This window comes from Tyto alba, unplaced genomic scaffold, assembly GCF_018691265.1.
Source record: "Tyto alba isolate M040663 unplaced genomic scaffold, T.alba_DEE_v4.0 Super-Scaffold_38, whole genome shotgun sequence".
NCBI lineage: Eukaryota > Metazoa > Chordata > Aves > Strigiformes > Tytonidae > Tyto > Tyto alba.
The window spans coordinates 36,678,579-36,739,526 of NW_024881313.1; the positions used below are offsets into that span (position 1 = coordinate 36,678,579).

Genomic DNA, 60,948 nt, shown 5'->3' on the forward strand with positions numbered 1-60,948 from the left:
CCACTTGCAAGACGTCAGGGCCAAAGCCTGTCTACATAGTTCTAGGTACTGCCTGAAACAACAGGCACAAATTGTTAATAACAAGAATGTTCATACAGGAGTTCTTGCCAACTGAGAGGGGGAAACCTACCTAATGAGTGCGTAGTGATTTCCTGCTCTGGGCAGAAGATTTGGCTAGGTGACCTCCTGAGGTCACTTCCAACTTGATTTATTCTCTGATCCTATGAGCGCAAGACAATGTCCTCACCAGGGTCCTCGTACATGTTGTGTATGATGATGAAGAGGATGTGACAAGTAAAGATTGGAATGAATTCAGTCTACAGTGAATATCTTTCTCCAGACTTTGAACATCATAGAATTATAGAACCATTTAGGTTGGAAAAGACCCTTAAATTCATCTAGTCCAACCATTAACCTAATACTGCCAAGTCCACCACTAAACCATGTCCCTAAGTGCCACATCTACATGTCTTCTAAATACCTCCAGGAACGGTGACTCAACCACTTCCCTGAGCAGCCTGTTCCAATGCATGACAACCCTTCCAGTGAAGATGTTTTCCCTAATATCCAATCTAAACCTCCCCTGGCACAACTTGAGGCCATTCCTCTTGTCCTATGATTTGTTATTCGGGAAAAGAGACCAACAGCCACCTCACTACAACCTCCTTTCAGGTAGTTGTAGAGAGTGCTAAGGTCTCCCCTGAGCCTCCTTTTCTCCAGACTAAACTACCACAGTTGCCTCATCTGCTCCTCATAAGACTTGTGCTCCAGACCCTTCACCAGCTTCGTTGCTCTTCTTTGGACATGCTCCAGCACAAGATACTTATAACCCCATGGATCCTACAGCAGGGTCTTGATTCCCCGTACAGCATTGGGTTTTTATAGACTTTTCCAGCAGAATCTGGCTTCATTTTAGGGATGTCCCAGATCACCTCCATGGATTCTCCTTCCCTCCTCTCCCCAGAGAGTTACAATTGCTTGAGAAAATAAAATAAAGGAAAAAATAAAAGATTTGACAGTGATTTAAAAATATAATATATAGAAAGTAGAAGAAATGTAGTGTGAAGCAAAATGCAGGTCTTAAATGTACTGCTTGTATTTTCCTCTCTGCAGGGGCAGCTCTGTGGCTGCCGTGCACTGCAGGATTCTTGCTGACTTTGTTTTCTTCCGTCTGAGTGACCTCCCGGTCACTCCAAATGTCACTGCGGAGTCACGGCTCCCTGCAGCAGCCCCTTCCGGACAGGGGGACACTCCGTCATCAGACGAGAAACTTGGCTTCACACACCAGACAGCAAATCAGTGTCAGAAACAACAGAGGCACTGGGCGCAAGAGGGAGAGGGGGTACAAACCAGGGGGCTTTGTCTTGTGATCATTATTGATCAGCATACCCAATACTCATACTCCATGGACTGCAACAGCAGCCTCAGTGAGCCTAAATGCCCCAAATTCCCCCCAAACACCACCTTTGGAAAAAAAGTTTCTTCATGATGATTCACTGGTGGACTTTGCACCCAACATACTGATAAAACCTCGAGCTACACAAGCAACAGGAGGCAGGGAACGGGGTCTTTTCCAGGCAGCACTGCTTTATTTTGTGGTTGACATTTAGCTATCACTGAGATGGGTACATTAAAATAACGGTAAGACAAATATTTGCATGAAGAGCTGCCGAAAGGTAAATTGCCTGGCATTACCTCCAGCATGTCTCACACACCATGAATGGGGATGCATGGGTTGGAGTCAGGAAAATCCCAACCTCTGACCATTCACAGTTGCCCCTCTGGGGAGACCATCTTCTGTCTTTAAAGCTCAGTTTGCCACGTGAGCAGTATTGATTTGAAAGTATCAGGTGCTGGATTGATCTACCTAAATCTGTTGAAATTCTGATGGAGCAGTTGATGGAGGTCAGGAGACACTTGTCCCATCTTTCAGCACAAATCCAAAATGGATCAGATGAGTTACAGTGCCTCCAATGTGCCTCTTTCCCTCTATGGCCTGCCAAGGTGTCTGCTAGCTGCTCACAAGGTTTGGCGTGGGGGAAGATATGCTGCTGCCTTTTAAGTGTGTCCTAATAATTTGTCACCGTCTTTGTTAAAAAAACCTGCCTCTTTTACAATGCAAATTCATCTGGACCTCAGCTTTCCAATTTGCTGCTATTGTCACATTTTTCTCAGATTTCATAGATTAGGCAGCCTTGTATCTTGTATTCTCACCCCTCAGAGGCAATCCTTAGCTGTAGTCAAGTCCACTCCCAATTTTAGCTTGTGTTTGTTTACCCTCTCCTTGTGATAATTACCTCCAGCTCTCAGATTATTTTGGTGACTCACCCTGCCCAACTTCCCAGGATTGTTTTTAACGGGAATTTGGGACCTTCGCAGTACCTGTTTCATTAACATCCTTCATGGAGGCAAGTTTACCTCTGCATCCCTCTCGTACTGACTCCACCTCCAAGACAAAACCACTCCCTTCTGACTCTCCTTTGGTCTGAGTTCATGTCCTGCTGCTTGTCCGTGGTGATCACTTTAGCTTTTTGCACCATCACTGCTCTCCCCATGACCAGATGGGACTGTCCTTTCTTGAATGTCACTAGCTAGTAAACACCAGTCCCAAGGCATCCATTAATTTTTCATCCAGCATTGAATTCATCCATAGCCACCATACTGAGGTCCTCAGCTGATTGATTTAATTTTCAATGAATGCTATTGCGTGTTCAGAAATCACCAGCTGTGTTTTTAGAAACACTAATGCTATTCTGCTATTACAGCACAGGTTTCTCAGACTGAAATCTGTATTAACCAAAGTCTTTTCATTTCTGCATATTAAAGGCTGGAGTTCTTCTCCACTTGAATTCAATGGCTCATAACAGATCCCTGCCACTACCCACTCTTGGGTAATGTTAGCTCAAAGATGCAAAGGCATGAAAGAATCTCTGGCTCTGAGCTATCAATAAATCTTAAATGGAATGTGGGTTTTTTATTAATAGGTGTCCTCTGCTCCCTTTCCTCCCTTCTGTCTTCCTCCACACGTAACAACCCATTACTGCAGCACTCCACTCGCCTGAATCACTCGCGTTTGTCACCCCAGACTCCCAGCAGTACTACATAAACTACTGAAAAAGCTCTCCTTCTTCTCTGTCGCATCGCTTCAATCTGCTCTTGTCACACAAAATATGGTTTTGTTTTGTATTTGTCTGTTTCACTCTTGTCCATTTTGTTATCAGTTTAACACCTTTTTGTTTGCATTCTCCAGTCTCCAGCCAAAGAAAAAACAAAAATCTTTCCTACCCAAGAGCTGTCGGCTTGCTTTACTATCGGCCCATTCTTGCCTTTTACGAAACCAAAACTTTCAGCTGCATATTGCAGAGGAGGCAGCTCACGCCAGTATTTTTTGCTTTCTTTCTCGATCTTTTAGAATAATCTCCCAGCTACTCCCTCCTCCAAATTATTTATTTTTCAGACTTGCAGGGTCTCTGAAGTCTGTGCTGACCTGTGTAACTCCATGTGACGCTCCATCTGTTGTTGACTTCTATGTGTTTACTTACTAAGCGGGAAACCGAAACCGTGACTTCAAGATCTGGCCAGTGTCACTTGCCATTCCTCAAAAATAAGATCTGTCATGTATTGAGCTCTGATTTTGATCTGCTCAAGCCTGCTGTGGTTCAGGCTCAGGGATGCTGACTGAAGGAGGACCCATTAAATTCTTCCTGTGCAGTGATCTATTTTGCATGGATCCGCCTCAGCCTGTGGAGAACCAAGTGTGTGAGTCAGGAAGGGACAACAGCAGTCTGGTGTGCACAGCCACCGCCAGTGAAGTTATGGCCTTAGGTCAGAGTGGTCCCCAAAGTATCTGTTCTGTACCCCCCTGCTCCACCATAGGGTGCAAAGCACTTCCCAGCCATGGTGGTCGTCCTCCCTAAGGACAGCCACAGCAGAAGCTGCTCTCCAGAACAGACCATAACCCACTGGTTTGAGCTTGGACCAGTACGGTGAACCTGTTTTAAAGGCAGTCAGACCCTGATATCTCAGCATGGACAAGGCTCTGCATTCAGATGCAGACTGGACTGAAGATGTGTCTGGGTTTATATGTACATAATTCTCTCTCTGGGCATACATGATACCAACAGCTGGACCTCCAGTTCAAGTATACTTATACATATGTGTATACGTGCATGGCCAGTGAGGTGTATTAAAATCAGTTTATTTCAGAAATAGCATCATTTTTCCTGGCAAAGGAGAGCAGCTTCTCTTATTTTCTGTGCCACTTGTATTTTTGGGCTTAGCGAGGCAAAATGCCAAGGAGCAACAACATGTTTACCTAAGAGCGGCTAAAAGAGCTGTGTAGCAATCAAGGTATTGAGTGGGTTGGGCTGAAAATAGATCGGCTTGGAAAGACTTTGATCAGAAATGTTCATCAGGGGACTGGATAGCCGTGAGCACTGGTAACAACCTCTTCAGGAATATATCCCCAACTTGCCGAAGCTAATTAGGTGCAGTACTTTTGTGCAGTGTGTCTGTGGTCTGCCTTGCTGACACTGTGCCATAGTTACCCTCAGCTACGGGGACCAAATTGTCCTCTCCCATCCTTTGATGTTTAACTTTCTAGGTCAACACCGAGGTGAAGAGACACGTGGAGAATCCCCCTGCACAAGCAGGGAGAAAGGTGCACGCTTCTTCCTCCAGTCACTCCTGAACCTTACCATGAAATGGCAATGTGATCTTTTTTTTCTGGAAAAACCTCTTTTGAAAAGGTATTTGTGGCTTCAATGGGACATCACCAAGTCCTTCACCTCAACCTTTCTGGGGTAATTATTTTTGTTTATGCCCTTGAAGGTCTCCTCAACTCCCACCAAAACAGGCTCAAAACTTTTTCCAAGCTGATAAAGTTTTGCCTTTTCCTTTCTTGATGAGCAGACTTGCTCTGCCCTCTGCCAAGCCTAACCTACCCGTGAGATTACTAAACTATTTGCCTGCAGCTTCATATATCTCAATTTATACAATACCTTGTGCCAGCTCTCCTTTCTGGGCATGTCTACATAGCTGTTTTGGCCCAGGGTCTAGGTCTGGCATGTCTCTTGGCATCCTGACAGTCGCAGCAGATTACAGAAGAAAATGTTTGGGCTCTTTTGGTGGCTCCAGGAAAGCTCTCACCCTGAGATAGGAGAACATGAACACAGCCCAGGCTCTGGCTTTGAAGGTATGAGGATACGACAGGTCTAGTCACAGGCCCTGGGCTCAGGTCCAGATAAAACGAACAACATCGTTATGTCTCTGTAGCACTTTGTTTGGAAGAGTTTCCGGTCCTTAATTGCCTTATTTTTTAGCAAATGGCTTAGGATATTGCACTATGAAGCTTTTTTCTTTGCAGTTTTCCAGCTGCAAACATCAGGGAGAACTGGCCACCGTGCAGGTCTGGGACAAATTTGCCCACCAGATACAGCAGTGTAAAACCAAGGGCTCTCCTCAAATTTCCAGCTCTGGAGCTTATTACGGATTTCGGTACCAACTGTTATCATGAAAACCACGGTTACTTCAGGACTTTGCATTTCCAGGGCTCCTGGACCCCCAGTTCTGTACACAATCTTAAAAGCACCACTTAAGGGTTGTTTGAACAGGGTCCTGCAGCTCCCCACCAGCTGTAGAGCACGCCAGGTCCACTGCTGTTCTGGATGATACTACTTGCACCCTCCTCCCAGCCCCGTTGATGTTTAAGGCTTTATCAGACTCTGTAGGAAGTGGTTTGAATGTGGTCCAAGCAATTACCTGAGGTTTTCCAGCCTCCTACGTCACATCTGGCACAATTGAACTGAAGGTATAAGCTGCTGGCTCCAGGTCTCCTCCTCCATCTCATACATCCCAGGTCTTCTGATGGCCAGGGTAGTATTTTGGCACTCTGTAAGTCGTTTAGAAACCAAACGACTGTTTGAACACAATGATACTAGCCATGCAATTCTCCTTGCAGATCTTTAAAATTGCTTTGCTATCCACATCAATCCTTTTCTGGATCAATTATCAACACAAACATAACTGCTTCCCATACACACTGCTGCATGACTACGGCTCTGAAAAACTAGGGAGAAAAAAAACCCCAACTGTCGGCACATTTGGGATTAGAGACAGAAAATTAGAGTGAAAAATTAAAAATGGCAGACCCCTGCAGTGCTACTATTTCCACCCTGGGCTCATGATGCGGTGCTGGTTTCCTGCTCTCTAGTAAAGCTGAATAGATTTTCAAACACAGAAGCAGTATGAGGACCAGCAGTTTGCTGGCTGACCTCTCCTCACCAGAGAAGTCTGTGGATGGCAACAAATCCATGACATCTCCTAAGTGAGCCCAGAGGTGCTGGGCCCTCAGTCTTGGGAAGCAGTGGGCTGCAGTTTCAGAGAAAACAATATAGGAACAAAATATGTGACCTTCCAACACCAAGGGGAAGGTCCCTCCTGCCTGCTGGAGGAAATAGTAATGGGACTTTTCTATCAGTGACTATAGACGGGGCTGAGTTTCATCCTTTAGTTAGAAGTGAATGTGAAAGGAAATTTCAAGCTTGGTATGGAGACCAGGCATAGGTTTTAGCTTATACCTGAATATTTTAGGGGCTCTCTTTTAGGATTCTCCTTATACTATGGAATCACGGCCCAGGCATCGGGGTTTGAGAACTACCAGTGTAGGGGAGATGATTTCAGAAACTGAGGTGGAAGGTCAGGAGGCATGGCATTGCTCCCGCCTGAACTTGGTTAGTTACTGTGGATCAACTGATACTCCTCAATTTGTTAAATCAGGTAATCTGACTTTAAATCTAAACCCATAGACGCAACCATGGAAAGAGCACTTCCAGGAATAGGCTATATACCCTGTAGCTCTGCATGGAATTGCAGCAAGATAATAACTCTGGGACATGGTTTATTTCCCTCTAGTTCTGTACCTTTTGGGTGCTCAAAAGAAGGTTGGGTTTTTTTTGTTTGTTTTTTTTTTTTTTTTTTAATTCTAACATTGCCATTCCCCTACTTGCTGATCTTGAGGGTTTCAGCTTTAAAATGGAGAAAATTACTGAAACTGGAAATATATTAGCGCTGTCTCAGGGGTAAAGGTACCTGACAACATCCCAGCCCCGGACTGTTGATAGCACCCAAATTTTAGCTTCTGTCTCTGCAGATGGGCTGCTGAGACTGACTGTTCATCATTATGGGCAAAAGTACCGTATACAGCACATCAACTACAAAAATTAGATACCTCTGCAGTACAGCTGACTGGCTGAAGAGATGCTTTATCTCAGCAGGTGACGGGGACACTGAAGCAGTCCATTTCTAGGGGCTCAGGGGCTTGATTCTGATCACAGCCAAGATCCCCAAAGATGCTCAGTGTCTGTTATCTGTAACAGTGTTTGTGCCACTGGAAATCCCAGGTGCCCAATAATCCCTGTATAAGCAAGCACAGACATCAGCCCACCAGCCACCTCCTTACTTGTTTGCATTCAGCGCACATTTAGAGGCAGGCAAAAATAAAATACCATGACTGGATAACACTCTCTTGAAGTCCACTTGTCTTTCATATCACCTCAGCCTAATGTCATATTCAAAACTTGCCTTCAAACCTGGGAAAATTATTTGCAGGGCTACTGAAGCTCAGAGAATAGCTCCAGTCAAGGGCCCTTTACTCCTCAGGGTTTCCAGGCAGGGCTTATGCAGTTGACATAGGGATCATGTTATGTTTCAGGAAAGAGTTTCAGGGAGGAAAACCGGTGGATACTGAAAGCAGTTTTGTGTCCTGCTGCTAAAACCCAGGCAGGACACCTGCATCCATATGCAAAAATACCGGGAGCCTATTGCATCTTCCTGACCACGGGGACAGTCAAGAACTGACTCTCTCAGCTCGTCGGAGCCTGCAGAAGTGGCCTGATGCTGAGGGGTGCTGCCACGGGCTGTCTGATGCTCCTCCAGGTCACAGCTGCAGTCCCTGGGGTAGTATCCCTGTGCTCCCCTTACAGCCAGGGATGGCTCTTTTAGGGCACAGCTCATCTCACTCCAAATGAGTCAGCTGGAATAGAGCGAAAAATTCTTACAAACCCATTTTATAGGCTGCTCTCCCCTCCAAGCATATGAAACCGTCTCCAGTCATGTGTGAGACCCACTGCCTTGGTCAGGGGCTGGAGGATGAAGATCAGAGGAGAGGAGCAGGGCAGCTCTGCTCGGCCAGGCAGGAGGCATCAGGGAAGTCACCGTGCCTCAGTGACCCTCTCCAAGTTTTTCCCTTAGCAATGGGAAACTCCACACGATCTTTTTTCAGAACTGCTAGTGAAATTGCTGCTCCCTTTAATTCGAGCAGAGATGGAAGAGAGGATCTGTACAGCCCCTCAGTGCATTTCTATCCATATACCTTTAAGTGCAATACTCGTAGCTGTCATGCACATGGCCTATTTAGTGGCCTTCTCCTCTGTGACAAGCGTCTGGCTACCCTCCAGGCTGCTCCTCTTGAACGTCCCCAGCTGATGTTGGGGGGAAGGTCTCATAGCCCAGCTTTGCATCTCTCACACGGACCCAGAAGCCCAGACAGGAAGACCTAGAAGAGTGTCTGGGACTTTTTCTGATATGTGTTGCTCTTGCAGCAGAGCACCCCCCTCATTATGTCCCTATTTTATTCCCATCCCTCATGCCAGGGATTATGTCAGTCTTACACAACCCTCACACCAGGGAAAGCTTTTCTCATAGCTTTCGTATGGCCCATAGACTGTCCTATCAGGTCCGCAGCAGGAAGAAATGTCCACCACCTCCTCAACTGATTTATACCTCTCCAGGCAAATTAAATTATGTATTTTATCCATGCTGACTTTCTAGCTGCCTCCACAGTGCCCATGTTGGTGTAGAAGCATGGAAAATTAAGGGTTTGCCATAGACTGTTACAGGTAACATACCCAAAGTATTCATCAGTACCTTGGGAGGGTGCAGGCTTTTTAACATCCATCCCAGTAGGTCGTGGCATTTTTGGCAGGAAATCAGGCTGATGTGATCAGGATATTTCTCTTTCTGCTGCCTGTTCACCGCTTGTGGACCAGGTGATCGTTTCTGACCTCGCTTGATGGTACCTTTGCAGTCCTGGAGAGCTGGAGCCTACAAGGTTTGTGAAAACAGGCAGCCAGGTAGAGGGTGGAGGGAGAGAGAAAGGGATGCTTATTATTTTTTGGGCACAACAACCCATCCAGGGGTTCAACCTGAAGTCTTGCATCCAGGGAAGACCAGGACACTTATGGGATGACTCATTCCTCTAAACCCCAGTTTTGTAGCTTCCCAAGGAGCAAGGGGGGCTGTTACCTACGCCAGTATCTCCACTCACTGTATCATCTCAGGCTGGTTTGAACTGGGGGTAAGACCTGGAAGCCTCTCCAGCTAAAATCAAGACCTCACCAGCATCCTTGTCCTGCATGCACAAGGTAACTGAAATGTCAGGAGCAGGAGTCACTGGGAGTGATTTGAAGTCTGATGACTTCAACTGTTGGAAAATGCATGTGTGCACATGCATGTGTTGGTGGGTTGACGAGCTGCTTCACAATCTGACTCCATCCCCAGCACATCAGGCTTCAAGTAATGCATTTTATTATTGTGTAGAGCAGCTCATCTGTCCAGACGAGAGCACAGTTAGATACCAAGCCAGGCTGCAGGTACTGAGGGGATGGAAAAGACCAGTCGTGGGCAAGCCACAAGTGTTCAAGCCCGACCATCTGCTGCTGTTGGATAAATCTCTAACCTGTGCTCTCAGTTGGCCAAGGGGAACTTGTTAGGCTGAATTTATGTCTCTAGCTTCAGGTTACAGTCTGGCATGTTAAAATAAACCAGCACTGACTTTGGGTTAATTTAAAAAGCTGGGCTGTAGATTAGAGATGGAGAAGAAATCACAGAAGGAGCTGTACGTGATCACTAGTGTGGGGAAAAGGAGACAACCCCATGCTACCAACAGCTTGAGCAAGGCCAGGGCACCTCCCTGAGAAAAAGGAAAGGATGGAAAGCCCCAAGGTGAAGGGGTGGATGAAAAGAGGCTTGGACCCATGAGCAAAAGCACTCTCCTGCTCTGGAACCAAATGTTGTGTGCTCTGAAAAAGCAAATTTGAACCACTGTTTGTCTTGATAACATTGTATCTTATTACTATTGTTTGTCTTGTTTTCTCTCACAACCCATCCCCTTCCAGAGGAGTAGTGTTCCTGAAAACTTGGATGTAATGTGGAGGAAGGAGGATAATTATTTTTTAAAATTCCCTTTTGTAAAACATGAAATTAGAAAAAAAAAAAAAATCAGATGTTTTCACTGCTAGAGAAAGGTAAGGACAGAAACAGAGGAGAAATATCTGGAGAAAAGAAAAGCTTTCTCCTAGCTTTATGGAATTCTGGAGCAGGAGCAGATGGATGAAAAGCACTAATAAGAAAAAGTAAGTTTGAGGAGTGGACTTGAAGGCTGACTTGCTGCTTATCTGATTCCTCTGCCAACCGGGCTGGCAGTCTCGCAGGACGGTTTCAGGTAGCATCTGACCGAGTCTCCCAGCTCATCTTTGTGTGTGGGTTTTGGGTGTGTGTGAGCTAAGCTAAGCCTGCCAGTCATTTAAAGTTTGCTTTTACATACACGGAGGAGAGCTGGGCTGGTCGGACTGAGCGTTACAAAGGCTCTTTCTAGGAAAGAAGCTTTGCGCAACAGAAGGGAAAATAGGTCGTTGTCAAGGTTTAGGGCATTTGCAAAAGAAAGTAAACAAGTGGTGCGGCATGGCTGGGTGAGATGGGAGGTCAGCTCCGTGCCGAGCAGGATCTGCCCCTTGCTCAAGACAAGGCTGTACTTGCAGGAGGGTTTGGCTCGGAGGAAAGTCAGCCTCGTGTTTGTGGCAGCGGGACTCGGATCGCTACCCTGCTCTGATTCCCCACATGATCCCTGGCAAATCATTTAATCCCAGCGCCCCTCCTGGGTACAGAGAGGAATCACTGCCCTGTGACACCCAAGGCTTTGGGTGCCAAGCTCTGTGGGGCACAGCTTGCACCCAGAGCAAGCGGGGCTGTTGGCAGCGCTGCGGAGGTGCTGGTAAGAGTGGGAGGCTAATGGGGATGGGAGGCCAGGGCTGGAGCAGTTGCACCAGCCATGGCCATGGCAGACCCAGAGTCAAGCCTGTCCCAGAGAGACTCCGATGCAGAAAGCAACAAAAGCAAAGGAAAAAAATAACAACCACCAACCGACTGCAAAAGCACCGCCAGTCTTTAAAAATGCCCTCAGGCATTCGCCAAGCAAAATCCCAAGGGAGCTCAGCTGCCTCCCTGCATGATACTGAACCACAGCAAGCTACCTTCCCACCACCCCCCGTCCTTGGGTGCGGGGCTCGGGGGGGAGGCTGGGGCACGCACCCCTGCATCTCCTCATGCCAGAGGCAATGGACGGCTCTGTCCTTGCAGCAAGGGCTGCGGTTTTGCCCTCCCGGGGAGGGGACAAGCCGTGCTGGAGCAGGGCTGCGGCACCCAGGGGGGCTGCGCGGGGGCTCTGGAGCACATCTGCCAGCTGCCTGGCCCCCGCCGCCAGCCCGCGAGTACATCTTGTTTGTGTTTTTCTGTGGAGCACACTCCCAGCGGGTTATGTCAGAGGTGAGGAATGCAGGGCCACCCTGTGTCATGAGATCAGACTTACATTTTTAGGCTGAGCGCTTACCGTATTTGCTGGGAAGCAGCATGCAGGCGGCACGCGGGGCCCCGGAGGGGTGGGAGATACCCCCTTCGCCTCCATCCCCGCTTTTCCAGCCCTCGCTCCAGCAGAGCCGGGTGGAGCGGATGGGGCCCGTCTGCTGGAACAAGCTCTCCCTCTGTTCCTCGCAAGGAGGGAGAAAAGGAAACGCAGTGAATTAACGCGAATGAAAAGGCAGCAGTGAAAGGCGGCCGGGCGCCATGCCAAGCGCTCCGAAAACGCTCGCGGAGAGAGGTGGTGGCGAGCTGCTCTCTGCTGCCGCTGAAGGCATCGGCGCCCCGGGTCGTCCCACGGGGGGGAAACTCATCCAAGCACCAGTACCCACAAAATATCAGGGGGCTGAAAGCCTTAGGAGAGAGATATGAGCCCCTCCAGGGCCATCGGGGAGCTGGGAAAGCTGCGATAGGGGCTCTCGCCGTGAAGGACGTTTGCAGGGTCTGACCCAGAGCACTGCCTAGACCGGTGACTTTCCCCCCAGTTTCGCTGCTGGGAGCCAACCCTTACGTCCAACCTTTCTACACCGTGTTGACTGCTTCGCAGGAGTCCTTCTGCTCAAGGAAATCTGGTGCAAAACAACTCTGCTGATGTCTTGCAGGGCTGCTGCACTGCCTGTTCCCTGGTTTTCCCACTGAAGACTCGGAGCATCCTTTGCAGCTCTGCTTCCCACCTAGGGCAGAAAGAGGGGAACTGCTTTGATCCCGGTGTCACTGCACAGAAAACCCACCGAGGGAGGGTTGGACTCTGGCACAGGGAGAAGCTCCCCTTCTCTCCTCTGGCATGGATTTCATTTTCCCTTTTTTTCTTCTTTTTTTTATGTTTTTATTTCCCTGAAATAGCTGCAGTAGTAGGTATCCTGAGATCAAAAAGCCAAAAAGCAAAGAAAAACACTTCCACAGACCATGTCCAAACTGAACACCACTGTTTGTTTTTTTTTTTGTTGTTTTTTTTTTGTTCTGTTTTGCCTTACGGAAGGTTTTGACATGGTGGTGTTTTGTTCTGTGTCAGAAGGAAAACAAACCCTGAAATACCAAATTCTTTCACACAATGGACTTTCCTTTCTCTAAACATCCCTGTGAGATGGGCCTCTTGCAGCTCTCTCCTCTTCCCAGAACAAGGGAACAAATACTAGGAAATCTGGAGAGATGAACTGCATGGAGCTGGCTGCAGCGAAGGAGTGCGCACCAGCCCCACGTTACTCAACGTCTCCACTGCTGGCTGGTTCTCACCCGGAGGGGGCAGGTGAACCTCCAACAAACGTTGATGGTCCCTGTGCTACTGGTAGTTTTCTGCTGTGCACCACAGACTCCTTTCTGTGGCCCGGCGAGACATGACAGGGCACAGTTTCAGGTCCTCACCTCTTATCCTGGATACTGCGGCATCTACGACCCCTGTTTATCATGTCTCTTTCATGTGAGTTTTCAGACTTTTTTGGTCACTCTACCATAGCCCCAAAAGCCTCTTTGGGAAATTCCCCATTTTGTGTCAAATAATGTCTTTGGGGTCCTCTCTAGGCTTGTGGTCCTATGGAGGCACCAGAGAGCGTCCTGTGGAGATGAGAGAGCTGACCAGCAGGGACAAAAGGGGCTAGCAGAGAGCAAGAGCTCCAGGGGAACCTTCAGACCCAGCACGTTCCCTTGGGCAAGAGGGTGAAGGTCCCAAAAAACATGAAGGTGATGTATTGACTGGAAGGGGTTGCTTGCTGCCTGAGGAGGGAGAGGCTATTGCGTAGGATCCTTGGCAAAATGAGGCTTGTTTCATGGTTTAGGATGTTATCTTCTATTTCTTCCCACTCCCTTTGTCTGCCTTCTCTTTCATAAAGTTATGCTTTCATAAGATTTTCTGTTTTATTATTTGGGGTGGAGGAAGTCCCAGTATGGTCTGAGACTGGGTTTCATTTTCCCTGGATTTGGAAGGGAAGGAAAAGGGGGCTTGAGGCAGCATTTAGCAACAGCCCTGGGCACAGAACCAGGGCCAGACAAGACCTGGAGAAGGGGTTGCATGTCCACTTTGGCTGATCCAGAAGACCTCTGCACAATAAGTGACATGAAGAAAGGATCTTGGCTTTCATTAGATCCTTCAGGTGTCCAGCATGCCTTAAGGAACAGAAATCATCATTAGCAGTGATTATATATATTTAAGCCTGATATAAGTTCAGCTCAACTGCAGTGAACTCATTTGCTTTTGTTATGCTCCTTCAATCTAGGGGAAATAACACTGACACTGCTTAGCAACCTTTAATCATTTTGTCAGAGAACAATAATCCGAGAAGGCCGAAGTTTGTATCTGTTACCCTGCCCCAGATGGTTACTTGATCTCCCAAATATTAAGTTATCTGACCTTGCCATTTGCTTCTAATCAGCATTATTTTCCGAATTGCAGTTGAGCGTCCTGAAATCATGGAATCACAGAATATCTCAAGCTGGAAGGGACCCATAAGGATCATCGAGTCCAACTCCCTGCTCCTCGTAGGACTACTATAAATGCATATTGCTTGACTTTAATATTGGTTTATTACTCGTTCTGCAGTGTGGCAGGGCACCATGCTGTCTTGTGCAGATCCAAGAATATAAGGCAGTAATATTTCCATCTGACCCAGGCAGGCAGTCACTGTTTTGACTCGGCATTGCTCAGCAGTGGGATGTGCTGTCCCTGCCAAAGCAGATACTGTAGGTTCTTTATTTCCTAATTGTCACTTTTTCTATGACTGCTTCAAACAGAAACAAGGAGCACGGAAAGAACAGAGCTTCCCCTGTCAGGGATGGGGCGGAAAAGACAGAAAAAAAGACTAAAGGAAGAATGCGGTGAAAGGCACCACCCCATCCAGAGGCCTGACTGATCTCGCTTCAAGCAGTGTAAACAAGCAGGTTACAAAACCTAGGAGGTTTGACTCTGATGCTGACACCAGAAGAATGAGGAAAACATATTCTAGACCAGTTATGCTGTAGAATGTACGTGAGATTTTCAAAGCACCTAAAGCCACCATCATCAAGCAGTGCAGTAACTGGAGTTTTAGGGCCAGATCTGTACATAAGGGCCACAAGAGCCAGATCTTTAACTCGATATAAAGTGACTCCGTTGTATTGTTTGAAAAGATTCTCTATGGTTTGAAAGAGTTGTGGCCACAAGATCTCTCTGGTGCCCTTCTAACCTCCCTGCTGGGACACCCTGCAGTTAGTCCAGAGCCATCTCCCCGAAGCTCTCCACCTATCTTTCTGCTCTCTGTACTCCAGATCTCCAGATACCTCTGTCGATCCCTGCAAGCTGGCTCAGGTTTGCCCTTTTCTGCTGGATACTCACCCAAACCTTCCTGACCTACTGTCATATTTCCCCCTCTTTTTGTAACCACCAGCCAGGATAAAGCTCTGCTTATATTCAGGACGGCACTGCCCTTACCTGTGCTCCTTCCTATGAAACTCACTGGAAAAGCATCCCACACGCTCGGACTCTTGAGCAACATAACTCACCTACACAAAGAACAATGAACTAGAGCTGGTAAGTCTCAGCAAGAGGCTCAGGCCAGCCTCTGTGGAACAATAAGATGGGACTTGCAGGGAGATCTTGTTCCTTGATGTTCTCCAGGTTCCCATTAGGAGCCAGGCAGAGCTACCTGGCTTGCACGGATTCAGCTGGCTGTCCCTCCTGGCCACCTCTCCACTGGTCACTGGTGCAGACTAGGAACAGGGGGCTGCTGTTCCACCTCTACCCATGCCCTCCAGAGTAGACCTTGAGGCTCGGAGGAGCATATAGTCATGGCTGAGCTGTCTGAAGGCCAAGGACACTGGGAGATATGCTGGCACCAGTGGGGTGCCCTGTCCCTAACACAGAGAGGTCTCTTGAACACTATGTTAGGCTAGATGTATTGCTCCAGAGTATGGCCAGGGATCCCCCGGAATATCGCTTTATTCAGGGGCATCAGGTATCTCACAAGTCCCATGAGCAAGCAGATTGTCATGCCTCATGATTCATCCTTCCTGGTTCCCATGAAGTAGTGAAAGAGCCACAGAAGCCCTTGGTGGTTCTGGTTCTCAGCTGTGGTTCATTCCTCCAGTACTTCTTGCTCTTACCTCCTGAAGGGCAAGACAGAAAAGATCACAGTCTGGAAGCAACGGTCGATATAATGGTCCATCTTCTTTTATGCTAACCAAGTGCACATTCCATTGCTGTCCCACAGCTACCCAGGAGGAATGAGAAGATGTCTGGGAGATGCTCAAGGGTGCTAGTGTACTGCTGCACGAGCCACTCCAGAAAGGGGTGTAGGAAGGGTTTCAGGCAGCAACAGCATGGTGATTTAATCAGCTTCAGCAGGCTCTTTGCCAGGCATATCCTGTCCAGCTTGTGTTGCACTGACTGGCAATGAGGCGAGTCAGTGGCAGCCAACTCCAAATGACCAAGACTAGCCTCATTTCAGAGCTCAGTAGCTGATTCATGTTTTGGTCTTCTGCCCCACCCAGTATAGAGTGAGTTCAGCAGGTCTCCCCAAGCTTCACTTTCCTGCTTTCAAGGCTCTACCTCCTCCAGAGATCTTCCCACATTTGTGGCCCAACCCTCTGTCACCAGTCCTCCCTGGTCTCCTGGACTGGACATCATGCAAGGCAGGAGCCAGCAGCTTGCTGGCTTTGATTCATCATCATCTAGGAAAAATGCTGGCTGATCCTGCCAGCTATGCTTCCTCTTGCACCATCTGCTGTTCATGATAGCCATCCCCAACGCAAAGACTCAGTGTTTATCTCCACCAGCTTGTCTCTTGGGGAAAGGCCACTCCTGGGGTCACTGTTCCTATATAGCACTGCAGAAGATGGCATCTGGGAAGTGGAGATGTGGAAATGGTGCCGTGCCATGCCCTGGCAATGCAACGGCATCCCGTCTCATTGCTTTTTCTGAGGCTTTTGCTAAGGCAGTGGCTGAGAAACATCACCGCATCCTCACAGCAATGCCCTCCAGAAACCTCTCCACCATGCAAGAGCACCCATGTGTCCTGGTGGGCCAGGGATGGACAGGCTGCCAATCACCATGAACACTGCATCACGTGCTCTGAATTTGGCAAACATGCATGGCCACAGGACCATGGGAACACATATCACCAGCTTTGTACCACCGGGTAACGCTCAAGTTTGGTCTCAGTGACTTCCTTGTCTATGGTGTGAGTTAAGAATCAAAACCTGATGGTTTCTCATGGGACTCAGACTCCTGAATGATGTAAGCATTTGTGGTCCCTTTCCTTAAATAACTACAGAGCAGAACCAAACGGTTTTTCTCTCCAAAAAATGGGCTGCTGACAGGTGCTGTTGGAGGCTGAGATAGAAAATTAAAGATGCCCAGACATGGTCTGTCACTAGCTTAAAGAGAGAAGAGCAGGTGAGATTTGGTTTTCTTACTCTTCCAGGATATTCAGATGCTTTAGCAGTACAGTAACACAAACATTTATTAATTTTTCTTCTCTATTCTGGTGGATCAGGAAAATATTATCACCTTGTCTTAAAGGCAGGAGAGTGGAATGTGTCCTAAAAATGGGAGACTGGGTTATGTCCTTTGAGACAACAAGCATCTGCTTACATAGCACAGGTCCCAGAAGCAGCAGGGTTGTGTCAGAATGGCATTCTGTAAAATAACAGAAAACAAAAGCTTTTCTTTCTCCCTAAATACATCAGTTCTGTGTTTCCTTTGTGGTTCACTTTTAAAGGGTAGCTGAATTCAAGGAGGATGTGGTCACACTCATTGGAAACTTCAGATGCTACAATATATAAACAGAAATCTGCATTAAACTCGCATTTTTTATGATTTAAATCTCACGTGCTTTTACTCTATTTTTCTTGCAGGGTGATGGCAGGCTGCTATAGTTTTCATGTCCCTTGGAGAGTGTTTGCCCAATACGTCTGATATCTCCTCCTTGATTTCTTTGACAGGATCCAGTCTTTTGTTATTTACTGATGTCACTGTAGCCTAGGAGAGAAATCAACACAGTCATGAATTATGGGCTATGCTGGTAGGACATTTCACTCTGATTGTTTGATTTTAGTGTGAACAGACTCCAGATAATTAAAGATGAGTTCAAGCTACACTTCACTTCTGGTTTCTGAGTTGCTCTAAGAGGTGAGAAGTGTCTGGGTCGAGTACTTTCACACGGGTCATTGGGAAGGTAAGATCCTTCAGCAAAACATGGGTGTGCATGTAGGTGCAAGTTTTGAAGAAGCCTTCTGTTACAGAAGTGCAGCTGTATCTCCCCTCAACTTTCACCAGACTAAAAAAAAAAGAAAAAATCTCAGAATCATTATGATGAAAACATCACGCATTGTTGCATGGCTGGTCTTCAGCTTTAGGCAGGGCATCCTCCAATTGGTCCTTCACCTGCAGGACATTTGCACTCCACCTACTACGTTCTTCTGCTGAGCACCTGAGGGAGAAGGAAAGCAGCATCCTGGCCTGTGGGTGTGTGTTTCGGAGATGGAAGATGCATGAAGGCACTGACCACCAGGACATAACATGTACCACCTCTGCAAAGGTTACCACCAGCACCCACATTTTGTACATAGAAAAGCAATTCCAAATATTACCTCTTTTTTTTTTTTTTTTTTTTTTTTTTAAAAAAATAAAGAAGGGAAAAAAGAAGCCAATCTTGCTTTCTCCTTGAACAACAAAACTCTCTGACTCCAAGCAAAAGCAATCTGAAGTCACTTTTGAAATAATTTTGGAACATGATGTATAGTGCTGTGGTACAATAGTGAAGAAGGGGGTGTCCCCCAGCACATAGCCACCCTTGGACACAATTAGAGGAGTGACTTGAACTTTTCCATCCGAGTGCTCCATTTTTTTACAAATAACCACCATCTTTAATCATAACTTACTGCCCACTGGAAGACTCGCAGTAATGCTGTTGTCCTCTGTAAGCGTTGGAGCCCGGGGAGGATGAGAGTAGGATGTATTTAGTTATTTGATGGGCTCTTTCATGAGGGCTGCATTCAGATCTATCCATGTGCACAAAGCACTGTGATTTGGAAAGTCTGGGCAGTCTTTGGCAAGGCCCTCTTTGTACACCCAAACTACAGCACCACATACACTCCTAAAAATAGTCAAGCCATATGTGAATGCACTCTTGCCTACCCTTAGAGTTTATAGCTCTTACTCCTGGTTAAAAATCTGGGAATTAGGCCAATATGTGGACATTGGGTCTGGAGGATGCCTCAGCTTGTGTTTTGGAGCTTTAGCTCATTATTTTTAACTCCTTGACATCACAGGGGCAAACTTGCTTTGCTGCTTGATGAACCCTAGGGTTTGAAGCCAAGCTTTTGGCCCAGAGAGTCAAGCCCATTACTGTGTGACTCACAAGGTAAAATCAACAACAACAACAAAAGCCTTGGAAACACAGCCTGACTCAATTGCCCTGTAAAATGCCACAATGGCACAATCAGATACAGAGCAGTATTTTTACCACCTGGGAGGAAAGGAGGCATGGACCCTCTCTGGATGTGAAATTGATGTAAAATTAAACCAGGGCTTATTTCTAGCAGACTCAGACTAAATAGATTTGGAGCTTCCCTTCAAATTTAGGGGTTCCTTGCTGCCCCACGAGGAACTTCTCTGCCAGATAAGGTTGGGTCCATTTAGGGAGCAATGGGTTTGTATTGCCTTAGGAGAGTCCCTGTGAGGAGAAGGACAGTGAAGGTGGGGGCTCATCCCAGCTGTTGTCAAGAAGTTAATTTTTGGGTTGATATGAGGAGGGGCTTTCTTTGTGATGGATGGGACAAGAAGTCACCAAAAATCTAAAAAACAGAGAAGGAGCAAAATGAATATTTATGGTTCTGAAAAAAAAATAAATTGCGGCACATGGCAAAGTATTTTCTCTTTATATCCTTCTCCCGGGTAATGATTATTCACCACCTGAATTATGTTGGTGGCTGTGACTCCTCTCAGGATGTACACATGAAGCACTGCTGTACTGCACATACGATAGTCTGGATGGGCAACTCAGTCCCCAGGGACGTGTCCAGTGACTGGTGACTTTGATGAGACCTATAGGAAAGCCACTCATGGTGGAGAGAAGCACTTTGGATCCCAGCTGGTTCATGTTTTACATGTAGTTGTAAAAAAACCTAACAATCATTTAACATGCAATCAGCAGATGGAGTAAGGTTTTTTTAAACCCCAACAGTAATAGATTGTGGTCAGTCACGAATCTCTGGCTCTCATGGTCAGAGGTCCCCTCAGGTGCTCAGGGGGACCCTCCGATCCTGCGCCGATGCCATGCAGCCTGGAAATCCTTGTGGTCTCAGAGCTACCCCCCCCAGCTCTGGGCCCATGCATGGAGGTGAAGGCACTGATTGATGTTCAATAGCCTGTCCCACCAGAGACTGGATGGAAAATACTGATTTCCTTTAAGAGCTCAGGAGGGGAGGCGGGTTCACAGATGCAGTTGTCTCTGATCACAAAACAGTGAGAGTGAGGGCTGTCAGGGCTCCGGCTTCCCACGTAGGCATTGACCCCAGTGGGCTGAGCACTGGACCTGACATCACACCACCCACCCGAGCCCTTGCACTTATTGTGGGCTCGTCTCTCCTTGGAGGCAAAGGGAATACAAAGACAAACCCCCTCCCATACTCTGCTGAAGGCTCCAGTCATGGAGCAGAATGATGGCACTGAAGTAAGCCTCCACAGCATGAAAGATCTTGTTCTTCTACACCAAACCACAATACAGACCCCTGTCCCTTATGTCAGCCACCGTGGAGCCAGCAAATACTAAATAGGCTGCTGTCTCCATCAAGCTGGGCTGTATTCACCCTGGCAGCCCCAAGATGACATTTCTTGTTGTTCCTTCTACAAAATGCCACATCCTCTCCAGGGGATGTTTTCAAGCCAAGGTGCCCTTTCAGACCTGAGCTTCAAGGCTACGAACAAGCCACCTGGGATCAGATGTAGAGGCAGAAGTAAACATGACTAAGGAGGTACGTTCAACCTGGCGACAGGAATAATTGGCTCAGATTTGTTTGTTTCATGTATATGCACTGGTGCTGTCAGAAGTGGGACATAAAAGCATCACCAGTGCTGAGGTGCCACTGTTTTATGTGTGCTGCATGTGGGTGCAGTTACTGGCCGCTGAGGGAGGTTATTAATCTTTCTCCTGTGATTGCCTTGAGTGCCAGCGCAGCAAAACGCTTGTTCTGCAGCCCCCTGTGCTCAAATCAGCAGAACCCTGAGGGGAAGTCCAAATAAATGGTTCCTTGGAGGACAACCCACACAAACCCACTTAAAGGACAGAGACTCCTCTCCAGGAATGCCACAGCCGCTTTGCAATTTGGGAACCTTGAGGTCGAAAGCCTCTCCACAGCACACACCTTAAAGGGCACTTCATCTTCTCTGCCTGAAGGAATTTGTCTTAACTAAAGTGTTTCAATTAGAAGTCAAGACTGAATCACTGCAAAGTGCTGGAGACAAGAGTCATTAATACTGGAATGCAAGTTTTAAATTATTTTTAATATGCTCTGCAAGGCATCCATAAAAGGCCCTGAATCAATATGCATTTCAAATCCTTGCATTAGGGTTTGCAGAATTTAAATGCACATCAGTGGAAGGGTCGGGAAAGCAACCTGAATTTCTATGAGAGCTCTTGCACAGCCAAACCTGGGAGACTGCCTGGGTCCAAGGTGTCAGATGGGCGTGACCAAATGGATCAGACCTTTTTTGGTGGCCTGTGCCAAAATGCACTGATGGTCCCAGTCCCTGGAGAAAGGGTGTTGTGGCACATCATTGACATGGGGGTCAAGCTTTTGAGTCCCTGTCAGTGACAGCAACCAGCATTTTGCTTGTCCATCTCAGCCAGTATCAAATATTCACAGGCATTAAGGGTGATTTAAGCATTACCTGACCATTCCCTGGTGAGAAGAGCGGGGAGAATGAGGATGGGCAGATCTATAGACATTAGCTCTCAGGGCTATGGGTGCTCATGCTTGGGGACCCCGGATCTTCAAGTGCAGCATTCAGGTGCCCTGATGGCACATACCAGAGATTTGACAACTCTCTCCCTGCATAGGTGCAGGACTAATTCTGTGGCTGGTACACAGCAAAGCAAGTTGATGTCCCGGCCTCCAGCTGCCGACAGCGAGAAGAGGAGACTCATCATCTCACAGTAGAAGGATGGAGAGGCACAAGCTTTCCCAAGGTGAGAGGGGGCAAGGGGACCTATCCAAGAAGGCACTTGTGGGAGTGCAGGGGGCTAGGCGGTTTGAAACTAAGCATGTGCTTAAGCTAGATCAGGGCCAGAGGTGCAGAAAAGAAATTTTCAGCAAGGAGAAAACTCTAGGAAGAACTAAACCCTAGAGGAAGCTCAGGGTGAGGTTTGCACTTCCTATTTCAGTCTAAAAAAAGCCCTGTCCCAGGAGGGGATGAGTTTCAGTAACATACAGTGTGTCTGCCCCTCCGCCACATAGCCCAATTCCTTGTATCCAGAATAGGGGTGATGAAAGTAAAGCACGTGGAAGCCCCACAACGCTGATGCACCCTCAGAGCATCCTTCCTTGCAGCCAGCAGCCTGGTGCCCAGGGGCAGAGCAGCATCACACTTGAACGGTTCATAGGAGGAGGGATGCACCGAAAAGAGCAGAGGTGGTTGTTGCAGCTAACTTTACACCCAGAGATGAAAGCAGGGCCCGGGGACATTTTATCCCATGGTTATTTGCATGCTCTGTGCTGTGGGTTTGGATGAGGCCAGCTGTTTCTTTCCCCAGACATCCCCCAAACAGAGCTTGGGGGAAATCAGGAGCTGGGGGCTGTACCCTAGAAGCAGGCTGGATGCAGCCTCCCTGGTTTGAAAGCTAAAAAAATGCAGCCCTATAGACGAAAGCTGGGTTAAGCCATTTATGTGCCTGCCTCCGGCCCTGCTTAGTTTACTGCCAGCCTAAAAATCCCCCAGTGCTGCGAAATCATCTTGAACCTTGTATGCACGTTGCTGTGGCTCAGCTTGTGTTTGGAGGGATGCATCTGTCTGATTTTGCTACCTTGATGCTTGAAATGAGGTGGGGAAAAGCAGGCAGCCTTACTGAGAGAAAAAAAAAAAAAAAAAAAAAAAAAAAAAAAAGAAAAACAGAAAGAAACCAAAAGCGGGGGCGGGGGGGGGAAGGAGAAGGGAGGATTTTGTCTCGGGGAAAGGCAGCCCGGAGGCGTCGGAGCCTCGGAGGTCGGTCCTCGCCGTCGCCTCGCGTTGCGAAAGACCCTTTTGCTGGGGCTCGGGTGCCCCTCGGTTTTGTAAAGGCATCCCTGGACGGAAACTCTGGCCCACGCTGCACCTCCCCAAAACCCAGCGGGAATGCTGGAAAACTGGGAGGCCCCGTGGCGGGGCCGGGAAGGGCGGCGGGGCCGCGGGGCGCGGAGCGGGGCCGCGGGGCGCGGAGCGGGGCCGCCTGCCATCTAGCGGCACCGGGCCCGGGGTGCCCACCCGCGCGGGGAAAAACACTCCAAAACAAAGCCTCGACCCCCTCCCCAACCCTCCGCATGCAGGGGGGGGCGATCGGTTTATGTTTCGGGGGATGTCGGGGTGGGGTTTCTGCCAGAGGGTCTTGTGTATCTGCCAGGAAAATGCACCGAGGCGTAAGTGCGGTGGAGCATAAACGTATTTGCAAACTGACGAGCTAGGCTGTACCAAAGAGCCATGTAGTCCTGCTTGTGTGTATTTTTTTTCCCCCCTCCTCACGCCTCTGCGGAGGATTTTTTTTTTTCCCCTCTTTTTTTTCTCTCCCGCAGAAGAAATCCCCAGTGGCAGGAGCAGGGCTCTCCCCTTCTCCCCCGTCCCTCCCTCCTGCCTCCCGTTTTGTGGCCTCACTGCTCCCACCCTGCTGCTGGCCCCAGTAGGGATCCAGAAAAGGGGAGCAGGGAGGACACGGCCACGTTTCTGTTCTCCCTTCCATGACCTCATATCTCCTTAACACTCGCCCAGACCTTTCAGGGGGTGCTGAAACCTCTCTGTTTCTGCACCCAAAAATTTGCAAGCTGAAGGAGGGGATGCCTGAACGCCTGAACCCCCTCTTCCTTAGCCCCATCCTGAAAACTCCCTCATGCAATGAATCATTCCCCCCCCGCCTTGTACTGGGGGCTCCCCTGTACCACAGGGGTTGGGTACATGTCCGATTTCATCCCTACGGCATAGCCTCATACCCAGGGAAGGAAATGGAGATGGCTTTTCAAAGGCTACCCCAGAAGAGGATGGAGTAACGCACTCCCTACGGTCCCATCCTGCCCCACAGCCCTATGGGGTCCTTTTGGAGGGGCTGCTGAGCAGACACCCAATGTGGGCATCCTCAGACTGCCTCCCCAAGGCGCTTATCGACTGCAAAGAGACACAGAGCTGGGATCAGATTTAAAAGAGGGAAGAAACCTGGGCTCTGGACAGTCCAAGATGTTAACCAGCAGTGATGATGTGCTCAGGAGCGCTGGTGGTTCACCCATCCATGGAGGTGCTGAAAATGAAGCCAGTGCTGGGTCTTTCTTGCAAACCAGCTCGAGGAACGGGGCTCCCTGCAGCACCAGGACATGCTCTGTGCTGGAGTGGGTCTCAGGAGGTTGGCAGCACCCCAAGACCCAAGGGGATGGGGGAGATGGTACAACCACATACTGGGTCTGTGCCCTGGTCCACAGACCCTCCATCGGGCATGAAGCCCACGCAGCTCCACACTCATATAAAGCTTTAGGTTTAGCTCTGATATTAGCTTCCTCATGATTCCCAGAAATATCTAGCCCCTCCCACTGAAATCAACTTAGAGATGGGGTCCAGCCAACCTCGGGTGTGACCCAGTTCTGGGGGTCCACTTTGCTCACAGTCTCTCATTTGCAGCTATGGTTTGGTGCAAAATACTGCCTCATTTTCCACCCTTCCTGCACAACCCAGCAAGGATCCAGCAGTGTGCCTTGGCTTCGAGGACCCTAAACCATGCTGTCAGTCTTCAGCAGTACCATTGCAAAAGGGGCAGTCGGGACTCCCTTGTGCGCTCCCTACCTACCCTCTAATCTTGCTCGGGTAACTTGTCCACTCTCTTTTTCTTCCCTCTTTTTCTCCTTTTATTACTTTGTTCCTTTATCTAAAAAACCAAATTGACTTTAAAAGTTCAAGTTGACTGTACAGTCCAATCCTCATGTGAGCTCAGAGCATGGGCAACCAAATGTGTCATGAAGGATTTATTCACAAGGCCAGGTCTTACAGTTCAGTCTTGCTCTGTAGGTGCTCTCAGCCAGATGCACTTTAAAATCCTTTATGGGAAGAGCTGCACCCCCAGCTAGATGGGAATGGGCAGAGAGAAGGTCTTTCTGGCCCTTGTGTTGAGGTTGTCCCACACCAGCCAGCCACGGCACTAGGAACCGGTCCCAGGAGTGTTTCATCTTCAAGGAGAGATGTTGCTGGGGTCAGCAGCGTGTGCAAGGCAGGATTTTATCGAGGGGAAAAAGGCTAAAGGCACCAGCCTGGCACGTCTGCATCCTCCTGATGGAGGGCTGCAGGGTGCTGCCCTGGGGATCAAGCATCCTCAGCTGCTAGGGATGGGGGAGAAATCTAGGTAGGGGGGGAAAAAAAGGCATTTTGGAGAAGCACTGCTAGCTGGTCCTCCAGGTTCAGCACAGGAGAACTGAGCTACTCCTGGTCACTGGGGTTTCCCGTCTCCCTGGGTCCTGCCCACGTTTCTTTCACGGTCCTGGCCGGTTTGCTCTCTCCCCGTTCCTCCAGACAAGCCAGATTTTTCTGGGGCTGATTCCACCGTCTTCACATCTTAGACAGCCATGACAAGCTAGAAGGGGTTTGCAGAGTCCTTATGCTCTTATGAGCATTGGATTAATTAAAAAAAACTAATCAGGAATAGAGAAAAGCTCAGCATTAACCTCACGCTAGAGAGGTTTCCAAGTAGGTACGCCAATGAAATAAAAACAGCAATTTGCAGCTAAATAAAAATAACAATTAAGCATTTGAAATACAAATATACCATTCAGAACAAGCAGATAAATATTCAGATGCATTCATTACAAGGTTGAGGCTGTCTCTCAAATAAACAGACAGGTACAAAATAGCAGCCTGAATACTCCAATTACGCCAACATCACAGCAGTGCCCATGCTCCTGGTCCCAGGCAGCAGGAGGAGGCAGAGGGAAGATGGGGAGGAGGATGTGGGCAATGGGGAAAGCATGTGTGGGAAGCGTATTTTTTTTTTTTTAATTGGTCTTAAATTTTGATTTATGTAACCAGTGCTTGGATTCTTCTTCATGGAGGGCTTTAATTCCCAGGGATGGGACATTCTCCTGTGGCACCAGCACTCGTCACGGCTTTTCTTTGTGACACGGCGTTGTCCTTTTTTCCCCGGGGAAGACCCACCACACTCGTGTCTGCAGAGGAGAGCAGGATTTGGCCTCCTGCCTGCTGCCCTAAACCCAGCCCGAGGGGTCCAGCAGCGGGGCGCAGTCCCCAGGCAGGCGGCAGGAAAAGACGGTGGATCAGGGAAAAGCAAAACACGGCCAAGCCCAAAAGCTACAAAGCTTTTGGAGCTCAAATGCTGCAGCTGATTGAAAAAATAACACTTCCCCCTCCCGCCCTCCACGGCGCCCCGCGCTTCCCTGCCCCACGGCGGGAGCCACGCGCTGGGGACGTGGCCGTGGGACAAGGGGACACAGTGGCCTGTGTGGGTAGAGCCCCAGCTGTGGGGCCGGGGGGGTGTGTGGTCTGGGGCTGTGATAGGGGTGGCCCCCCCACTCGAAGGGGGTATCTGCACTTCTGGGGGTGATGTGTCAACCGAGGGGTGTCGTGGGGCGTGCGTGTGTGTCCCAAGGGGGTATCTACGCTTCTGGGGGTGATGTGTCACCCGAGGGGTGTCACAGGGGGGTGTGTGTGGGGTGTCCGGGGCTGTGATAGGGGTGCCCCCCCACTCGAAGGGGGGTATCTACACTTCTGGGGGTGACGTGTCACCCGAGGGGTGTCGTGGGGCGTGCGTGTGTGTCCCAAGGGGGTATCTACGCTTCTGGGGGTGATGTGTCACCCGAGGGGTGTCACAGGGGGGTGTATGGGGGGTGTCCGGGGCTGTGATAGGGGTGCCCCCCCACTTGAAGGGGGGTATCTGCACTTCTGGGGGTGACGTGTCACCCGAGGGGTGTCACAGGGGGGTGTATGGGGGGGTGTCCGGGGCTGTGATAGGGGTGCCCCCCCACTTGAAGGGGGGTATCTGCACTTCTGGGGGTGATGTGTCACCCGAGGGGTGTCATGGGGCGTGCGTGTGTGTCCCAAGGGGGTATCTACACTTCTGGGGGTGATGTGTCACCCGAGGGGTGTCACAGGGGGGTGTATGGGGGGTGTCCGGGGCTGTGATAGGGGTGCCCCCCCACTTGAAGGGGGGTATCTACACTTCTGGGGGTGATGTGTCACCCGAGGGGTGTCGTGGGGCGTGCGTGTGTGTCCCAAGGGGGTATCTACACTTCTGGGGGTGATGTGTCACCCGAGGGGTGTCACAGGGGGGTGTATGGGGGGTGTCCGGGGCTGTGATAGGGGTGCCCCCCCACTTGAAGGGGGGTATCTGCACTTCTGGGGGTGACGTGTCACCCGAGGGGTGTCACAGGGGGGTGTATGGGGGGGTGTCCGGGGCTGTGATAGCGGTGCCCCCCCACTTGAAGGGGGGTATCTGCACTTCTGGGGGTGATGTGTCACCCGAGGGGTGTCACGTGTGCGGGGGGGGGGGGAGGCGGGAAGCGCCCCTGCTCCACGCACACCCGCGGGGGGGGTCTGTAGTAGCATGTTTGGGTGGGGGATGATGCCCGCGCAGGCGCACTGCGGCCCAGAAGCGCCGTGGGGTGGTGGTGGTGGTGGGGGGGGGGGGCGCTGTGTGTGTGTAGTGTCGGCGACGTGTGCGTGACGGCGGGCTGTTCCCGCGCGCCCCCTAGCGGCCCGCCGCCGCCGCCGCCGCCGTGCCGAATCTGCGGCGGGGCCGCCGCCGCCCGTGCGGAAAGTGCGGCGGCGGGGCGCGGGCCGGCTTTACGCCGGGCGGGATTTCATCATGCGGGGGGGGGTAGGGCGGCGCGCCGCGCCTCTCCATGCCGCTGCCGCCCCGTAGCGCCCTGCCCGCCCTCCTCCTCCTCCTCCTCCGCCGCCGCCTCGCCCGCCCGCCCGCCGCTCCGCTCCGCACCCGGCTAGCCCCGGCCGCCGACCCCATGGACGGTCCGCAAGCCGAGGCGCTGCTGGCGCCCCTGCGGCAGGCTGTGCGGCACCAGGTAACCGGCCTCGGCCCGGCTGAGGGGACACACACCCACACCCACACACACCGGCTGAGGGGAGCGCCGCTGAGGCGGGGGACGCCCGCCGGGGAGGACCCGCTGCAGAGCTGGGGGGGGGGGAGATCCCGGTTGGGGAACGGGGATCTCGCTGAGGCGGGGTGGGGGGGGGGGGAGGTCGTGTGGGTGACAGACTCACCCGGAGCTCCGACCCCGCGGGTCGCGGCTCTGTGTGTGTGTGCGTGGGGGGGGGTGCGTCCCCCGTCCTCCCCCTGTCCTCCCCTTCAGCCCAGCCGGCTTGCGTGGGGGGGTGCGCTCCCCGCGGAGTTTCCCCACGGGCCTCCCACCCGCTTGCCGCCCTCAGCGTCGGTTCCCTTGGGCGCGCCCCGTGGGTGCGGGGTCTGCGGGTGCCTCCCCTCGCGTGGGTCTTGCCCGGTCCCAGAGGACCGGGCTGGCGGGGGGTGGGTGCGTGGGTGCAGCGTGCGGGGGTTTCCCGCAGGCAGCCCTTTCCCCTCCCTGCAGCGCCCGTGTGTGTGAGGGCTGTCCTGCCGAACAGGATCTGTGCGTCACCCTACCTGGCTCTCCTCTTCCAGGGCTTGATGTGTCTTCTGTGCACAACCTAGGGCCGACTTGGTCACGCTTTTAGGACCCCTTACCTGGCTCTTCACGTTTTCTTTACAAAACAGCCTGCATAGTTTTCCTCGTCCCATAGGGTCACACACACGGTGACATCCCTTTAGAGCTGAGTTTGTGTTGGGTTTGGAGGTAACTGATATTCTTTAGACTTGCATATTTGCCTGATGCAGTAAGGGATGGTAATTCCTTCGCACATTTTCCATTTCATCATTCTTATTTGTCTAGATAAGTAGCTGTCTCCTGTTAGCCGGGAACGCATTGCTTTCTCTTTCCATTTCCCTCACGGATGAAGCTTTTACCTTTAGCTTCCTTCTTACCGGAGAAGGATCTTGTTGTCTTTTTATTTCCTAAGTCAGTCTTGATCTTGGGTACCCTTGCTGTGTACGTTCATGGCAGTGGTGCTTGCTCACAGCACATGGCAGTTCCCCTTCCTCCCTGCTTCAGCAGCAAGACCTGTGCGTGTGGGTTCCCTACATGCCTCCTTTAAGTGGCTGAATCCATAGTCTTCTGCTTAGCTGCACACATAGCTACGTGTGTGTCCCATATATTCCTAGTTTTGTGCATGTGTTTTCACATTAAATGAGTGGATTTATTGCCCTCTAATTATGCCAGCACTTCAATGAGTTTTTATTATGAATCACTGTACAGCATAATGCCTTGGCAAGAGAGCTTGTAAATAAGATGATGTTCTCTAGAACTAGCCAATTTATTTATTTTAAAATCCTGTATCTTGGGTGCTGTCATTTGCCTTTAAAGTATCAGTGCACCCCTTCTTTCTGGCTGCCTGTGGGATTGAAGGAGGAGTGTGGCATGCCAAGGGAAGGTTTGTGGGTAAATTTGTATAGCTGGGACCATGGATATTGTATCGTACAGCTGACAGTAGTAATTCACTGTGATGTTTGCACAAGAGGAATAGAAGAGAGTAATGAAGATTGGTATAGTTGATACCTTACGATGCAGGGGACCCTGTCTGTCAGCTCATGGAGAAGCGGTTTAATTAAACCTCAGGGACTCTTAACCTACGGAGAGGAAAGTGAGCAGCATATCTTCCTGCAGCAGTGCCTGATGCAATAAGCTGCCGAGATCCAGGGGTGGATCCCTCTCTGCTTTACTGGTCTGTGGGACAAAGCTGCAGCAAAATTTGCCACATCAAGTGCTGCTGTGCACTCCTCCTCTGGGTTGGGCTCAAGATAGTAACTTTAATTAGATTGAGTCCTGTCAGCAAACATAATTATTTGTTACAGTTGTGTTTTTGTGATTTTTTTTTTTTTTTTTTTTTTTTTTTTTCTTCTCTCCTGAGTACTCTTACTTATAGATCAGGACAAAGAGTTGCTGTGTGCTGCTTTTAGATGCTCAGCAATGAGCAGGGTGATAGCTCTGTTGAGTCAGCAGTAGCTGCTTTGCTGCTGCCTTGATGTTTTTCCACTGCAGACCCCCTAGCTCAACAAAGGCAATTTGGATTTACTACTTTAAAAGAAAAAAAAAAAAAAATCAGATCCCTCCCTCTGCCACGTTACCCAGGAATGGCAGTTGAAGTCAGCCCTAAAGTGAAACTTCTAATGTTTTGGTATAACTAGTTAACAGGAAGGAAACATCAGTTTTGTTCTGTTCTTGTAACTGACGCAGTTAGGAGGCCTTACAGGAATTGTGTATTTCCTTCTTTTCTTTTTGTGTGTTTGTTTTAACTCAGTCTTCCTCCTTTTATTAATGAAGTTAGCCTTTGAACCCTTTAGTCTCTGAAGCACTTTTAGCTTTTCTAATCTGATTACTGAATGGCAATCTGTGTATTCTCTCTGATTTCTCAGTTGCCTATAATAATGTCAGAAAAGCTCAGAATTTATGAAGAAGCTGGTATTGTGGAAATGCAATCTCTTTGGGTTGTGTTTTTTTCTTTTTTTTTTTTTTTTTTTGTTTAATAGAGAAGTGCAAGATACAAGAAAAATTATGAACTTGAAACATCCCATTCTTAGAACATCCCACTTGAGAAGGCATTGACATCTTTGTGCTTTTTCCTCCTCGGTCAGCTCCTTTGTCCTTCTCAGTAATTCAGGATAGACCTTGGTTTTGGCTGAAGAAGAGTGGACTGAAAGGAAGACTTTGAATTAACTTATCTCCAAGAGCAAGCTAGACATGACTGCTGAGGATCATGTTCTGAAAAGCACACTGCTGGGTATTTAGGGGTTGTGCACTTCCCTGTGATGAAAGGGGAGAATCGTCCCCACAGGGCAAAGAGACCTTTTTGGAACCATTACAACATGATGGTGGTTTGACTCAGGTCAAGACCTCAGTGTAAGCCCAGTGCAGGGTTTTGTTGCTCTGAAATGTTTAGTCTTTGCTTGGTTTTTTTTTTTTTTTGGTAGTTTTTTTAATTTGGTTTTGTTTTTTTTTTTTTTTTTTTTTTTTTTTACTCCATTCTTTCCCAAAGTTACTGGACAAGTTTTAAAAACAATAACAATATTTACAGATAATGCAATACCTTCTTTGCTTAGACATTTGACTAGAAATGTCTGTCTTCTGTGAGACCTTCTTCCAAAAATGTATGTATTACTGGCCAGTTTTGAACAGATATGGCAGAGGAAAAGAAGGCTAAAACAGACATAAATTTTGAAGAACAGGGAATGGGTAGAAGGAAGAGAAAACTTATTACCAAGGAAGAGAGCACAAAGCCTCTATTAACCATTTGAGAATCCAAATGTTAGTGTATCCTCCAAAACGGAAAACTAGGATTTGTGGAAATCTGCTGTGAAGTGGTGCATACAGGAGTGTATTTGCACGCTGAGATCAAATTTGTAAGTGTTTCTCACTTGTACCAATTGAAGCAGCCTCTTGAGACCTGTGTGGAGGCAGGACGCAACTCCTTTTGGATTGCCAGGGAAGCTGAAAGAAGGAGAGTTCTTGTCTATGGCATTCAAAGAAAGAATCTATATCTTGTGTTTTGTCTCCTCCTTCTAGGGAGAACTGGTAAGGAAGCTGAAGGAAGAGAAAGCTCCCCAGGTGGATATAGACAAAGCTGTAGCAGAGCTCAAAGCTCGGAAGAGGATCCTAGAAGCGAAGGTGAGTCTGGAAATTAAATTTGACTTCCACAGTTCTGTCTGAAAAGCCTTGAAGTCTCTACTTCATGCTTTTTTACAGTATTGATTTGGGCTGAACAGTCATAGTAGGGCAGACGGTTTGAATCGCTTCTGAAATAGTTTGCAAGTTTCCAACTAGTGGCCATTTCATTCTGATACAATTGACTGAAGTCCGATTTCATAATAAGCATATGGTTTTGTTTGGGTTCAATCAGTTTAGGGTGAGAAGCAATCAGCAAAGCAGCGCTGGGTGCGTGGGGAGTCTCAGCTCTGCCCCGCGCACCCCGAGTTCTCACAGCAGGGTCTTTTATACTCTCTCACCTGCGTCTTGACCAATCCCCCTTTACCAGACAGTCGTCCTGCTCTTCCTCCATCGGATCAGTCGAGTTGCAGGGGTACATGTCCGTCCCTTATTGGGTCCTTTGAAAGTCTGGAGGTCTCTGCCTCTTGGCGCGCTGTTCTCCTGTTGGATCTGGTGAAAGTGGTGGGGTTTTGTCTTTCCGCGGGCTTTTCTCAGCAGAGGTTGCATCAGCTCAAGGCGGAGTTTCTAAGAAGCGGTTACATTGTTCCGAGCAAGAAGCACGCTCATCTATATTTTATTCTTGCATATTCTCGATACGATTCCAACATTCATCACAATTATTATACAGGTTATAGTGATCACACATCATTTCAGATCCACACAGGGTACAACAATTACACTTATCACACCATATTTTATTTTGACACGAATCATGCCTGTGTTTTCCACAATTCTTTCTCTGTTATGCTAATACCTGTTAGCATTAAATCACAGTGTGTGAACAAATAAATGAGTTTGGGTTGTTTATAGTCAAAGCAAAAATTCAGTGTATGTGCCACTAATCTTCGTTTACTATGTAGATTGTTTTTTGTTTACAGTGAGAGGACATGCTGTTTGCTGTAGTGAGTTTCATCTTCAGCATTTAAATTCCCAGACTGACATAGAACACGTTTCTTGAGAAACCATTTTGCTACAGTTTAAACAAAGTTTCTGGAGATGTTTCAAGTAGCCTATGCTTTTCCTTAGCCATAAAGAGATGCAGTTGTGCTCTGAAAAGTCTTTCTGCAAATGAAAAGACGGAACTTCCAGTTTGTTTTTTTTTTTGTCTAGATGAATAAACAAGTAGAAGTACACTTCCTTATCCAGCAAACTTCCCTCCCCTTCTCAGACTGAAACAACAGAAACTCCCGACGCATAAAAACAGTCAGATGTGCAGATTCTTTCTAATTTGTGTTTCATATAAAAATTGTTGTAGTTGTACTCTGGTGGTACTCTTAAAAATAAATGAATAAATAAATAAATACACCGCTGCTTGCAACTAACTTACTGTGAGAATGTGAGTATGCCTGAATTGAAGCTAGCTGACCCTATTTGTTCTCCTATTTGAGGCAGTTAGTACTCTCTGTCAGATCTGGCGTTACGACTAGCTGTTTCCATGTGTTTGACCCAAGTAAAAAGATGTCATTTTTAGTTAGTATTCATCATAGAACTGTGCTTTGAAACCATTGCATGAAACCTGGATCGATAGCTAGGTTGTCCTGGAGTAAATAGTTTCTAAATGTTTTCCCAGTTCAGTTTCCCAGCTCTCTGAAGGTTGATGTAGAGGGACGAAGCAAGGCAGGTTAGGAGTCTTGGTATCCCTGTGAGCTCCACCTTTCTGTTGGAAGAGTGCCTGTAGGATGCGGTATGGAGGCGTGCTTGCCAGTTACACAATTTGTGTAGGCTGTATCCCTGTCAGTGCAAGAACGACCTTGCAAACGCAGCATCTGCCCTTGTGAGTGCAGCACTCCAATATAGGCTTTCTCTCTTGATGGGGTTTCCAGCAACGCATCAGTCTCTTGCACCTTTTGCAGAGTGCAAGGCAGCAGTGTGAATGCTTGTTTGCTTTAACAGCTGCGGATGCAATTTTCAAGCCCTGGAATTCCTACTTAAAGATAGAGTGGCTCTGAACTTGAAGCTTTCAACAGGGCAGAGCAGTTGAGTGTTTAAAATTCCATAGCTTTACGTCCTCAAACCATATTGTAAGCCAGTAGATGATTCTGCTCCTATACAGGGTCTTTCTTCCCCTTGAAGGCTAGCTAATGCAGGCACTTTTCTGCCTTCTATTTATGAATATATTTATGTTTATGAATGTTTGCTGGAAAGAAGAGACTCTTTCCTTGACTTCTGCACTAGTTCATTAACTTCTTTAGGTAGCAGAAGAGAGGCTCTACAGAATTCTGTACCTCCTCCAGTCATTCCTGTGCTGCTGGCCATTTCTACCTGCCAGTTCACAATTGGACTGTGTCGCTGTTGCTCCCCTTCTGTCCATCTCTGGGCAAAAGCTATCCTTTCTGCTAAGAAACCCTGGTCATTGTGAAATACGATTCCATGTTTTTAGGCAGAGGGTGCCAAATGGATTCCTTTTCCATGCTTTAAAAGTACTGTTCTAGTGCGTGCTGTCATGTGCGCTCTCTGTCTTTGACTCTGTCCCTCGTGCAGTTATTCCTTGGTTTATGCTAATTCATAGGAGCAGCAGAGGTACAGTGCTTTTAAAATTAGACCATGTTTATTTGTCGTTATAGAGGCTAAAAAAAGAAAAGTTTGGGATTATTGGTCACACGATACTTTTTGTTACCAAAAGGCTGTTCAAAATGGCAGCATTAGTCACTTAGGAGAAGCTGAATTAATTTATTAAACTTCTTTTATTAACTCTGCTTTAATTATCATAACATCTTTCTTGAAGAAAATCTTTCAAGTCTGTTGACTTCACAAATGGAGTTGCTTGCAAAAATCATAGGCTTTCAGATAAAGTGGTGAGCCTGCTGTAAAACATTTTCACAGAATCTAGTCAGGGCATTTGGGTACTTACTCGAAATAAATTTTCTGAGTGCAGGGAGCCACGTGTGGGAAAGCCTGCATTTTGCAAATAGATATTCTTTGTACAAGTAGCTGAATACACACATTTGAGAGTACAAGGATGATGATGCTTGTAACTTTCATAGTCAAATGTTCTTTCATGTGAGGAACACTTTATTGAAAACTTCATATATGCCAAGAGTTAGATGTTTGTAGTCTGAGCTCTTTTTATAGTCAGGAGAGGGAAATAGGTTAGAAGAATTGCTTTGGAAATTGGCCTTTCTTTCCAGTGATTGTAAAGAAAGCTGGGAATAACTAGCTCAGACTTTGTTGTCTGAAAGTTAGGACAGATGAGTCTACCTTGAGTGTGTAAAATGCTGCAGTGAGACAATCATGTTCGTAGTGGACTGCTTGAATCATAGTGTGACCGTTCCTCTTCGGAAAAATGAGCATGTTGGCAGGGTACCTTTGCTTCAAAATGGTCTTTACAGACTTTTGACTTGTAGTGGTGAATGGAGAGGATTTCTCCTCCTGCCAGAAACGGGAGCTATTAACTGGTTTTGATTTACTTGAATTACAGGAGCTGGCCTTACAGCCCAAAGATGACATTGTGGACAGAGTTAAAATGGAAGACACCCTGAAAAGGAGGTTTTTCTATGATCAAGCCTTTTCTATTTATGGAGGTATGGATTTGAAGAAATTTACATTTTCATCCCTTTAGCCTAATGTTCTGGTCTTTCTAGCTATGTGAAATGCTGTACTCTTGCAATGTTATATTAATGCAACATAATTTTTTTTTTTTTTAAGTTGGCTTTAAACTTTCCTGCTTGAGTCTGTAAGCCTTTTAGAAGTTTCCCCTTTCTATAGTCTTTGAGTGGGGAGAGGCCTCAAATTTTGTCTTTTGCTTTCTGAACGTAAATGAGTGGACTTTCGGATACATGTTCTCAGCATGGCATTGTAGGAGATGGTTTCTTTGCAGAAGGGCAGGGTGTTTTGGTGTTTAAGGGGGTGATCAGTTTATTTCTTTGTAACCATTCATCTATCTGAGCTTTCCTTGGCAAGATAATGCTCAAAGCTACTGTGAACTTTAGAACCTGTTACCTTAGTGAACTTTGTCAATGAACTTTATTGTACAGGTGAACAAATGTGCCTGTTAAGTTTCAGACAGCTGGTTGAGGCAGCTTGGGGTGGGCAGGGACAGCACAATGGTTGCTGCTCTTTCACCTAAGGTACTAAAATAAATACTCTAGGTTTTTATTGGCTTTTTTTAAATCTTTGTGATGATTGTCAAATAAGTTTTATTACTGACAATAACATACTGCTTTGGCTCACGCATTTTCACTTCTGTATTCAGATTCCTCCTTCAGATAGATTGCTCCTACAAAACTCTCCACAAAATAAAATCCATTTGATGGAGGGAGTGTGGCTTTTACCACAAGTTATTGGTTGCAGGTATTTATCAGTTTTGGTTTCTACCATTACCTGTTGCCCCAGTGTGCTCTGCCACTGAACTGTATTGGTTAGTGCATAAGGCAGGGTCTGTCTACGTGCTTCATAAGTTTACTTTCAGTCTTCATGTAAAAAGCTCTCTACAGTAAGGCACATTCTCTTTAGCACAGAGAAGCTGATGCTTCAAGCTCAGAAAATGACCTCAGACTTAAACCAGCTGATGGAAACAGTGAGAAGGAAGCACGTTTCCTCCGAACAAGGCAGGTTCATACAATCTCACACCTACTACATTTTTTTTTTTGTACCTTTTTCTCTTCGCAGGTGTCAGTGGGCTGTATGACTTTGGGCCAGTTGGGTGTGCTTTGAAGAACAACATCATCCAGGCATGGAGACAGCACTTTATTCAGGAGGAGCAAATCCTGGAGATTGATTGTACCATGCTCACGCCAGAGCCGGTTCTGAAGTAAATATGTGTCTTTTTTTTGATGCACCATGTAATTTCTGGTCATAGTTGCTTTTTACAGTCTTCTCTAAAGTTACCCACAGGGATCTTGAGACTGGGTCACCCAATTACATACCCCATTGCAGTGCAAAATAATTAGATGTCAGTGTGAGAAGCTATTGTTCCATAAATCAGGGAGAGCAGTGGGACTTGTGTCTGAGAGTCTAGAGTCGTAATGTCTCCTAGCAGTCCTATTAGGTAAGAAATTGCCATTATCCCTTTTTCGAAAAGATCAAGAAGACAAGAAGAAGGATTAGGTAAATTACCTAAATCTGGGACACCTGGGTCATTATGTAGGACAGTGGCCAGGTTGCTTGACCATCCTTCCCTTCTCTGTGGCAGATGGAATATGCAGTGTGTTAATTGAGCTCTGAATGCAAGTGATGCTTCTGGGGATTGAAGTCCTCTTTTTATCCATAGACCACGTAGCCAGAGTGGGAGGTATCCATAGACCACCATCTTCCAGAGTGAGAGCATAGTTCAGACTCTGAACTTTCACCTCCACCTAACTGTGCTAAGACTACCCACAGGATTGCTGAATATGTCAGGAGCTTTTGGGCTGAGAGCCTGAGCTGAGTCAACTGTGTTATTTTGTATGGGTCACGGCATAGCAGACAGAAGCTTTCATGGGTCACTGGTATAAAATAGTGGGAATCTCCACCTGAGCTACTGTTTATTCCTCACAACTGCGTCTGTGTCTTGCTTCAATCACAGTGCAATTCCTGAAGTGTCATCTTAGTGACACATTTTAAGATTTAGATGTATTGATACTTCGTCGCAGATCTGATTTTCTGTGGGATGGTACTGCTTGCTGTGAATCTATAATCTGAATCAAGAATGAGCCTGCAGTTTGGGTGCTTAGTTTGAAGAACTTCTTGATAATAGTCTGTCCACTGGGATCACACAATACCTGGGGCTGTCTGGTGACAGCTTTCATGTTTTTTTTTTATCATCTTTTCTAGGACTTCTGGCCATGTAGACAAGTTTGCTGACTTCATGGTGAAAGATGTGAAAAATGGGGAATGTTTTCGTGCTGATCATCTCTTAAAAGGTTTGGTTTTGTTTCAAGGCTAGGTGGGCTTGGGGATTTCTTGCAGTGGTACAAACATGGTAAAAGAGTATCTTTCTCAAGGAAGGTCAGTTGGTGTAGCCAGTCTTTCATACTTGGGTTTGTAGTTCATTAATCATACCATACCAAAGATCCCATAAGTTCTCAGTTCCACCCAGATATATTAGTGTCTTAAACGAGCTACACAATCTCTAGTAAAAACATAGTTGGGTCACTTTTATAAAATTCTGTGTCATCAAGCCATAAAAGATTACTGTGTTGTTCAGTCTGAGGACTCTAAATAACAAGTTTCCTGTTCTCTGCCATGTTCTGGTCTTAGTTTTCTTGAGTTTCAGTTGCTTTTTGTTCAGAATTGAGAAATTACTTAATGATGATGTAAGGGGACAGAGCATGCTTTCCCTATGCAAAGGTCAGTTACATGGCAGCTGCTGGCTTTAGTGTAACTTAGAACTCAGCTGACTTTTGGGAATGCTAAAGAGACTTCAGGCATTTCTTAGGTTTACAAAGTCCTCACACTTCTTTCTGGTTATTGATTAAAATTTGTTTAAAAAAATAAATAAAAATCACATGAAAGAATCGTAGAAATAAGAAACGTTTTTGGAAACTTTTGCATGTACAGTTCCATTGTGAAAGGAAGGATTGTTCCACTCTAGGTTTAAGTGGCTTGTGCATTCTAGTTTTCTAGCCTTTTCCTTGGAAGTTAAGTACGTAAAACGATCTATGCTATCGTTAAGGCTGTTTTCAGAATATTCAGTTAGAATTACTGTTTTATTAAAAATCCCCAAAGAAGCCCATCTAACCTCTGCCCACTTTGCATACTGAACAGCATCATAAACAAGGGTGTCCCTGTCTCTTCTGCAGCCCATCACTGGTGAGCAGCCACCTGCTGTTCCTGCCACTAAAAAGTTAGATTTTTTTTTTTTTTCAAATGAGAGTGGGAGTCTTGGCATCACTGTCTGCCTTTGTCTCATGGAGGATGTTGTGCTTTAAGGTGGAGTGCAGTCTAACCCTAGTGTACCAACTCAGTACATGCCTCTGAGCGCATTTGGATAAAATTAGCCTTGCTGGCTTGGGATTGGATGTTGTTTTTAATTTCCAGTCTGTATAGAAAGGAAGTAAGGAAAAAGGGACTCTAAAGCCATTGCTTGCGTTTAGAGGAATGGGTTTTGGAAAAAAACTACAAAAGGACCTGTTGTTTTCCCTGTGGCACACCAGTACAGTGAACTGGTGCAGCTCCTCAGCCGTAGATCAGCATTGCCCTGGTGACATGAGTGGAATTAGTCTGATAGACCACTACCAAGGCAACCGGTGGACATACACTTATGTTTGTGCTGGAGGATCCTCCCGATCTCCAGCTTTAGATTGGGGTCAGTGATGGGGTGGTAGTATAAACTCACTACTTACTTTCCTTACTTACAGCTCACCTGCAAAAGCTTATGTCTGACAAGAAATGCACAGCAGAGAAGAAGGCAGAAATGGAAAATGTTCTGACACAGGTAGGTGCCTGCATGGGGCGGTGAATGCTTCAGGGATGTGTGTGTAACAGAGGAGGTGCAGTGCACCGAGTCCAGAGGCAGTGTTCCTGCTGTGTCTCAAAACATGCTCAGAAGTCTTCACCTCAGAGACACTTGTAGGCTGTACATGCTCCTAAATACTGAAAATTTAGTGGTTAACAGCTACTGTAAACTTGCTGGTTAATCGCATCTCCATCCTTCCGCTGTTTTGGAGAGTTGCTGCTATTAATCTCTTGAATGGTGGATTGGTAGGGCTGAAGCTCTATCCTTCGAGCTGGTCTGCTCTGTTCCACTTCACGCCCTGGCAAAAAGCCCGTTTCTTTTGAGTCCTCCTTTACCTTTGTAAATCCCTCGCTGTGGGGTTATGGTACAAAGCAACAGAGACCGAAGGGAAGTTTTGTCAGGGTTTTTCTGAATAACCTTAGCACCAAACTGGTATGTTTTAAAGTTATCTTGGCTTTGAAGCACTTGAGATTTGTTTCTCTGTCTGTAGCACCCGGAACAGATTTTCCCTCTGTTTACCGTGAGAATAGCTGGTGCTCCAGGCTGACATTCCTGAGCAACTGTACAAACATTTGCCTTTATTTGTTTTTCTTACTTTGTTTTTAAAGCTTTTTTCTCACGACTTCTAGGGTAAATGCCTCCAGAGCTATGCATAGAGTGAATGTTTCCTTCTAGAAAGAATAACTTTTTTTCAGTGTATTGCATCACTGAGCAGCTGTCATTAGTTTTTCCATGCTACAACACTGAACTTTGACCACCCTTTAGGGGAATATCTATTAATAAACTCTTTTATCTCCTGTCTTGAATTTTCTCTGGTATATGAAGGATCATGACAAGTAATGCTAGAAACAGCTTGAATGTTAAATCGTTGCTGTACTCTTCAGTAGTTTATGATACTGAAGTCTAGAAACTACATTTAAATGTACATATGCAAAAGGCTAGTACATAAACACACAAAACAATGCCAGAAATTGTGGCTCTTGTGTGGTTAGGTTGCAGTTAGATCTGTGGTTCTACTAGTGCTGTTTCCCATCTTCCAGAGAAAGCGGAAGGTAGGGCCCTGGAAGGGGCTGACATTATCCCACTTGTGAAAGTGTCTTGTCATTACCAAATTATTTTCAGAGAAAATGGAAAATCTTTCACCAAGAAGCCCTGTGCTGCAGATTTGCTCTATTTAACGAAAATACAAAGCAGCTCTAAAATAGAGCATCTAATGCATAGCTTGAATATTGTGTTTCATGCAGCAGAAGAAACAGAAATGAATGCAAAGCCCAGCAGAAATTTTAGCTTTCTTCTCGCTTATTGCTGTATTTTTTTTATTCCCCACACACTGCTCCCCATGTTTTAGCTGAAACTGTTCAAAAGAAGCTACTGGTGGGTGGTGATGCAGTCCCAATGACTTCTCTTCTGCTTTACACCCACTCTTATGCTTAGTGCTTGCATTTCTCTCTAGACTTCAGACTTTCTGTGGTATGACTGAGTCGTGGACCTATATTACTAAAATGGGTTTGCAGATATGCAGTGCATTCTTCTATCATTGGTTCAAACTTTAGCTTGCTTGAAATTTTAGGATAAAAGGGAATATTTTTGGAAGGTATTGCAGAGATGTGGATCATGCTCAGTAAAAGATGAATAGGACATAATCCATTCCTGTTACCTTGTCTAGTAATTAGAATAATTCTCCTGTGTTTTGATATTAGTTGGACAACTATGACCAGCAAGAACTTGCAGATCTCTTTGTGAACTACAACGTGAAATCACCTGTCACTGGGAATGACCTGTCGCCTCCTGTTTCTTTCAATCTGATGTTCAAGACCTCCATTGGGCCTGGAGGAAACATGCCTGGGTAGGTACTAGTCTTGTTCTGCTCACACTCCCCCTTCTTCATAGATCACTCTGAATAAAACCCAAATCTCAGCAGGATTGCATTATGCAGTTTCTTCTTGAGTAGCCTTCCCCTGCCTTTCAGTGCCCGTCTTCTCTGGCAGGTTAGCATTCCTTGTACTCTCAGTGAAAGGTAGGAGAAACAAGGAGCTGTTGCAGAATCATGAAAGTCCTTGAAGCAGCCAGACTATGTGGATCACAGTAATGCTCTTACTGGTTGTTGCTGTAAAGGCAGTTAACATTGGGTCTCCAGTTGTCAGTGCCTTCATGGTTATAGAGAATGTGTTTTAGTGTACCTGTTTCAGGATGAAGTTACTTAGCAGTGTGATCCAGTGGTAGCGTCGTTTACTAGGTGTCTGTAGTTAGTGTGTAGAGAATGTAGAGGCTGTTGTCTTGAGTTGGGGTCCCTGCAACTAAAACTGAAACCTCCACTGAAGAGTGGAGAATGTAATTATTGCATATGCTCTGGGATGGGATCAGAGATACGTTTCGTATGCGTCCTCCAGTGTAGTACATGAAATAGGCTGTGTAGGTGATGTTCCTTGTGGAAGTCTCAAATCACTGTAGGGGCCTTACACTGAAGCCACTTTGCAGTTGGTGTAACAGCAGAGGTGCAGTCATGGTTTGCTGGCAAAGTCCATGTTTATAAGAAGCCTGGTATGGCTTAGGCCTACATAGGAGAGGCAAGGAGGGTGCATTCCTGGTGACCTCCTTGATGTCACTGGCCACTGTATTTCATTCAAACATCTTTTTTCATTCCATGCTTGCATCTCAAAAGCAGCCAAGTTACCAAGTTTACTTTTGGGTGTAACTGGAGTGCTGTGTTGGGGCTGCAGCTGATTGGGTTTGCTTTTTATTTATTTTTCTTTTTCCCCCCTCAGTGTATTGCTTCATTGTTTTGGCTCTGGAGTTAAAAGACTCATGAGAAAAAGTACCACCTTTAATTTTTGTAGTAACTATGTTTTTATTTTCTTACTGCTTTCCCCACCCTTTTATCTTCCTGATTTTTCCCTTCCCCTGTCTCCTTTCAGCTACCTGAGGCCAGAAACTGCACAGGGAATATTCCTCAACTTCAAACGGCTTCTGGAGTTTAACCAAGGCAAACTGCCTTTTGCTGCTGCCCAGATTGGAAATTCCTTCAGAAATGAAATCTCACCGCGCTCCGGCCTTATCAGAGTGAGGTACTGCACATTTCTTCTTTCAACAGAAGGGAGCCTGGGAGCAGGTAGCACCTCCCTTTGTTCCAGTGTTTGTACATGAGTGTCCCACTTCAGTGCTTTCTCCCAGAGGACTCCTGATAATGTGCCTAGTGAGTCTCAGGGTTCATGGGTGAACACATATAGTTAAGGTTTTAACTACAGAATTCTATCTAAGCCTGGCTGGTGAGAAGTAGCATCTCTGAAATAGCTGTTGTATTAGAAACACCTAGATTAAACTCAGTTTTACTAGCACAATTTGACATCCATCATAATCTAACCGAATCATATTAAAGGTAGCTATGTTCTCTGTAGGATGTGCATCTTTGCTTGTTTAATTATGTTCATGTGATTTACTTTAAAACTGAAATCTGGAATCAAAATGTGATTGACCTTGCAGCAGTATTTCCTTGTCTCAGTTATGTAGATTCTGTAGTTCTGCAATTTGCAACAGAGTGGAAGTTGCGAGCTAACCTGACTCGGCCTACGTGTTTGCGTCCCTAAATCAGTCAAGGAGGAAAACTCAAGGTTATTGAGAATTGCTTTCAAAGCTTTCTATCTCAGGATAAAAGTGATTATTGCATTTCTTTAAGGATAGTCTTGGTATTTTCACTGAACTGTCCTGAACACAAGTCTCTTCTGTCTACTTTGGAGCAAGAGCTCTCGTGCACAGACAGTGTGGTTCTGCCATACACACAGGCAGTATGTGTTGTAAACTTGGTGATTAATATGGTGCCATAAATGTCATTGAGAGGCAGTGGCATTATTAGCACTAAGGGAACTCTTCAGACCTTTCTCAGTCTTCCTGTTCTCTTTTGCATATCTGGAAATGAGAATGTTGCTCATTGAAATGCATTTTTAGTCAAATATAAATTATATGCCTATGGCACATCAATTGGAGACTGTGTTATTGTGCTATCATAGCAAATTACATCCTGATGCCTGTGATTTAAAGTTAATGATTACCTAGAGCTTTTTTAAAGGTTCTTGATAACACGCTAATTCAATGTAAAGTTATTTCAAGCAAGAAGGCTAAGAATCAGTGTATGAATATAGATGTATAGATTTAAGACAGGTTCTTAAAACAGAATGTACACCATTGCTGAATGTAGCAGTGTCATTATCTTCAAGAAATTATCACCTCACCTGGCTATTTTAGGCACCTCTGAAATCAGGCTACTGAATTAATCAGCAGATTAGTCTTCATTGACCCTATAGGATATGTATACTTCTAATACGGGCATCACAGCAGTCTGGAAAAATGCCAGAGAACTTCTGGAAGTATTTCCAAAGGTGGTATTCTCTGCTCTGAATCACAGTGGTGATAACAGTGTCCTCAAGATCTCTAGATGAATTTGTAGAAATTTGAGGTAGGAATTTGAAGATGAAACTAAATCCATTGTTGAGACTAGTTCAAGTTCCATTCTACGCACTGTCTTGGCTCTAGGTTTGCATGTTTTTAAATTACTGACTTGCTTGTGAGAAGCTAAAGTGCAATCATTTATTAGAAGGGCTTTGGCTAACAGATTAAATATTTACTACATCTGGTCTTTTGCATTTCCATTAGGGAATTCACCATGGCAGAAATCGAGCACTTCGTGGATCCCAGTGATAAAAATCACCCCAAGTTTCCGAATGTGGCAGATCTCAACATCCTCCTGTACTCCTCCAAGGCCCAGGTCAGCGGGCAATCCGCCCATGTAATGCGGCTGGGAGATGCTGTCCAACAGGTAACGTTCCTCTTGCAAGCACATGGAGCTTGCACTTCTAAATATTGCTCTCAAGGCTAAATTACAAACTGTTGGGTTGGTGCCAGCCAGGGTTTGCTCCTGGATTGAGGAGTCAGTGAATTGGTGTGACTGAGATCCAAGCCTGGGCTTTGTTACCAGTAATGAAAAGCTTCAAGTAGTGCTGGGATAGTGGTTAGAGGTTAAGCTTCACACTTAGCTAATGGGAAAAAAACAGTAAGGAATACGAATATCTGCCAAAAGCTCAGCAGTGACTGGGAATCTAATACTCAGCTGCTGATCCCCATCAGTACACGGCTTCCACATTGGGGTTTCACTACTTGATCCTCCGTGCATGCAAATCATGAATGAGTAGGTTTACCAACCCCTTCCCCATCATTCCTTCCCTGCAAAAGCCCCCAAATGAAGACCACCAAAACAAGACCCCAACCAAAACGTAAAGAAAAACCCCAAAACAAAACAACAGCAACAACAACAAAAAAAACAGAGCAACACTCCCTCTTATAGTGCAACTGTGAACTGTAGGGTACAGCTGTTGGTGGGGTCCTGAGCCATAACTGCACTTCCCATGCACTGCTGTAATACCAATGACTGCACTGTTGTATACAGCAGGGTATTTTCGAGTATGTGATCTTCAGAGATGTGTCCTAGAGTAATAATAATTTACTGTTTTGTTCAGATGGAGATATTGCCGGTGGCACTATGTGAATTTGTAAAGGTACAATAGTTTCAGGGGAGACATAGTACTTTATCACAGGCAGCTGCAAGGATTTCTGTCTGTAACACATCAGGTTGTCTGCAGAAGTACAACAAATCATGATCTTTGCTTCCTTAGGAATTAATGTCTGTGGTTTGTTTTGTTGTTTTTTGTTTTTTTTTTTTTTTTTTTCTGCTTTTCCCCTTTCCAGGGTGTGATCAATAACTCCGTTCTCGGTTACTTCATTGGCAGAATCTACCTCTTCCTTATAAAGGTTGGTGTATCCCCAGAGAAGCTGCGCTTCCGACAGCATATGGAGAATGAGATGGCTCATTATGCTTGTGACTGCTGGGATGCAGAATCCAAAACATCGTATGTAAGTGGCAAAGTGAAACAGCAAATGGCACTCCCTGTCAGATCTGTTGATAGAGCAGGAAGGGGCTCCGTTTTACTTCTTGGTTTTTAAAATTAGAGCTAGGAGTCTGGTGTTTCTGTCCAGTCCTATGTTGGCATGAACACACTTAACTGCAGTGGAAATACTCTGAATCCAGGACTAAGGGGACAGGTCAGGACCCTGCAATGGGCTTGCACAAGTTTATGAACTGTTCGTGCTCCTTTGCTGGAGCCTGACATTGCCTGGGGACTTTTTGCTGGTTGAATTTAATCTGGAATTAAAGGAAAGCAAGTTCTGGTGCTTTCCAAAGACTTATAACCCCTGTAACAGCAGTGGGAAAGGATGTGTTTTGCTGGAGGAGTTATTCCAGGGCAGATTCCTTCCTGCTTGAATGCTTGCTCTTTCTTTCCCACTTCCAAGCTGTGAGAAATGAGTTCATTCCTGCCAGTTCAGACAGCTGCTGCTGGGAGAAAAATTTCCCAAGGATCTCTTTGTCTTCCTGCTGAGTCATTAAGAGCTTTCTAGTTCAGGCCTTGTTGAGTGCTTTGTTTTTCTCTTGTATTGTTGGTTGGATTTTGAAAAATGTGTCATTTTTTTCTTTCAGGTAAATCATCAGTAGGTTGTTAGGGACAAGGCTCTTAGACTCATTTTAGGGGTTTTTTTTGAGAGCTTTCAGCTTCTTCACTAAGTGTCAGCCAAGTATATCAGTTGGAATGATAGTTTCAAAAGAAATGTCTTAAAAGGCATAGTGACTTGACTGTAGTGAGTATGAAGCCATTCCCCTCTTCAGGGTACAAAATCTAGCATTTGGGTTGAATCCAAGTTAAAAAAAAATAGAAAAAGTTATTTGATTATTTTTCCCTCATGTGTCGTGAAGCATGCGTTCTTCTGCCTGATTAGCCTTTCCAATTAGTCTAGGGTATGTGCAAATTTCTGAAAATGTCTAGAGAACTCTGCGTGGTCTTCTTCCAATAAAGGATCAAAAGCTTGAAGGGATGTTGCTGAGCTCTGTGGGGTTAGCTTGTGACATTGCAGTGACCCTTATATGGGTAGATCCCATCCACTGTCCTGACCAGATTGATAGCCAAACAGGGGATGGGTCAAGGCTTCAGGTGATTCAGGCAGCTTTATTTATGGGTAGGAGGAACCTCCTGCAACCTAGGGTTTAGGAGGTTGTGTGTGCTCAGTGGTTTTTGTTTGTGTGGGGGTTTTGTGGTTTTTTTTTGTTTGTTTGTTTTGGGTTTTTTTCTCTTTTCTTTTAAGGAGCTGAAACAGACTTATCACTAATAATGTTTTGTTACAGCTAGTTAAAGGAATAGCAGTCACTAAAATTCTACCAAACTTAAGATTAGGAAAAAAATGCCTGCAGCTCAGATGGGTGATTTGTCTTCACATAGAAGACCTGTAGAAACGATTGAAGGAGTGGCTTCCTCTGAATGTAGATAGCTGACTTCCTTAAATTCACAGCTTCTCTTCCCAGCCAGCCCCAAACAAGCTGAACGTGTGTGGGCCACACCATGTAAATAACATTAATAAAGTTTGCAAGCCTTGTCATGGATCAGGACAACACTTCCAGAGCAGTGTGTCCAGCAGCCTAACCCAGAAGTGAAGACAGCATTCCCAGGGGCATGGCAAAACCACTTTGTGAGCTAGACTCATACTTTGGTTTGACACTTAACTCTGACAAAAACTGTTTATACCAACTTGCAGCACTTGGTAGTAAGAAGTTAACTGCTCTGAATACCTTAGAATCCATTCTATAATGTTATTACATAAACCTATATTTTGTGTTTTTCATGAAGTAGCTATAGTACCATAATGGTTTAATTTGTGTAAAAATTCCCCAGGATGTTGTGGTACACCATCATTTTTCAGGGACAGGGATTTCTTCTGTTCACATATCTTTCCTGACATCCTGCTGTATCACTGCAGACTGGAAATCCACACAGCATCTGACTGCCTTTATGTCCGTGCTGATGTGACAGAGTCGATGGAAAGCAGCTGATGTGCCTTTTCTTATATGGGTTTGTCTCAGCAAATCCAGGTGGTGGTTGTATTTTCTGCAGGTGTTGGAAGACTTCTTCAGTTGTGTGTGTGTGAATGGTATTCTGAGATTCCCCCTCACCATACCTGCTGAAATGTCAAAGGAAGTGCTTCCCTTGCATATGAGATGTGTCTTACTAGTTTGTAAGCCAGGCTTTTGGCTATTCTGATGTGTCTGGGTGCCTGCTGTCTAGTCCGTACTTCCAGAGTGGTAAAGCCCCAAAGGCATGATGTCTCGTGTGCCTATAGCATGTGAGTGATAGGACTGTGTGCTCTGGCCCCAGCCCCAAGCTATCGGCACAGCGCAGTGTTCTGCCAAGCCATGTGGAAAACCTGGCTCTGAACACAGGCACTGGTTAGGTAACTGATCGTTTCCTCTGGAAACAAATGGAATCATTCAAATGAAGGAGAAACTAGTGAGTGAGGGCTGCTTATTGTAACAGAGCTAATTATGTAGAAAAAACAGTCATGGGAGCAGGGAGGGCTTAAGGGTGAATAAACATATTTGATGGTTAAGTGGACAAAAAAAGTGAGTTGATCAAAGCTTCCACTTTTGTTTTTTCAGGGTTGGATTGAGATTGTTGGCTGTGCTGATCGTTCCTGCTATGACCTCTCCTGCCATGCCCGTGCCACCAAAGTTCCTCTTATAGCTGAGAAGCCTCTCAAAGAACCTATATCCTTTCAGAATAAACCAGATTCTCTTGAAGTAAAAAGTGATTTGACAGTGAGATGCCTTGGAGAGCTGTGCAGCTCTAATTTAAGTTACATCTGTAAATTTAACAGGGAGACCTAGAGCTACAGACCAGCATGACTTTGGGAAGTAACCTGCAAAGAACTGAACATGTGGGTGACTTTACTCAGTTGGGCAAAGGGGATTTACTATTGTGCTTTGTGTTTTCTAGCTTAGTGATAGGCTCTGCTTTGACTGTGAAGCATGGTTTCAGTGTGAATGTGGGGTTACTATCCCGGGTTACTCTGTGTCATTCCATGGTTCTGCTGCTAGCTGTACTTGTAAAAAAAAGTTGTATTCTTCCAAAATCTGTGACCTTCTGCCCTTCACTATTTTTTATTGTTCCTTCCTGTCCTGGAGGGAAGTTCCTTAATCCAGTAGGAGAGGAAATTTCTTTGTTGTGTAGCAATTAGCTTTGACATAGCAAAAAAAACAGGCCCTGCTTTCTGTCATCTCAAACTCCTTAACTGCCTTGTACAGAACAGTCAACGTTGTTCAGTTTGAGGCAAATAAGGGAGCCATTGGCAAAGCTTATAAGAAGGATGCGAAGGTGGTGATGGAATACCTTTCCGTGTGTGATGAGTGTTACGTCACTGAGATGGAGCAGCTGCTCAACGAGAAAGGGTGAGCTGGCTGTCTGTACGTGGGGCCCTTCACTGACACCTCTGAGGGTTCCCAAAATGCTGCTGGATTCATTTCAGCCACCAGCAAACAGCTTCCTCGTGAGAGTAGGCTGAGTGGATCATCTGAAACCTTTTAGTGCTGTCCCTTCTGCCAAGTCGTTGCTTGTCCATCAACATACCTCTTGGTTTATGCACATAAATGTGTCATGATGGTATTCAAATATTTGTTTATTTGCATGGGAATGAGGTTCTGGCTTTAGTAGGATCATTCAAGGTGTAGGATCAATGCATACATTATAGGGTCTTTTTTTTGGTGTTTTTTTTTGTTTGTTTGTTTGTTTTCCTGAGCTAAGATTTAGTTCTTCTACATTTCTCTGAATGTGAAAGTGTAGAAAAAACAGTAGCACTCAAGATGGGGAGAGAAGCTATTGCAGGATATACGTACACAGAAGAAAGTAAACTTAGTTCATTCAGAATCCCACTGAAATGATTCCATACGTGAGTTAAAAGCAGTATCTCAGGTTTGAGTTGATAGTGGACTGCAAATCATGACCGCTGATTAAATTCACCATCCAGTTGTAGCTGTATTCAGAGCAAAGCCTTTATAAACTTCACCCCATTTGTATTGGATCCAAATGCAGGTGATTAGCACACACTTTTCTTAAACACGTTGGGTTTTGTGTTACGCTGATCTGAATAATTCAGCAAGGAGGGTACCACTGCTGAGTACATGTTGACAGTTTCACCGTGTTATACCTGCCTCTCATATGACCATGTTTGTATAAATCCATGATGTGAAGCACTTGGGTTTACAGCACCAATTTACTGTTAGGATTCATAATAATGAAGACATTTGCTTCCTGTAAGTGGGATAAGTCAATACAGTCTAAATTCTCCTCGGCAAGGAGTGTGTGCTAGTTGGAAGTTAGCAAGGAGTGAGAGAGAGTAGTTGAAGGACCATAATATCAAAAGCTTTAGAAATAATAAAATAACTGTGCTATATCCTCCTCTTTGCTTGATATCTGTGAAAATGCAGGGTGCCTTCTGACACAAGTCAGTTTTCAAGAGAAGTCCACGTGCTCGACGAGATGTGCAGGCTGCAGCCGGTGCCTGTTTCGTGTGCCTCCCTCTTTTGGTGTATGTGCTTCACCCTGAGATTCTTCCATTTCCTAATTGAGTTTGCTTCAGGCTGTTAACCACAGCTAAATTCACTGTGATTATGAAAATGGTTGCTTTTAATGTACATGTAATAATAAAATTATTAACATAAATTTCTTTTAATGGTTATGCCACACGTTTCTTTGATCGCTAGGGTTTGCCCTGTCTTCTATCACCCCACTCTTGAAGTCAACCAACCGATGCAATTAAGGAAATAATACTTGTTTATTTATTGCTGTAGCTTTTAAGTGACTTTATTTTCCTTTGCAGGGAATTCACCATTGAAACTGAAGGGAAAACTTTCAAATTAACAAAGGACATGGTTACTGTGAAGAGATTTCAGAAAACATTACATGGTAAATCTTTATCTTTGTTGTTTGATCATCAAAATTAAGAGGCAGACCAGGATACACTTTGAATGTGAACTTTTATTAGTTGCATTCTTCCATTAGCATTGTACCATGGCACAGGGAAAGTGCCAAATATTATTTCCTTGAAATTTGACAATTTAGGAGTGTTGGAAAGCTTTCACGCAGCACTGGGATTTCAGTGACCCTTGATGCAGGCCTCTCTACCCGCTTCTTGCCTGGCCTGTTTAGTAGCCCATTAAATAGACTTTGAGTTGTGTATTATATTCATGCTGCTTCAGTTGCATATTCTGGGATTTGTGAGGTCCCATGTGGTGCCGAGACCCAGCTGTTGCAGTGATGGAGGAGCTGGGGAAGGTGCACCAGCTTTGGGAGCTGTGCTCTTTAAGTCCACGGCAGTGCAGCAGATGTGGCAGTCCATTGGTAGGGCTGTGGGCAGATCTCAATGCTCAGAGCTCCTGTTGTCACTCTGCTGACTGGAGCCAAATTCTCTGGCATCTGCCAGCTCACCAGGCTGCCATCCTGACCAGACAGCCAATAAGTCCACCCAGTGCCTCTGGTAGTCAATAATCACATCAGCTTTGGCCAGTGACTGCCTCTCCTAAGAGCTTTTGTCCAGATGTGGGAAATGGGGCTAGAAGGTAACTTTCCAAAATGCTTGGATTTAGTTCCTCAAAGAAGTCTTGTCTTTCCAGCCAGCTCTGTAAGTGTCTCACCCAAGGTCATTTGGGAAGTCTTTGACACAGCTGGAGATCGAGGTAGATTTTTCCCCAGTTCATATTGTAACTAGTGGATCATCCTGCCCTAGGTTAAGAACATAATAAATGCTCCCAGGAAGGAGTAGAACAACTTGTAGCATGTGCAGAGTGTATTTGTGCTTGCAGCTACTGAGCCTTTGAGATGTCCAGGTGTCTTTCAATCAGCATGTGCTGCTGCTGTGCCAGGCTTTTCTTTCTCACAACGTTAAAGAAGGAATCAGAGTTGTAACTGTTAGTGATTGTAATATTGCTGGGGGCCAGAAAATAGAACCCCATTTGCTGGTTTTCCTTTCTGTGCGTTTGGCAGTTTAGCTGCTATCTGCAAGCAGAAGACAAAGCTTATGGTTTCCTACTCTCTTGTCTTGAAAGCTCGTTGGTGAAGGCACAAATAAAACAAGACCATCCTTTTAGAAGATAAAGTTCCACCCTGGATTAGGTGCTTAGTTGAGGAGAACTGGCTCTCTAGGCACATAGAATGGGAGGCACGTCAGGGTGCAGTGCTGGAGAGCTGGATGCTACCCTTGATTTTCAAGAGCAGCTGATGCCTATAACTGTTGTTTCTTCCCCCGTAGCTATCAGCTTTTTCTAAAAATCTGCACTGTGAGCAGTGCAGCTGTCCACTGAGCTCTTTTCATGCACAGAGGAGAGAAGTAGGAAAAAAACTATTTGACAGATCTGTGGCAAGGACCAGAGAGAACAACGGGTATATAATAACATAACACATCATGTCTTCAGAGAATTTTTGCAGACATTAACTAGTTGATCCTCTTTCTTTCCCATTCTTGTGATACCTTGCAGAGGGATGGAGAACAGCAAGGGGAAGAGCACTGAAGCAGGCAGCAGAAAGACTTGAGTACAGAGGGAGTCTTTGCTGGAGTTGGGTTGGATTTGAAGCTCCATGCTTCTCTGCTCAGCCTGCTGTATACTGAGCCTCTGTCTGTACATTTAACTGAAGTGGGCCAGGGATTGAGCATTGCCCTGCCATCATCCAGGCTGCTTAATTGCTACCATATTCCCTGGCAGACTTTTAGTTTGTGCCAAATAACACTCTCCCAGACAATGCCTGGACATAGTTTGTGGCTTGGTGTGGAGCAGGGACTGTTCCCAGTGAACAGTTTGGATGAGGCATCACTGTTGTCAAGTGGAAGAGGGTTTATCTGTGTGGATGCAAGTTGTGCTGTGCTGGTTGCTCTCAGGGCCAGAGAAGGGGCCCTGACTTGTTTTTTACAGCCTGAATACATCCTGCACATGGATTAAGTCCAAATCTTCACTTCCGGTATTTGTATTTAGAGCAGAAATGTTTAACCTTTTATTACCATGTCCTCAACTACGTGTAATCAGAACTTCTGCGCAGAAAGGCAGCTTCAGTAAACACATCTATTTTTGGATATAAATTCTTCTTCAATGATGACATGGGTTCTTTTGTATTCCAGTGGAGGAAATCGTCCCAAATGTAATTGAACCGTCATTTGGTATTGGGAGGATCATGTACACAGTGTTTGAACACACATTCCACATCCGGGAAGGAGACGAGCAGAGAACGGTGAGCTTTCCTATGGCCTGGCCTCCGCCAAAACTAGCTACAAGCGTTTGCCTTTCCCTAACATCCAGGGGAAGGGCTAAAATAAGACTGCACAATACAGAGTAGAGGTGGGAAAAAACCCAGGTGGGGTGTTGAACCGCTGTTTTTGCCAGCGTACATGTCATTTATACTTGTGCACTGAGAGCATTCGGGGGCTGTGTGTGCATGAGGCTCTCACTGTATTACTGGCAAGGGGGTGAGAAATTCCTCCTTCTGGATTCACGCTTGGCAAAGTCCCATTGCTCAGATAAAGGCATCTCTTCAGTGTTTTATTTCCTCTCTCCTCGCTGCTTTTCCTGAAATCAGTTCTGTGTAGCAAGACAATAGACTAACTGTTTCCTCAGTCCCCCATGAAACTCAACCTTCTATGATTCTGGTCACCCCTAAAATCTTGTCCTGAAACTTTGCTGTAGCAAGGGCCAGAGGGGAGTAGTGTATGTTACACACAGAGCACCAGCCTGTTCCAGCCAGTGCCCAAACTGTGATTCTCTGAACCATCTCTGGTGGACCGTGGGAAACTGGCTGTAAACTTGATGCTGGTTCCTGTTCATTGTTTCTGGCTGTATTTATAGAAAAGAAAAACAATAGCACTCCTCTGTGTCTCTGGTTGCCACAGGATGTGATGCAGTTGTGAGTGGGGGGAACAGGATTCAGGAGCCCAGAATTGGGACACAGTTGACTTTCGATCACAAACTGCTCACGAAGTCTGAAATATTGGACTCGTCTTCCTTCTAGTGCCTGGGCTGCTCTATATTGTGGGATGTCTCAATTACGTTACTTCTCTACCCTTACACAGACCTTGCTGATTGACAGGGAAGATTCCACACATGCACACACCCCTTTAGGCACATTTTTCTTTTCTGATGGTGTCTGTGGAGTGTTCTGAAAATCTTTGAGGGGCACATACTCCATATGTGTGCAGAGTCTCTGTGGGAATCAAACAGGAAGATGAATGTGAGAACTCTTCCCTTTAGACTGTGCATAAGACTAAATCTCCTGGAAAGACCCCTCTACCTTTCATTTTTCTATAATTCAGATGAGGTTCGCTTTCTTCAGGGAGGGCTCTGGTAGACCTCTTTTGGTGAGGTAACGTTTGTCTGTCAGGAGGGAAGGGGGGAGTGGAGGACAGCTGGAGAAAATCAATCTTGCTTCAGCAGTGTGAGGCGTTACTGCTGGGGCCATGAATGCTAATGTCTTACAGAAGGCTGGTGACTCCCCTGAAACAGTCACCCTGCCTCCAACCTCAGGCAGAGCTTATTCTCACCTCCTAAGAATCTGGCCTAACCATTAAACTTGTATTTATTTGTGCTTTTTCTTTTTTTCCTTAGTTCTTCAGCTTCCCGGCTGTGGTATCACCGTTCAAGTGCTCTGTTCTTCCTCTAAGCCAGAATCAGGAATTTATGCCTTTCGTTAAGGAATTATGTAAGTGTATTAAGCACTGTGGATCCAATGGGGGGGATATGCACTGAGAAGAGAGGTTTCTTCCTCAGTGCTACAGGGATAAAATAGGATTGGGATCATGTGGCACTCGTGCAAAGGGAGAGCCATTGGACTAAAACAGCTGAGTCAGTTGGTATCAGTCAGCTTTGTGTATCTATCAACCTCTTCAGTCTAGCCCCAAAAAACCCAACTCCCTCCCCTTCCCTGTGTTGGTTTGCAGTGTAAAAGACTTTTTTTTTTTTTTTTTTTTTTTTTCTTCCTTCTGTGTCAAAAAGAAATCTTTCCCACTGCTTAGGAGAAGCTGTCAGGAGCTTGGTGGCATCTTTTTTGTGTTTGGTTGTTTTTCGGTCCCAGAGCTGCTGAGCCTCCAAGCATTCTGTCAGAATGCCCACTGGTACCATCTAAAAGTGAAGACGTGAAGGCTAGGAACATAGGCTACACGTCAGTACCTTTGGCTATTGGCTTGAGTCCTGCTTGGGACCTCCCCTCCCCACGGTGGATGTCCCCCTGCACGCATGTAAGGCTGGCGCGTGTTTGAGTTAAAACAGAGTCCTGGGACTGCAGTGGGGCAGGCTGAAGAAGTCGGTGACTTTGCTCTTTGAGTTGAACAATGCAATGTGGAGAGCTGTGTGAGAGTAGTGGTATACCTGTGGGGTGGGTTTGAGCTTGTTGTAGTCTTGGCAGGGACTGGAACATCGGATCTTCTGTCGCAATAAAAACGAGGGTCTGTGATGCTGCTTGAAACCAGGACCCGTGGTGCTTGACTGCGGGTAGTTCCGTGAGGATATGGGAGGCCTCTGCCTGCGGAGTGTGTAACGAGTCCCGGTGATCCCCCCCCTCCCCGTGTCTGCTTCTTGCAGCGGAAGCCCTCACCAGGAACGGCATCTCTCACAAGGTGGATGATTCCTCTGGCTCCATCGGCCGGCGCTATGCCAGGACTGATGAGGTTGGCGTGGCCTTCGGGATCACGATCGACTTCGACACCGTTAACCGGACGCCTCACACGGCCACCCTGAGAGACCGCGACTCGATGCGCCAGATCCGAGCCGAGGTAAAGGGCAGGCAGACGGGTTTGGCTGCTGACAGAGCCAAGTCTGGTTCTTACGGGCTGGGGGAGAGCGTTAGCTGCTATTTCAGATCCAGCAATGACTCTGGTCCACGGGGGAGCTGCCTCCAGCTCTTGTAGGCAATTTAGCTATTCTGAGAAATCCCCAGGGAAGAGATACTGGTCAAACAGAAGATGCTGGCCCTGCTGCTAAAGTGAGGAGAAGCTTTTGTTTCTCTTGGATGCGGAGGTGTTGATCTTACTTGGAAGCCATGCCTTGTGCTGATTGCCTTGCTCTTTGGAGTGCCTCTTTCCGACTGAAGGCTGCTGAGTAAATGCATTTGCTGGGCTGTGTCTGGCTTTTAAAGGCAGGATTCCCCTGAATCCACAGCCACTAAAAGGCAGAAGATCTTTGACTGCTACAGGCTGGCCAGCAGAGCACAGATCGGACACGTCTCCTTAAAGCTTAATTCCTGCTGGTGTTGCCTGTGCAGCACCAGAGAAGCTGGTGAACCATTGCCCAAAAGCCACGCCTGCCCTAAGCACACTCTGCTAGTACGACCATAATAGAGAGACTGGAATAGCAAACCTGCCCGTGGTGGTCTCATTGCCTTGGAGCAAAACCTGCTCAGAGCTGTGGACGTGCAGTCTCAGCGCCTCTGTCGTGCCCTTTGCTCCCTGGCTCCTACCAGGAGCACAGTTTGGCTCCTGGAGGAGGAGGAGTTAGTGCTCACCTGCCAGGCTGAGTTGTTTTAGCTCAGCTGTACAAAAGCAGCTGTGGGGCTTGGGGCTACTGAGCTGGCTTGGTTTGGTTCAGTGTAACAGGCAGGGCCAGTTCCTCGGGGCACCCAGCTGTCTCTGTAGCATCTGGGTCACCTCTCGCTGCCGAGCAGCGGAGACGAGACTTTGTTATGTTCCACTGCCTGGAAGGGTTCAAGGCCAGGCTGGATGGGGCTTTGAGCAACCTGGTCTAGTTGAAGGTGTCCCCGCCCCCGGCAGGGGGGTTCAAACTATATGATCTTTAAGCTCCCTTCCAACCCAAACCATTATATGATTATCCTTCAATTTCTGCAGATTTTCTAGCTTCTCTAGCTGATCATTCAATAGCACCACGACAGTGTGCTGTTTTTGCAGATGGAAATACTAACATGGTAATGATTTAGCAGCAAATCAAGATTTATTAATGACTAGCAGCACTTAGTCATTAACCAATTTAAAGAATTACAAAATAATTCAGTAAAATACTTTATGATTAAAATAGCGACTTAGCTACAGATTCAAAGATGTTGAGATTCTCGCTAAGTTACTATAAGGTATCTTAAATATGCATATAAAATATATATTCATAAACACAAGATGTATAAACACAGACAAAAATATTTGGATCCAGTAAAATATATATGTACTCACACTCATGAAAACAACTGTATATATCCAATCACATAGGTAGAGAGGCTAACCTACAATTAAAATTTCCCTCCTTGAGTTTAGACTAAATACTCACGATGCATCAGCATTCCTCAACAGGCGATAATTGAGATTTGAGGGGGGTCAACTTTGCCCTGGCCCTTTGTCAGCTTTGGCAGCAGACAGTACCCCAAGGACTTGATATCTGAGAGGCATCCTGGCTCAGGGGGGGTTTTGGCCACAGCCTGCTGCGATCCGGGGGAGCTCAGAGGGTCTCACTTGGGGTTGCTATCTGTAGGGTCCAAGGTAACTGACTTTCGTCAGGTTTTTTTCCACTCCGGCCCAACTCAAGTGATGAAATATTCTGGTGTTTCCCACCCGTTGCGCAGGCCTAGAACTTGCTGGATATGCAATTCTGTTCTTAACCCTCCCTCAGCCACGTCCCAGGTACAGATGTAGCAGGCTGTCAGGGCGTGATGGACTGTCACTGCCACTCCCAGGCGATAGGGAGGGCGGGAGCCAGGCACGTCAAGGGGGGGCCTCAAGGCTCTGCTCCTCTGCCATTTGCAATCTGTGCTGCCCCAGGTCCGTGTGTGGCCCAGGGCGGGGGTGGAATCACACCAAGAGGCTCAGCAAAAAGAGAAGGGGTATGAGGAGCCAAGAAAAGGCAACTGGCAGCTATTTTTGTGCTGATCTTACAATAAATAGGGCCTGGCTAAGTCCTGGCTTACATCATCTTTTGGATGTGTGTATTGTTTTCTTTCCCTTCAAAAACTACCATAACACTACTGTGGAAGAACCTTGCTTTGGGTCCATCACAGGGACAGTTGCATTTCCCTCATGAGTCACTCTGAATAACTGAGCTGCCTTTCCTGAGGTAACACAGACTGTGATTTTAGATGTCCTCCTAGTTAATTTTTTTTTTTTTCCCCAAAAAATGCTCTTGCAGGAAGATATCATACACCTGCTCTGTTGCTGATGTAAAAATTACCTCTGTTCCCCAAGTATCCAACGGAGCAACTTGATTCTGATGTCTTTGTGTTTGATATGTCTTTGACTTTGCCTGCAGATCTCTGAACTTCCTGCCATCATTCGTGACCTGGCGAACGGTTATCTAACTTGGGCTGAGGTCGAGGCAAAGTATCCACAGTTTGAGGGACAAGAGACTGGCAAAAAGGACACAATAGAGGAATAAAGAAAAGGACCTGAAGTAAATCCCGTCAGATGTCCACTTTTTACTGCTTATGTTAATATGAAATAAACTTATCATGTATTATTCAAAGCTACATTGTTTGTGCACACAGGGAGTATTTGTTTTCTTTTTTTTTTTCTCAATTGCTGCCTGAATTTAAAAACTGAAATAATTGCAGTTCAAGTTAAAGGTGTTATGAATAAAAACGCCATTATATATGCCTGTTTCTCTGTGTTCATGTAGCCTTGTACTTTCTTTTTTTGTATTGTCTTTTTTTTTTTTTTGTATTTTTTTGTATTTATTTTTTTTTTTTTCCCCTCCTACTAACGGCTGTGGGTGTTACAGGTGTATTACAGCCCCTCAGGAAGGCAGGAACCATCCACCCTTTCATCTGGATTCGGATCACCTTGGACTCTTCTGCAAGACGGTACTGGTTGCTTGGCCTCGTGTTTATGAAGGGGTGATGGAGGTGTTGGTCCCTTTCACCATCGCACAGTGCTCCCACCAGCTACCTTGAGATGGGTTCCGTGCTTGCTTTTGGCTGCAGGTGTTCAATACGTATTTCTGCACAACTGGGAACGTTTGCATGCAGGAAAACAGAGGGGGGGGGGGGGGGGCGGGGGCAGAAAATCCTCTTCCTGTTCTTTCTCTGGCTTGGCACGGGTGGTTTGCTTGGTTGGGGGAGTGAGCAGCTACAAGCGAGGAGAGCAGGAGCGCTGGCGGGGTTGTTCTTTCCTTAAATGTCTTCTGGGAGCAAGGGCTGAAACTGGAGCCTGCCCCGTGCAGGTGGGAAAAGAGCCAGGTACCCTCTGACTTCCCGGGGCACGGGAGAAATTCAAAGCTGTGTGCTGTCAGGGTGCCTTGCTGCAGCCGGAGGAAGGAATGACATCTGGGTGTTTGGGGAGCACTAAACCCCGCCTGACCCAGACCGGTGAGGAGAGGCCTCACACCTTCTTGTGTTTCAGGCTCTGGTCCCACTGAGAAGTGGAGAGGCAAGGTCTTACCTCCTTCCATGCCCTTTTTAATTTGCCTGCTCAGGTGCCCTCCAGCCTTTGGAGAGGGTTCTGGTACTGCCATCACAGGGATTTCTATCCCTGGGTTAGAAACCTCCTTCAGAGGGTAAGGGAACCATTCTTCTCCAAACTTCTGCCTGGTTTTAAAACACTCGTTTACAGAGGTTAGAAAACATGAACTGTAGCGCTGTGCTGGATGTAGCTGACCGGAGATCTGCTCGGGCAGGTGATGTGCTGGGTGGGGAGAGCCGGCGCCGGGCGGTTTTGAGGAGCCCTGGCAGCAGGCATGGCTTTCAGCCCTCGCCTCCCCCTGCCCGGTGCCCGCAGCCGGCTCCCCGGGGTGACTGGTGTGGGGAAGCCGAGCTGGCAGTCGTTGCACTGGCTGAGCCTTTTGCATGTTTGCAAGAGCTCTCTTCAGGATGTGACTGCAGGTAATTGCGCAGTGAAATCAAATGACCCGAGAGCTGTACCCAAAATAATAACCAATAATACATTTCTCTGACTCACAGAGCCTTAGACGCGAAATATATGGGATGCTCCTGAGAGGTTCTGATCTGATGCCCTAAAAAACTCCCCAGATTCCCAGTGGGGAGAAGCAAAGGCAGTGTTTCAAGTGGAAGAACTTGAGTGGTGGAGCTGCAGCTAACGATTTACCTGCCTGCCCTTGCCCCTCTGTCCGTGATAGCTAACTCTGAGGCCTGATCCCCACCTTCGTGGTGTAAATCAGGAATCTGCCACTGCTGGCTCAGTCAGCCGCGACTGCGTAAACCTCTAGGAAGCTTTAGCTGTGTTCGAGCCTTGTGTAAGCAGGTCTGGTACTTAGCAAGGAAAGGCTTTAAAAACAGCAACGCAGAAGAGGGTGCTTGAAAACATCAATTAATTCATGTGACTGGAAGCTGCTTTCTCTGTGCTAGCGGCTGATACCTTCTTCAGCTTGGCAGGCAAGCAGTAATTAATAAAAGTTCCTGAGTAATTTCCTTTACTTTTATCTAAAGGTGCAGAAGCGGGTGGATCAGGGGCATTGGCGAGGGAGGGGTTTTCACCATGCCCATAAATAACTGTGCTGCTGGTTTTATTTTGTTTTGCTGGGCTTGGCCGCATGAATTCATCCTGGTGGTGACAGTGGGCATGGGGTCACTGCTTTCCCTCGTCCTTATCCTCCTCAAACTGCTTCCTGCAGTTAAACTGCAGTTTTATGGATCTGTCTTGTTCCTGGCCTGGAGCAAGGTGAATTCCCCCCCGGGGTGTTTCTTTGGCTTGGGGCTGCTCCAAGTACTTGCAACATGCAAGTTGTGGAGCTGGATGACTGTGGATGCCTGCTAGGAGGCTTTCTTAGCTTCAGTTTCCCCTCTGCTGGCGTGAGCGAGGGTTTTCAACTTTGGCAAATGCTCCAGGATGCACAGAGTTGATGTAATAAATGAAGCCTGGTTATTAATTTGAGTGAAACACAGATAAACAAGCGCCTGCGTGCCAGCCAGTACGAACCCAGCCAGCGGCCCACAGGCAGGGAGAGGAGTACGGGAGGCAGGCAGGGCCCTCCAAAGGTGTTCCTGGTTTGGAGGACCTGAGCAGAGCCCTGAGATGACTTGGGCTTTGGAAGGACCTGCCTGACTCCAAGGAGGTGTTGGACCCAGTCACTCCCACTGGTGCCCTTCGAGCGGTGGCTGGAAAGTCAGGTCAGGTCCTCTTCAGCCCTCTCCCCAGCCCTTCCTGCTGTCCATGCTTGAAGAAGGTAATTAAACACCCCCACGCTGCAGGCAAACGCGACAGTGCTATTTACTTCATGTAAGAACAGATAAAACTTTGCAGCCATGAGTAGGAAACCATCACCAGGGAACTAATTAGACAGCAAACTGCGTCTCGATTTCACCTCTTGGCCTTGACTGTTAGTTAGCCCAGGATGCTGGCAAGCCCTGCACATGGTTTGTAGTTGAAACCCTTGTTCTTTAAAGCATCTTTAAAATACAAACAAGCCCTGGAAAGAGCTGCACTGTGTTCAGTCTGTTCAAGTGGACACCTGAGCAGCGCTAGCCACAAGCGAGGCGCTCCTGCCGCTGCAGAGGGCAAGGGATGAGGATGATTTTTTGGAGGAGGTGGAATCTGGAGCCCTGCCAGATGGGTGCTGATGGTGGCTGGTGGCCCTGGGCCGCTGGTGGCCCTGGGAAGCTGAGCTGCTCGTCCCCTTCTTAGCTCGCAGCCCGCGTCGCCGTGCGATATAGCTGGCTGAACACCCGTGTTCTTGTCCTGACTAATACGCACGCTATTTGCAAAGAGGGGCTTGCTCACCTGTGTTTCAAGCAAACCAAGAAGAAAGCTGGGACACCTCTGAGGACGTACTTACTTAAAATTTTTAGGGCAATCCTCACCAGGGCGGCACAGATTTTACCTGCTGCTCCAGCAATGCAGAGCAGCAATTTGCCAGGCTCTGCGGTGTCTGTGCAGATTGCTGGCTGCTGAGGGCTGCGCCCATCAGCTAGTGGGTACCCAGTAACCGGGTGCTGTGACTGATCAGCACTCGATCATACAGCAATCTTCAAACTCCTTCAAAAGGAACGGCAAAAAATGGCTCAGAAAGGTGGTTCTTCCCCCCCTGCTCCGCTCTGGGGAGCCCCCCCTGCAGTGCTGGGGCCAGCTCGGGGGCCCCCAACAGCAGA

At 46.7% G+C, this 60,948-nt stretch overlaps 1 protein-coding gene and 2 long non-coding RNA genes across 3 annotated transcripts in view; 1 reads left to right on the plus strand and 2 right to left on the minus strand.

Annotated features, from left to right (window-relative positions):
* The window catches only part of LOC116964139, an 8,708-nt gene extending 1,401 nt beyond the window's left edge, over positions 1-7,307 (minus strand). Inside the window, exons 1-2 of the long non-coding RNA XR_004408583.2 lie at positions 7,229-7,307; positions 5,761-5,890 (exon numbers count right to left, since the gene is read on the minus strand). This is a non-coding gene — a long non-coding RNA (uncharacterized LOC116964139). The remainder of the gene's footprint in view (positions 1-5,760; positions 5,891-7,228) is intronic.
* Positions 7,308-24,711: 17,404 nt separating this feature from the next.
* On the minus strand, positions 24,712-28,567 carry LOC122154319. Its single transcript, XR_006166207.1, has 2 exons — positions 28,112-28,567; positions 24,712-26,043 (listed from the first exon to the last, which is right to left on the minus strand). It is a non-coding gene; the product is annotated as an uncharacterized LOC122154319 (long non-coding RNA).
* Positions 27,693-57,507, plus strand: GARS1 (glycyl-tRNA synthetase 1). The gene is made up of 17 exons (XM_042801888.1): positions 27,693-27,912; positions 31,501-31,602; positions 35,060-35,162; positions 36,250-36,391; positions 37,393-37,481; positions 38,919-38,995; positions 40,717-40,862; positions 41,932-42,081; positions 43,664-43,826; positions 44,753-44,917; positions 47,544-47,651; positions 48,187-48,332; positions 49,760-49,845; positions 52,049-52,158; positions 53,526-53,619; positions 54,498-54,688; positions 57,159-57,507. Exons 1-17 carry the CDS (start codon positions 27,736-27,738, stop codon positions 57,282-57,284), a joined length of 2,175 nt encoding a protein of 724 aa, XP_042657822.1. The 5' UTR covers positions 27,693-27,735; the 3' UTR covers positions 57,285-57,507.
* Positions 57,508-60,948: the final 3,441 nt, after the last annotated feature.

What these genes read in the sequence shown, in the direction of transcription:
- GARS1 (XM_042801888.1), top strand. Translation starts at nt 27,736, where the DNA reads ATGCCGCTGCCGCCCCGTAGCGCCCTGCCCGCCCTCCTCCTCCTCCTC. An exon ending in GGCAGGCTGTGCGGCACCAG is followed by an intron (nt 27,913 to 31,500) that starts GTAACCGGCCTC and finishes TCCTCCTTCTAG; the next exon opens with GGAGAACTGGTAAGGAAGCT. An exon ending in GCCTTTCGTTAAGGAATTAT is followed by an intron (nt 53,620 to 54,497) that starts GTAAGTGTATTA and finishes TGCTTCTTGCAG; the next exon opens with CGGAAGCCCTCACCAGGAAC.